This window comes from Panthera uncia, assembly GCF_023721935.1.
Source record: "Panthera uncia isolate 11264 chromosome D3 unlocalized genomic scaffold, Puncia_PCG_1.0 HiC_scaffold_8, whole genome shotgun sequence".
Lineage (NCBI taxonomy): Eukaryota > Metazoa > Chordata > Mammalia > Carnivora > Felidae > Panthera > Panthera uncia.
Window position 1 is genome coordinate 84,523,989 of NW_026057586.1, and position 70,728 is coordinate 84,594,716.

Consider the following 70,728-nt stretch of genomic DNA (forward strand, 5'->3'; position numbering starts at 1 on the left):
AAACAGTGATTATACTCAAAGCTTTATGAGCTGTGAAAAAACACACCCCAAATCTTGGATTAGAAGAGAAAGAGCGGGGGGTGGCCTATTTCAGGAAGCACCATGAACCCTCACTGTTTAAAAAGATTATTTAGGGATGTGAGGGTGACCTGGCTCTGACCTGTCACCCCATCCATCACTAGGGCTGATCTGACTGATCTGGCTGGCTAGGCCGGTGACCCCTTCCTCCCTTACCGCTCAGTGTGCGTCCCTCCCTAGGCTGTGTCCTCAGTTCAAGAGGACTACCTTCCCTGCGAGAGAAGGACCATTCTTGGGTCAAGAGTACGGGAGTAGCTGCTCTCCAGTGCTAGAGTGTCTCATCGTCCTTCTGCAGGAAGCTTAGGGTAGTCGTTTCCAAGACTCCAGACACATCCAAATGAGGCACTGCATATATGTGGTAGTCTGCCTTTCTTTAAAGAAAAAAAAATTAAATAAAAATAATTTATAAAAATAAAATAAAATAAGGGGCACCTGGGTGGCTCAGTCGGTTGAGCATCGGACTTCGGCTCAAGTCATGACCTCATGGTTCGTGAGTTCGAGCCCCGCATCGGGCTCTATGCTGACAGCTCAGAGCCTGGAGCCTGCTTAGGATTCTGTGTCTCCCTCTCTCTCTGCCCCTTCCCCGCTGTGTGTGCGCTCTCTCTCTCTCTCAAAAATAAACATTAAAAGTTGTAAAAATAATAAAAAACAAAATAAAACAAAAATGACTTAGGTATTTGCTTTAAGGGTGACAATTTGTAACACACTGAGATGCAGGGGCACCTGCGTGGCTCAGTTAAGCTTCTGACTCTTGATCTCAGCTCAGGTCATGATCTCACAGTTCAGAAGTTCAAGCCCCACCTCGGGCTACATGCTGGCAGTGTGGAGCCTGCTTGGGATTCTCTCTCTCTCTCTCTCTCTCTCTCTCTCTCCTGTCTCTCTGCCTCTGCCCTGCTCTCTCTCTCTCTCAAAATAAATAAATAAACTTAAAAAAAAAGTCAAGATGCAGATTAGTCTTTATTCTGGTATGTCTCAACCCTTTTTTCCCATTATCCCTCCTTCCCAAGTTGCCTTTTAGGCATTTTCTTTCCTAATTGTCCCCCTCCATGAATTTTTCTTATGGTAATAAAATACACATAACATAAAACCCACCACGTTAGCCATTTTTAAGTGGTATTAAGCACATTCACCATGGTGTGCAGCATTGCACCCTCTCCAGTTCCAGAACGTTTTCGTCATCCCCACAGAAACTCTCTACCCACTGAACAGTCACTCCCCTCGTGCCCTCCCCAAGCCTCTAGCGACCCCTAATCGGCTTTCTGTCTATATGGCTTTGCCTGTTCCAAACATTTCCTATAAATGGAACCATACGAAATGTATCCTTTTGTGTCTGGGCTCTTTCATCCAGCATTGTGTTTTCCAGGTGCATCCACATTGCGGCAGGGGTCAGTGCCTCACTCCTTTTTATGGCTGAATTGCATCCCGTTGTGTGGACGGATCTCGTACATCTATTTACCCATTCGTCGTTTGGTGGGTATTGGAGTTGTTTTGGCTCTTGTGAATAGTAGTGGTGTGAATATTGTGTTCAAGTTTTTGTTTGAAAACATGTTTTCAATTCTTTTGGATGTGTTCATAGGAGTGGCACTGCTGGGTCGTGTGGCTCCTCTATGTCGAGCCCGTTGAGGAATTCCCAAACCGTTTTCCACAGCGGCTGCACCATCGTTCATCCCGCTAGCAACACAGGAGAGCTCCAGTCTCTGAGATGCTAATACCACACGTACACCGTGTATCTGTTTATGTACCGTGGCCTCACGCAGGGCAGGGTCTGTGTCTAATGGAAATATTTGCAGGGGGTCACAGACTCAGAAGCCTGCAGGGATTTATGAAAACACTGCTGGCCCACGGAGAACACATCTGCCAGTCCTTTGGGCCAGCGGGGTGCCACGTGGAAGACCCTGATTGATTTTATTAAAATGTGTATAGAATCAAAGTAGAGTAATTCTTGCAATAGATCCCCTTTTCCTTTAAAAGAAAAAATTTTTTTTAATGTTTATGTATTTTTGAAACAGAGATCATGAACAGGGGTGGGCAGAGAGAGAGAGAGAGAGAGAGGGAGACACAGAATCTGAAACAGGCTCCAGGCTCCTCGCTGTCAGCACAGAGCCCGACTCAGGGATTGAACTCACAAACCATGAGATTGTGACCTGAGCTGAAGTCAGACGCTTAACCGACTGAGCCACTCAGGTACCCTGATCCCCTTTTCCTTTTGAATTTTTTTTTTTTAACGATTATTCATTTTTGAGAGACAGAGTGTGAACGGGGGAGGGGCAGAGAGAGAGGGAGACACAGAATCTGAAACAGGCTCCAGGCTCTGAGCTGTCAGCACAGAGCCCAGTGTAGGGCTCGAACTCACAAACCATGAGATCATGGTCACTGAACCGACTGAGCCTTCCAGGCGCCCCCCCCCCCCTTTTCCTTTTAATGGGGACTCACTTGGTGACAGGTTTTCTGCCACAAAAAATAATGTTCCAATAAACATCCTTGTCCTTAAGTATTAGTGGTTTTATTTCTTTGGGCCAGATTCCCAGGAGTGGAATTAATGGGTGAAAGGGTATGTTTAGTTTTAATTTTAACAGATGTTGCCAGAGAGCTTTTCCAAATGGCTGTAAGCTTCACATGTAGGACAGTGCCCTTTCCTCCACACTCCTGCCAGCGTTTGACAAGATCTCTCTTCTCACTCTGTGTCATTCCGATGTCTGGTTGCCTCTTGAATTTTTATTTTTCTGACCACTGGTGAAATTGAGGGTGTTTTTATACGTTCCCTGGCCATTTGGTTTTGCTCTTCTGTAAAGTCTATTTATAATCTAAGTCTGTTTCTGTAATGGTTGCTTGTCATGTTCAAGTCAATTTGTAAAGCTCTTTATATAGCATCCATTTGGCCATTGTTCTCGGGGAGGGCTGCCAAGGGTCACATGTGAACTGGCCACGTGACCTCGGCAAGTTGTTCAACCTCGTTTTGCCTCAGTTTACTCATCAATAAAGTAGTGACCATCATTATCCTCATCATCCCTGCCTCATGGCGTTGTTCTAGACACAGATGAGTCCACGCACGGAGAGTCAACAGAATGGTACCAGGCACAAAATAAGTCGATACCAGTTGGTGACAGTTATTTATATTACAAATATTTTTCCAGCTCCATTTCTCGAACTGGCTGTATTTATGGTATCCTTTGTCATACAAAACATTTTAATGTTTGCAGAGTCAAATACATCCATCTTTTCTTCCCTCGCTTCTGTGTTCCCAGGCTGGGTTAAGATCTCCCTCTTTCTCACGTGACGAATTTCCCTGCTCTGATAATCAGAGGCACATAACTAACCACTTCCTTGATCTATTTCCTCCCCTTCTCCCTCACCCAGGAGGATGAGACCTTTAGAACACTTTCATTTCTTCATCTTTCCTTCCCCTCGTTCCCTGCTGAGACCCATGAAAATTTTATTCCCCACCCGGCTCTCTGAGGTCTGGCTGAGAGCATCTAGTATTTGTTAAAAGTCCCTTAGGGGATGTCTGTTTGGTTCCAAGAGTCCTTCCCTATTCTACAAGTCCCAGTCTGTGCTGTGCCATTTAGATGTAAAATGTCACAGGCCTGCCTTCTTAATGCTGTTTTCTCTCTCTTTCTTGTTTCTCCCCCCTCAGTTTTCTTTGCAAGTTTCCTCGGGGTTTGTCTAGGCTTTCCTCAGCTAGTTTCCCCAGACGGAGCACTGGCGATTATATTCTCTGAATTCTTGGGTATCCTTGACTGTCTTCTTTTGCCTCGGTAGATGCAGATATTTGGGCAGCTGGAGAGAGTCTTGGGTTGCGATGTCAGCTGTCCTGTCTATAATACTACTGCACTGTCGTTTACCACCTTCCGTGAACAACCAGATAGATTTCGGATATTCCATTTCTTTGTGGGTGTTTTCTGCTTTCCACTTGACACTTGTTAAGATTGTTACAGAATATGCTAACATAGAATCTTCTCTCGTGGGGCCTGCCTAGAATTTAGCCAGCCCTTGGAGCTGCAATCTTCGGTGTTTATTACTTTCAGGGAACTCTGCTTCTATTATTTGTTTCGTTATCTGGTGCATCCTCTCATTTTGGAACTCCTCCTATGTGAGTGTTTATTCTCCAGGAGCTCTCCTCCACCTCTCTATCTTTCCCCACAGATTTCCATTTCTGCATCATTTCGCTCTGGGCTTTGAGACATTTCTTGCTTTTGATCTCCCGGACTACTAACTTGGATCCGGGGAGAGACCCTGCTCACTTTGAAATCATAACACGAGTTTCTTAATTGAAAAAATCATGTATTTCAGGGGTGCCTGGGTGGCTCAGTCGGTTAAGGATCTGACTCTTAATTTCAGCTCAGATTATGATCTCAGGGTTTGTGAGTTCGAGCCCTGCATCGGGCTCTGCGATAAAAGCTCGGAGACTGGGATTCTCTAACTCTCTGTTTGCCCCTCCCCTGCTCTCTCTCTCTCTCTTAAAATAAATAAATAACATTAAAAAAATAAAATCATCTGTAAGATTATGGATGTTAAAATATCTCATAAACTATATGGATGTAGTCCAAATAGTAGGTGATTTGAATTTTCAAAAACTAATGTATGATACAGATATATTTATACATATATTATACATGAGCAGCTTCATGAGAGATCATTCCTTAAAGATAATGATTTCTTTTTTTTTTTAATGTTTGTTTATTTTTGAGAAGGAGAGAGCAAGCAGGGAGGGGCAGAGAGAGGGGAACAGAGGATCTGAAGTGAGCCATGCACTGACAGCAGCAAGTCTGATGTGGGGCTTGAACTCACAGAGCGTGAGATCTCGACCTGAGCCAAAGTCAGACACTCAACCCACTGAGCCACCCAGGTGCCCCAAAGATAATGATTTCTTGAACTTACAGACCACCAGATCACTTTCTAGTTTCATTAAAAGAGTTTGTCTGCATGGAAACATCTAGACAGTGAAGCTTCTGGAAAAACTGGATACAAAGTAAGTGTACGCAGGAGATGATATACCCACTAGTTGAAGCCCCTTGGGTTTTGGACCCTCCTCTAGGTAGCCTGGAGAGAGGAAAATGGCAACGAGGCTGTCTGCTCTGCAAGCAAATATTGGTACCATTCTAATGTGTCCGGATAGAGATTAGCTCACTCACCTTCATTTCTGGGACGCCAGTAAGACTCAGGATGCCCATCGGAAGCCAAAGGAACCTTCCTCCGGGAGAGTCCACAGCCATGCAGGCTCTTCCCAGAACCCGCTGTTTTCTGCCTGCTGTATGTATCTCTTGCTATGTGACAAATTACCCCCAAAACAAAAACAATTATTTATTGCTTGGAAACTCTGACAGGTTCCATGAGCCAGGGATTCAGATGCGGAATAGCTTGTCTGGATGGAAGGACCCAAAGGCTGGGGCTGCAATCATCTGAAGGCTCCTTCTCACACGCGTCTGGCTGTTGGAATGGTGTACATAATGTGCAGGCCCCAGTGCACAGTGAAAAGTCATTAAGGACCGACTAGGGTGGGGATGGAGTGTTGTGCAGGAGTGTGGTGATGGTCGCAGGGTTCTGTGAATACGCTAAAAACCATTGGAATGTACACTTTAGTTTTTCTTTTATTCTATTTTACTTCTTTTAAGATTTAATTAAAAAACATTTTTTTAAGTTTATTTATTTATTTTGAGAGAGAGCATGAGTGAGCACGAGCAGGGGAAGGGGTAGAGAGAGAGGGAGAGAGAGAGTCCCAAGCAGCCTCTCAGCTGTCAGCTCAGAGTCCGAGGCAGGGCTCCATCCCAGAAACCGCGAGCTCTTGACCTGAGCTGAAATCAAGAGTCGGATGCTCAGGTGACTGAACCACCCAGGAGCCCTAGACTGTACCCTTTAAATGGATGAATTTTCTATTATATAAATCACATCTCGATAAACTTTATTTATTTATTTATTTATTTGTTTATTTAGGCCCCCCACTGTTTTTTTAAGAGAGAGAGAGTGTGTGAGCAGGAGAGAGAGAGAGAGAGAGAGAGATTGAGAGAGAATCTCAGGGTGGCTCCACCCTCCATGGAGCCCAACGCGGGGCTCAATGCTACAACCCTGGGATCATGACCTGAGTCAGAATCAAGAGTCAGACGCTCAACTGACTGAGCCACCCAGGCACCCCTCAATAAGCTGTTTTAAAAACTATTAAGAATTTCAAGGTGCTTAGGCGCCTGGCTGGCTAAGTCAGTAGAATATGCCAACTCTTAATTTCGGCGTTGTGAGTTTAAGCCCCATGTAGGGAATAGAGATTACTTAAAAAAAAAAAAAAGAATTTCAAGGTGCTGATGACAGAGCATTAAAATAAACTCTGGGTCCTTCTTACCATGAGGCCCTGAGCTAAGTGTCCAGGTCACATATTCATAAAGGTGGCCCTGCTGTGGATGCTGGCTGTCAGCTCAGGGTCTGGTTGGAAGCATCAGCCAGAGCAGTCCCACATGGCTTCTGCATGTGGCCTGCACTTCCTCCCAATATGGTGCACCAGACAGAGATAGAGAGAAAGAGAGCGTGAAAGAGAGAGAGAGAGAGGCAGAAGCTATATCCTTTGCCTGGTTTTGGAAGTCACATAGCATCACTTCGACCACATTCTATTTATTAAAAGAAAGTCACTAAGTCTGACCCACACTCAAGCAGAGGAAGGTTAGGCCCCATCTCTTGAAAGGAGAGTGTCAAAGCATTTGTGGACATAGTTTAACCATCATAGTGATCTTTATACGTAAGCTGAGTGCCATTTTCTGGTCTCCTGACCAGCACATAGACAGGAGAGAAAGCCCCTCGTGGGTTTTGAACCCAAGGCCTCATTTATACCTGTTGAACCCAACCCAGAAGAACAGGCACCTAAACCAGGATGGGAAGGGAAGTCTTGATTAAGGTATTTTCCCCTCTAAATCCTCCTCACCTGATGTTTCTAACCCTGTTATGGCATTTCTTCATTTTTTTAAAGGCAACCCTACAGTCAACATGGGGCTCAAACAACCCCAAGATCGAGAGTCACATGCTCCACCGAATGAGCCAGCCAGGTTCCCTGGCATTTCTTCATTTTTAAAAATGTATCATAACTGGGGGCACCTGGGTGGTTCTGTCAGTTAAGTGTCTGACTTTGGCTCAGGGCATGATCTCGTGGTTTGTGAGTTCGAGCCCTGCGTCAGGTTCTGTGCTGACAGCTCAGAGCCTGGAGCCTGTTTCGAATTGTGTCCCCCCGCCCCCCAGCCCTCCCCCGCTCATTCTCTCTCTCTCTCTCCCTCTCTCTCTCTCAAAAATAAATAATAAACATTAAAAAAATATGTCATCACCGGGGGTGCCTGGGTGGCTCAGTCGGTTGAGCGTCCGACCTCCGTTCAGGTCATGATCTCATGGTTCACAAGTTCAAACCCTGCATCAGGCTTGCTGCTGTCAGCCAGGAGCCTGCATTAGATCCTCTGCCCCGCCCCCCGCCCCTTCCCCGTTCATACTCTCCTTCTCAAAAATAAAGAAAACATTTAAAAAATACATATATCATGAGGTGCCTGGGTGACTCATCATCCAACTCTGGCTCAGGTCATGATCTCATGGTTCGTGGGTTTGAGTCCTGAATTGGGCTCTGTGCTGACAGCTCGGAGCCCGGAACCTGCTTTGGATTCTGTGTCTCCCTTTTTCTGTCTGCCCTTCCACCACTCATGATCTGTCCCTCTCTGTCTTTCAAAAAAATAAATGTTAAAAAATTTTTAAATAAATTAATAAAAAATTAAAAATATATATATCATAACCATAAAAACAGAAGGTAGACTGGTGCTTGCCAGAGGCTGCAGGAACTCTACAGGACTGCTAATGGGCCCAGGGCTTCTTTCTGGGTGACAAAGAAGTTCTGGAATCAGAGGGGATAACCACACAACACTGTGAATATACTAAAACCCACCGACTTGTACACTTTACAAGGGCAGATTTATCATTTCCCGGCTTTTTTGGCTAAGATCAAGTGCCAGGATGTATTCGGTAGGCGTCCTGGGCTGGAATGAGGTTGAGAACTTGACGCTGGGGCCCTTGGGAATTGCATACTGGTTTGCATGGCATACTGGTTTCTTGAAAAATGGCTCAGGTGGCTGGGAACCCAGCTGATGTCTGGAAGCCAGCCGGGACCAAGGACACCTGGCCACACGCCGGGAACTTGCCTATGGCTGCCAGAATCAGCAAGACTGTCTCTCAGGCTCTCCTCTGCCGGTTGGTTGGTTCTCCTCGATCCCATCTTTATTTCTCTCTATCAGTGATAAAGGACGGACCACTGGGCTGTTGAGAAGTGCAGGAAAGCGGTGGCTGAACCCTCACTGGGAAAGACAAGGACGGCATTGATGTAAATTGAAATTTGTGCGCCCTGCCTGTCCTGACCCTCTCAGCCCTTCTAGGCACGTGTTGAATGTAAAAAAGTATCTGGCACGAGATAGCCAACAAAGTAAGTAGGCTTAAAGAAAACAGGATGAATTTTATAGTATGTGAACTGTATCTCAGTAAGAAAATAAATCAGGAGCATCAAAAGCTGGAAAGATCCTAGGCCTCTTTCATTCTCTTCTTCCCAGGCACCTGAGCGGTGGGTGGTAAAGCTGGAATTTTGTCCCAGGAACATCTGATTCCAAAGGCCATTCTCTTTCACTTCCCCATACCAGGATGGTTCCAGGTAGCCTGGCAGGGAAATGCCATCCATGCTGAGTTTTATTCCGTTGATAACTGAAGTTTCTGAAGTAGGACAAGAGATACATTGCAATTTTTGTTTTAGAAAAAATTACTATTAGGAGCTTTCTGTGAATATTCTTTATTAGAAATAATAATAGTAGATAAGAATATTCAGGAAGACTTTTTTCCTGGGTTGACTATAATAATTTTAGTAGGTTTTTTTTTTTCATGTTTATTTATTTATTTATTTTGAGAGAGAGAGGGAGAAAGTCAGGGAGGGGCAGAGAGAGAGGAGGAGAGAGGATCCCAAGGCAGTCTCCACGCTGTCAACGCAAAGCCAGATGCAGGGCTCGATCTCACAACTGTGAGATCATGACTTGAACTAAAATCAAGAGTCAGATGCTTAGCTGATCGAGCCACCCAGGAGCCTCGTTTTGCTTTTTTTTTTAAGTTTATTTATTTATTTTGAGAGAGAGAGAGAGCGCACGTGCGTGCACAAGCAGGGGAGGGGCAGAGAGAGAGGGAGAGATTGAGAATCCCAAGCAGGTTCCATGCTGTCAGCACAGAGCCTGACTCGGGGCTGTCTTCTGAGAGCCCTGGGATCATGACCTGAGCTGAAATCAAGAGTAGGATGCTTTTTTTTTTTTAATTTTTTTTTTTTTTTTTTACGTTTTATTTATTTTTGAGACAGAGAGAGACAGAGCATGAATGGGGGAGGGGCAGAGAGAGAGGGAGACACAGAATCGGAAGCAGGCTCCAGGCTCTGAGCCATCAGCCCAGAGCCCAATGCGGGGCTCGATCTCACAGACCGCGAGATCGTGACCTGAGCTGAAATCGGACGCTTAACCGACTGAGCCACCCAGGCGCTCCTCAAGAGTAGGATGCTTAACCAACTCAGCTCAGGTCATGATCTCACAGTTTGTGAGTTCAGCCTTTGTGTGGGGCTCTGCAGTGACAGCTCGGAGCCTGCCTGGGATTCTCTCTCTCTCTCTCTCTCTCTCTCTCTCTCTCCCCCCCCCCCCCGGTTATGCACTCTCTCTCTCTCTCTCAAAGTAAATAAATAAAACGTGTTTAAATAGATATAGATATAGATATATAGATATATATGGGTTTCTTTAAGATTTTATTTTTTTAAGTGTTTTCAAATTTTTATTTAAATTTCAGTTAGTTTACATACAGGAGAGATTTTGTTTTTCAGCGATCTCTACATCCAATGTAGGATTCAAACTTACAATCCAGAGATCAAGAGTTGTGTGACTTACTGACTGAGCCAGCTAGGTGGCCCATATATTTTTTTCTTTTAATATAAGCTCTACTCCCACTGTGGAGTTTGAACTCATGACCCCATGCATGATCAAGAGTCACATATTTACCAACTGAGCAGCCAGGCACCCCCAAGATACATTTTTTTAAAATCATGAGTGACACAGTTTGTGGGTTCGAATCCTGTATCAGGCTCTCTGCTGTCAGTGCAGAGCCCACTTTGGGTCCTCTGTCCCTCCCGCCCCCCCCCCCCGCCCCTTCCCCTCTCGTTCTCTCTCAGAAGTAAATAAACCTAAAAAAAATAAATAAATAAAAATAAAATCATGAGTGAAATGTCAGCCTCTACAGGAACCCAAGAGAGCTAAGTAATTTTTATCCCTCATTCCATTTTTTTAAAAATATGCACTTTAATACATTCTGAGATGGGTTTCCATTGTTGCACAAAAGGTAGATGAAGAGAGAGAAGAAGCAGTTGGGCAATGTTTGCCTATGAAAAGTCCACCTGTCCTTAGTGTTATTCTGCTTTTTCTGAAGTTGAATTTCTCTGCTGTGTAGCACAGCAGGCCTTGTGTCAAATTCTCTTCACATTTATAGGTGATAAGTGGTTTCAAATAAACAGATAGGGCGTTCCAGCTGAGCCCTGGAACCGGTGGCTGACGGAGGCACATAAGAAGAATGATCAGACCCTGTCAATTGGCTAGGACCACCATGACAAAGGTCCACAGACTGGGGGCTTAAACAGCAGGAATTTATTTCTCACAGTTCCGGAGGCCGGAAGTCTCAGGTCACCGAGTCCGTGGGGTCATTTCTTCTGGGGCCTCTCTTCTTGGTTTGACAACAGCCATCTTCTCCCTGTGTCTTCACATAGACTTCCCTCTGTGTGTGTCTGTGTCCTAACCTCCTCCTCTTCTTTTTTTAAAAAGTTTATTTATGTTTGAGAGAGAGAGAGAGAGGGAGAGAGAGAATCCCAAGCAGGCTCTGTGCTGTCAGCACAGAGCCTGACGCGGGGCTCGATCTCACGAACCATGAGATCATTACTTGAGCTGAAATCAAGAGTCAGACCATTAACCAGCTGACCCTTCCGGGTGCCCTCTAACCTCCTCTTCTTATAAGGACACCAGCTCTGTTGGATTCGGGCCATCCTAATGACCTCATTTTAACTTAATTACCTCTTTGAAGAACCTCTCTCCAAATACAGTTCCAGTCTAAAGTCCTGGGGGTTAGGACTTCAACAAAGGAATTCAGTCAAACAGACACTCTGGCTCCATGTCTGGCTCCAAGGAGTAAGGAAAACGTTTACATGAGAATTACCCAATTAATCGAGGGGTTACCAGCAACCACAGGAGACACTGGCCGATAGTTAAAATCCCACCCGAACTCTACCTTCACCGGCCCTGGGGAAGAGAGAACTTGCCTGATGCGGGACAGGACTGGGGACAGAGGAAGAGTGTGGGATGGGAGGGAGGATGATCTGGAGACAGGGTCAGTTACTCTACAGATTCTGCTCACAAGTGGTTTTTGTTTGTTTTAATCAAGTGAAATTCACATAACATAAAATGAACCATTTTAAAGTGAACAATTTAGTGGCAATAATAACACTGTTATTATTATTTTTTCAATGCTTATTTATTTTTGAGAGAGAGAGTAAGTGGGGGAGGGACAGAGAGGATCCGAAGCAGGTTCTTCGATGACCATGGAGAACCCGATGAGGGTCTTGAACCCACGAACTGTGAGATCATGACCTGGGCCAAAATCAAAAGTCAGATGCTTAACTGACTGAGCCACCCAGGCGCCTCATACATTCACAATATTGTACAACCACCACTTCTATATTTATCACCCCAAAAGGAGACCCCATACCCATTAGCAGTCACTCCCTATTCTCCCTCCCCAGCCCCTGGCAGCTACTAATTGACCTTCTGTCTCTCTGGATTTACCTGTTCTGGACAATTCAATATCAGTGGGATCATACAATGTGTGGCCTTTTGTGTCTGGCCTCTTTCACTCAGCATGAAGTTTTCCATGGTCATTTTGTGAGAGTTTTTAATCTTAGTTTTTTATAAACATGCTTATTTGTAGTTACCTTTTATCTGTTTCCTACTCAACACGTCTCTGGAGGCAAGGGAAACAAAAGCAAAAATGAACTACTGGGACCTCATCAAAATAAAAAGCTTCTGCACAGCAAAGGAAACAATCAGCAAAACTAAAAGGCAACCAACAGAATGGGAGAAGATACTTGCAAATGACATATCAGATAAAGGGTTAGTATCCAAAATCTACAAAGAACTTATCAAACTCAACACCCAAAAAACATAATCCAGTGAAGAATTGGGCAAAAGACATGAATAGACACTTCTCCAAAGAAGACATCCAGATGGCCAACTGACACATGAAAAAATGCTCAACATCACTCATCATCAGGGAAAGACAAATCAAAACCACAATGAGATACCACCTTACGCCTGTCAGAATGGCTCACATGAACAACTCAGGCAACAACAGATGTTGGCGAGGATGCAGAGAGAGAGGATCTCTTTTGCATTGTTGGCGGGAATGCAAGCTGGTGCAGCCACTCTGGAAAACAGTATGGAGGTTCCTTAAAAAACTAAAAATAGAACTACCCTATGACCCAGCAATTGCACTACTAGGCATTTATCCAAGGGATACAGGTGTGCTGTTTTGAAGGGACACATGCACCCCCATGTTGATAGCACTATCGACAATAGCCAAAGTAGGGAAAGAGACCAAATCCATCGATAGATGAATGGATAAAGAAAATGTGGTATATATATACAATGGAGTATTACTCGGCAATCAAAAGAATGAAATCTTGCCATTTGCAACTACGTGGATGGAACTGGAGGGTATTATGCTAAGTGAAATTAGTCAGAGAAAGACAAAAATCCTATGACTTCACTCATATGAGGACTTTAAGAGACAAAACAGATGAACATAAGGGAAGGGAAACAAAAATAATATAAAAACAGGGAGGGGGACAAAACAAAAGAGACTCATAAATATGGAAAACAAACTGAGGGTGGCTGGAGGGGTTGTGGGAGGCGGGATGGGCTAAATGGGTAAGGGGTATTAAGGAACCTATTGAAACTATTGCTTCACTATATACTAACTAATTTGGATGTAAAATTTTAAAAAATAAAAAAATAAAGTTAAAAAATATATATAAAGGGCATCTGTTGGCATTTGGGTGGCTGGAAGGAAAAAGAAGGTGGAGGTTAAGCTGAATCAGACAAAAGAGGCCTCATCAACAGAATGGGTGGTAATGTCAGCCCCAAAGTCCTTCCAGGTAACCCATGAACACGCATGTGTGTGGGGGGGGGGGGAGGGGGTGTACATACACCCTAAATGCTCATAAAGAATAAAAATTCATAAAACACTCAGATTCCTACTGCTGAGATTTAACAAACGTTAACAGTTGGTTATAGTTACTTCAGAACCTTTTTATTTTTTAACATTTTTTTTGAATTATAGACCCACAAATTTACAAAAATAGTACAATTAGGTCCCACCCTCCCATCACTCAACTTCCCTCAACGATGGCACTTTCCATAACTGTACTAGATTATCAACATCAGAAAATTGATATTTGCCCGGTAGAATTAACTAGTCTACAGACATCATTCGGATTTCACCAATTTTTCCACATATTCTTTCTTTTTCTTCCTCCTTTCCTTTCCCTTCCTTCCTCCCTTTCCCTCCGCTTCTTCTTTTACGTCTTTGTTGTAATTCTACGACATTTCATTATATACATAGACTCTGTATCTCCACCATCACATTCAAGATACAAATGGTCCTCACTCGGGGCACCTGGGTGGCTTAGTCACTTAAGCATCCTACTCTTGATTTTGGCTCAGGTCGTGATCTCACCATTTGTGAGATCTAGCCCCGCATCAGGATTGCTTGGGATTCTCTCTCTCTCCTTCCCCCATGCTCTCTGTCTCTCAAAATAGGTAAACTTAAAAAAAAAAAAAACAAAAAACAAACAATGTTTCTCACCCTAAACAAACGTCCTCATGCTATATACCATGCCTGTCCCCCCTTTCCCTAACTCCTTGCAACCACCGATCTACATTCTTCTTTATAATATTATCATTTCAAGAAGGTCGCAGAAATGAATTGTACAGTATGCAACTTTTTAAGATTGGCCCTTTTTTTCCCTCCTCAGTGTAATGTCCTTGAGAGCCGTCCAAATTGATGCACCAATAGTCTGTTCTTTTAATTGCTAAGTAACATTCCACGGCATGGATGTAAATTCCACACTTTGTTTAACCATTTACTCACTGAGGGACATTTGCAGATCCTTTTTGTTTGTTTGTTTTTTAGTTTATTTATTTATTTTGAGAGAGAGCGAGCACAAGCAGGGGAGGGGCAGAGAGAAGGAGAGACAGAGAATCCTAAGCAGGCTCCATGCTGTCAGCCCAGAGCCTGACCCGGGGCTCAATCTCATGACCTGCGAGATCATGACCTGAGCCGAAGTTGGATGCTTAACTGACTCGGTCACCCAGGCGCCCCTGCGGATCTTTCTTTTAAAATGAAGTAAAAGCAGGGCACCTGGGTGGCACCGGTCTGTTAGGTGTCTGACTCTTGATCTCAGCTCAGGTCTTGGTCTCAGGGTCATGAGTTCAAGTCCCGCATTGGGCATAAAGTCTACTTTAAAAAAGAAAACGAAGTAAAGCGTTACAGATATAGCTGAGGCCTCCCTTCCATGCCATCTGCCTCCCTCCGCAAAGCGATCTCTATCCTGTGGTTACTGTGCTTCCTTCTCAGCTGCAATTTTTGTTTTATTATGTAGTGAGGCTTCCGAAAGCCATGTTATATTGTTTAGCATGTTTTAAACATTTACATAAATGTTATCATATGGAATATATCTTTTGACAACTTCCTTTTTGCTCTAGATACCATGCTCAAGATTTGGTCCTATTGACACAATTAGCTTTGGTTCCTTTTTCACTGCTATATAGTATTCCATTGGGAGCCTGTGTCACTATGTATCTATTTTGTTACTAGTGGACACGGTTGTCTCCTGTTTTTCACTCTTACAAAGAAAGACGAAAGGGGTCCATCACCAGTTAGCTTCAGAGGTGCCTGGGGGCCTAAATTATTGGGCAGCCTGGAAAGTTGAGCCCAAATGGATCAAAGTATTCGCCTACCTTTTTCATTGAGGTCGCTCATCTCTCACTTTGCATTTTTTTCAGAACTTTAAAGGCAAAGACTCTGGAGTCAGACTGCTTGCCTTTGTTCCCCTGGTCCTTCCCTTTTTCATCAGTTGTTGGCCTCAGGAAAACTAATTACTCAAACTCTCTGGGCCTCATTTCTCTTATCTGTGAAATGGAAATAGCCCCTCCCCTATGAAGTTATTGAGAGGATAAGGTGAGATCGCCTATATAAAACACTTAGCTCAGTGTCTGACAGGTAGCAGAGAGCAAATCTTAGCTATGACACTTGGTAGACGTTAAATGATGATGATGAAGAAAGTAGTGTCTCTGATTGTGAGTCTGTCTCTGTCTCATGTTGCATATTTATGAAAACCAAAAGCAGGGGTGCCTGGCTGGCTCAGTCAGCAGACCACGAGACTCTTGATCTCAGGGTTGTGAGTTCGAGCCTCATGTTAGATGTAGAGGTTATATATTTTTTTAGACTCTTCTCTTTTTAATGTTTTAATTTATTTTTGAGAGACAGAGAGTGCCTGCGAGTGGGGGAGGCGGAGAGAGAGGGAGAGAGAGTATCTGAAGCAGGCTCTGTGCTGACAGCAAAGAGCCTGATGTGGGGCTCGAACTCACAAATGGGGAGATCATGACCTGAGCTGAAATCAAGAGTCAGGTGCTTAATCGACTGAGCCACCCAGGTTCCCTGGGTGTGGAGATTACTTTTAACTTAAAAAAAAAAAAAATCATTAATTTTAATACTTTTAACTTAAAAAAAATATATCATTAATACCATTTTCCTACTGAACTATCATAATCAAGAGAAAGGATATTTTGTAAGCATGCTGGAGAGAAACCCAGTTTTTCAACTTGATGACATCAGTGGGTCGATTCATTTTCTCTTTTTCGAAAGTCATGTACCCCGATTCCTGTTGATGGCCGTAAATCCCTCTGTGGGTGCGGCCCGAACACTGAGTTTATCAATATTTGCCAAGAGCCTAGAAGTGCTTGCTTTTCATTTGCCCGGGCCGTGGGATTGTGGACGATAGGTCAGCCCTGACGTTTGTGATGCCACACGCAAACCCCTTCTCTCTGAAGAGTCAAGGTGGCCAAATCTTAAATTTGAGCTCCAGGAGAATGACAACATTGCCGCAGAAGACACAGAACCTCGTGAACACAGCGTCATGGCCAGGTGTTCCCTGGCCAAAGAGTATTTCTAAGCCCCGAGTTTATGAAGCAATACATAAAATAATGAAGAATTTAATTCTCCAGGAAGGCCTTCTGAGGGGCTCTAGAACTCACATCTGGAGGTCCCCATCTGAATGGAGATGGGTGTGTGAATTGTGTTGCTTCCAAAGGTTGACTGATTGCTTCTCCATTCTCTGGGACCACCATCTTAAAACATGGCAGACATTTGGGCAGCAAGAGAATTGAGATCTACCTAAAGTCCAAATGTGCTATGTATGAGTGACATGGAAGGTGATCTGGAATGTTATATGAGGAACACCTGGCAGAGAGCATGTCTTTACCCAAACAGTAATTTTAAAATACCCTCTGTGGGAGCGCCTGGGTGGCTCAGTAGGTTAAGCGACCAACTCCTGATTTCAGCTCAAGTCATGATCTCACGGTTTGTGAGTTCAAGCCCCACATGAGGCTCTGCACTGACAGAGCCTGCTTCAGATTCTCTCTCTCTGCCCCTCCTCTGCTCATGCTCACTCTTGCTCTCTCGCTCTCTCTCAAAATAAATAAATAAACTTTAAAAAATAGATAAAATAAAATACCCTTTGCACAGCTGCTCTGTGACTTGTTTTCATGACTCTATAGAGAATGGTTTGGGACCAGTCAAATTCTCTCATGTGAGAATCTGACTGGAGAAACAGGGGTATGGAGGGGTTGAGTCAAGTTCATGGCTAAGAGTTGGGGCGAAGGGCTGTGAGCTGGCCTCCTGGAGCTGCCCAACCCTGGTTTAACTCTCTCTCTCAGTTTCTGTGAGATATGCTAGTATCTTTCCTCTCTTTTTATTTTTCATTTTTTACTTAAGCTAATTTGAAGTGTGATTCAGTTACTTGCATTTATGAGGCCCCTGAGTTACACAATTATAATAAGGCATCATCCCACTACAATGAAGAAAAAAAAAAGGAATTTCCTTCTCAGGAGCTTAGCCGGTAATACAAACAGCCCAGCCTCAACCGTCAAAGAATTTCATCAAAAGTTCAGGTCTAGGGATGGCTTGGTGGCTCAGTAGGTTAAGCGTCTGACTATTTTTTTTTAATGTTTATTTCTTTTTTGAGAGAGAGAGAGAGAGCACATGCGTGAGCAGGGGAGGGGCAGAGAGAGAAGGGGACAGAGGATGCAAAGTGGGCTCTGCACTGACAGCAGAGATCCTGACACAGGGCTCGAACTCATGAACCTTGAGATCATGACCTGAGCCAAAACCAAGAGTTGGACACTTAACCAGCTGAGCCACCCAGGCGCCCCACATTTTTGTTGTTTTAAACTCCCAGATTGGTACTTTGCTATGGTGGCCCCAGGACGCAAGTACAGTCACACACACCAACTGAGTCTCACCTCGGGGCCTTTGTGGTTACGGTCACCGTCACCGCTGGCTAGAATGTCCTTCCCCCAGAGTTTTGCACATTTTGCAGATTTCTGCTCTGCCTTGTCATTTATGGCTCAGGTCAAGGTCACTTCTTTTTTTTAATTTTTTTTTTTTAACGTTTATTTATTTTTGGGACAGAGAGAGAGCATGAACTGGGGAGGGGCAGAGAGAGAGGGAGACACAGAATCGGAAGCAGGCTCCAGGCTCTGAGCCATCAGTCCAGAGCCTGACGCGGGGCTCGAACTCACGAACCGTGAGATCGTGACCTGAGCTGAAGTCGGACGCTCAACCGACTGAGCCACCCAGGCGCCCCAAGGTCACTTCTTCATAGAGACCTTCCTGGTCATCCCAGACCCCTCCCTTTTAAGCCCGTCACCCTGCTTTGCTGTCTTCATAATACTCCCAACTGTCCCCAATTCCTTTTCCAGTCACTGTTTTACTTTTCTGTTGTCTCCCCACCCTGAAGGTGAGTCCTGTAAGAACAAGGTCTTGGGTACCTTGTCCCTTGTACTATTTCCACCAACCACCCAGCACAGCATTGGGCACATAGTTGGTGCTGATACCTGAAAGCTGATGGAGGGGTGCCTGGCTGGCTCAGGCAGTAAAGGAGGCAGCTCTTAATCTCAGGGTTGTGAGTTCAATCCCCACACTGGGCGTGGAGCCTATTTAAAAAAAAAAAAACAAAAAAACAACAAAAAGCTGATGGAACTCATGAACAAATGAAACAAATGTGAATTAATTCTAAACAGGTCAGAGTTTCACAGCCGGGCTCCCTGCTGACTCATGCGTTTGAGGCCGGAGAACTACTCCTTCCCTCTGAGCTCATGTCTGCCAACACTTCTTCTTTAAGGTGATTTCTGCTTTAACTTTCTACTTCTAGGAATGGACTGGAGAACCGGGCAAGCAAAGTGCTCTCAAAACACTTCACCATGAGAACGTCTATGTCTATTCATTTACTGCCATTCAACTATGGCTAGGAGTCTGAGTATCTACCTTTCTTATCTGTTTCTGAGTCAGGATGTCAAAGCAAGCCTCATCTTGCCAAAGAATCAAGGAGTGACAAGCTGGGAATGAAAGCGTAACAGAAACTTGGACGGATCACAGACTCAAACCAGTACGTCTCCTTTCCATCCAGAACCGGGAACTAAAATAATTCCATAGGAAATTCTTTCTTCCCCTTCCTATGCAAGCACCCCAGTCTCTCCCCATTCCTTTTTTTTTCCAACACATCATTTTGTTTAACCACCATGCTTTATTATTTATTTATTTTAAAGTTTATTTATTTTGAGAGAGAGAGAGAGAGAGTACGTGAGAGCAGGGGAGAGGCAGAGACAGAGGGAGAGACAGAAAATCCCAAGCAGGCTCTGAGTCAGCACAGAGCTGACGCGGGGCTCTATCTCGAACTGTGAAATGGTGACCGGAGCAGAAACCAAGTCAGACGCTTAACCAGCTGAGCCACCCAGGAGTCCCCGACTTTTTTTAATACACAAATGTAACATCAATATTCACCAAACTCTAAATAAAACGTGCAGTGCTCTTGCAACCCTGTCTGCACCTCCCTTCCCAATTAAGTGGTTTTTTATTTATTCCCAGCCCTTTCTCGTCCTTGTCCTAATGCAGGTGTAATTTTCACTTAACTGTCTCTCGGTGCGGTTCAGCGTCCACATTCTTTTCTTACTTTACAGTATTCAGTATTTTTCTACTAGGACACAGTTGACAGCCCATAAAAGTCTCCGCTTAAGTAAGAAGTCCGTTTCTGTGAACCATCATCCGGACACATGCAACACCAGACAGTGTGTCTCACATCCAAGTTTATTGACATGGTAGATTTCCCATAAGGATAGAAACACGAGCAAATGAACCAGGAGGCACCTTCTCCCTCGGATTGCTGGACAGCACCTCCCTTTTAATGACAAAAGCAAACAGAGGTGGGAAGCAGCTATCTCCTCCAAAGTCTCTAACTGCTCAGCCTTCAAATTAGTGTCAACAAGAAAGGAATGGATTAGCCGAAGGTCGTAGCACACACGCCTTTCCTTTTTCTTAGTAAGACTGTTTTGCTCCGTCCCTCCCTGGCTAATCCCCCTCTTCCCACTACTGGAAACTCAGATATTAACCAAAGCTGTGAGTCTCTTTGCCTAGTGCTTTTCTGCTGAAGCTTGGCTGAGAGATGAATCCATGGAATGTAAGTGACCTACTGGCTCGGTGAATGACGCCTGGCCTCCCTTCCGGGGCAATAACTTCCCTCCAGTCACTTAGCTCTCCTTGTCTCAGCTGGAGTCCACCAACAGGCTGGATACCCGCTCCCTCCCCAGGAGCTGAGAACCATCCACATCTCAGGCAAGGGAGGGAAAGAGGTCAGTGAATCACAGGTGCTGATGGGCGTCTCTGTGGCTCCAACTCTACTCAGCAGAAGGTGAGGACAGTTTTGCGGTCTTCGGTCCTGTGAGTGTCAGAGATTGAGCAGAAGTTTCAGAGGCTTTAGTCTCTGTTCCCCCCAAGATTCCTCTGCTGACTTTCTGCAACCAGGCAGCCCACTCTGCCACACCACTTCTCTAAGTCTGATTCTCTGAATCTGGAAGTTCCAGGAAACCACAGGCCGGGACTAACGATGGTACTCTGTGCACCCAGCCAAACCGTTTCTCCAGAGACCTTGGTTCTTGGTAACAATCTCTCTTCTTGGCTCCATTATTTAGTGAGAAGCTGGGGCTGGATGAGATGGGTTCCACGGCTCACTGGGGTTGGCCATTAAAGTGTCTGGAACACTCCTGGTTGTACTCAGATCCCCCGTGAGCTCCATGCTTGTGCTCTGCTTATTATCTGGCCCTTGTGGTGTCTTCTTCCGCAGGCAGCGGTTGATAAGGGTGGAGAAGAAGTTGGGAAAAGATGGGCTGGAGAAGTAGTACACCAAAGGGTCCAGCATGCTGTTCATGTAGGTGAAGCTGAGGGTGATGAAAAACGCCAGGTCAACCGAGCGATAGACATCACAGTTCTTCGTACCCGTGGTGTGCAGGAGCCAGAAAATGCGTATGCGCACAGCCACGCTGGGCAGGAAGCAGATGATGAAGACAATGGCCACCACCATGATGAAGTTGATGGCCCTCTTGATCTTGGCGTGTCTGTCCATTTGTCGCTGGCGCAGGCTGCAGATGATTCTGGCCGAGCAGAACAGGATGATGCCCAGGGGCAGGATGAACTCCAGAAGGAACATGGCATCGTGCCACCTGAAGGTATGGCAGATGCTAAAGCTGCTGCACAAATTCGCATCTCGATTCCTGATCAACATCTTTTTGTGCAGGAGGTGACCCGTCAGGCCGATGGTGACACCCCACAAGAGGCAGGAGATGATGGCCGCCGTCCGATTGGAGATCTTGTTCAGAGCATGGTGGGGATGGACCACCCGGAAATACCTGTCCACGGCCACCACGGTGAGGAAGATGATGCTGCCCTGGCGGTTCATGGCCAGCATAAAGAGCATCAGCCTGCAAGGGATGTCCCCAAACTTCCAGTCCCACTTCCTCACGTAGTTGTCCGTCAAGAATGGCAGGCAGATGATCAGGAGAAAGTCGGCCACGGCCAAGTTGAACAGGAAAATCCGGCTGGATTTCCAGGACTTGAGGTGGAAGCAGAAAATCCACAGGGCAAGGCCATTGCCCAGGAGCCCGAACACAAACTCCAGCCCCAGCACTGGTGGCAGCACATTGGCAATGAAGTCATCCCGGAACACACAGCAGTTCTTCTTGTCTATTTCCAGAAAATGATTCTGCTGCTGGTGCAGGTTCATGAGTGGAGCGAGTCAGTCCTAGGGAGCGCCTCACCTAGCGAATGCCCAAGGAAAGAGGTGTGTGTCTGAGTGGCGAATGTGAGGTTCAGCTCCCGCCTTTATGTCATGTCAGGGTGTTGAAATAGATGACTGAATGGTTACCAGGAAGCTACGAAATCGTTTAAAAAAAAAAAAAAAAAAGCCAGCAAGGCTCTTATGCAATCTGCTGTTTGCATAAACAAGTAATAAAAATCCCCTGGGCAGACAGGAACCCACAGCTTCCTAAATGTAAAGGATAAGTTTAGGCAAGCCAACTGCCGTTTGTGAATTACTGAAATGTGGAAGGCATCCCTTTGGAAGGCTGTGTGCCTACATACTGAGTGCTTAACATTAGAGAATTAAATCACTGGCAGCTTGTTGGCTTACATAATGAACAAAACAACAATGGCAATAATAATTTCCTGTGCTAAGCAGCATGGTTTTCCAGAAACATTAAGAATGAGTATGGGGGCGCCTGGGTGACTCAGTCGGTTGGGCGTCCAACTTTGACTCAGGTGATGATCTCTCAGTTTGTGAGTTCGAGCCCCGTTTCAGGCTCTGTGCTGATAGCTCAGAGCCTGGAGCCTGCTTCAGATTCTGTGTCTCCCTCTCTCTCTGACTTGTGCTCTGTCTCTCTCTCTCAAGAATAAACAAAAAAAAAAAAAAAGAATGAGTATGAAGCTTTAGCATGTATATGATTTAAGAAACAGTATCATGCTGGAGTGCCTGGGTGGCTCAGTCGGTTAAGGGTCCAACTCTTGATTTTGGTTCAGGTGATGATCTCATGACTCGTGGGTTCAAGCCCCACATCAGGCTCTGTGCTCAGAGCCTGCTTGGGATGCTCTCTCTGCCCCTCCCCTGCTCCCCTGCTCTGTGTGTGTCTCTCTGTCTCTCAAAATAAATAAAGTAAAAAAGAAGAGAAAAGAAAAGAAAGAAGAAAAGAAAAAAGAAAAGAAAGAAAAGAAAAAGGAAAGGAAAAAGAAGAAAAGAAAAGAGAGGAAAGGAAAGAAAAGGAAAGAAAAGAAAAGAAAAAGAAAAAGAAAAGAAAACAGTAGCATGCATATAATTTCTTTGGAAATACCAAGAAGACAGTAATTATCTATTTTACAAAGACAGATGTGTTGCTTTTCATGTTTCCCTGCCACCTTCTCTGCAGAAACACAGATTGCTTTTCCACACCAGAACTTTGCAATTAATCTCTAGTTGGGAAGTGAGGGGGGGGGAGGGGAAAGATACTTGGGAACAGCATACAATTTCATAAGATGTTTGAAAACTTGAACCTAGTTTGGATTGCCAGCGATATGTTACAATAAAGCTGGGGTTTTTGTTTGTGTTGGATTTTGATAGGCTTCTGTGCTCAAATAAGTGATTTATTTTTAAGTACATGATTTTTAAAAATCAGTAAGTTATTTTTTAGAGTTTTAGATTCACAGCAAAATCGAGCGGAAGGTACAGAGAGTTCCTGTGTCTCTCTATCCCTACACACTCACAGCCTCCCCCTACTAAGTGCATGATATTTGAAAAGCCTCCATTTTCTGAAAATTAAATGTACAGCAATGGGACCTACGAGGACTTTGAACCCTGCCTCATAGCAGGTCACTATTTCACACATCATTTCTTTGCTTTTTAGTCTAATTGAGTGAAGCCCCACAGAACATTTCTACCCTTTTTAAAAAAAATATTCTACCCTTTAATATTTTAGTTATGATTCTTGCTGTGCAAGAGGTTCCAAACTGCTGCTTCTACTTTGAGTTAAAAATAGGAAATACACGGGGCGCCTGGGTGGCTCAGTCAGTTGAGTGTCCGACTTCAGCTCAAGTCATGATCTCGAGGTTCATGGGTTTGAACCTCGTGTCGGGCTCTGTGCTGACAGCTCAGAGCCTGGAGCCTGCTTCAGATTCTGTGTCTCCTTCTCTCTCTGCCCCTCCCCTGCTCATGATCTTTCTTTCTTTCTCTCTCTCAAAAATAAGTAATCATTAAAAAATAGGAAATTTGCTTCTTTAGATGCATACCTAGTTTCAATAAAAGGGATCTGTGGACTCTTCACAGTAAATTGGAGTCAGGATGCTCTAATATTAGATTCCCATAGGAACCAGAGGACTTGATGATGATGATAATGATGAAGATGATGTTGGCTACACTAATAATGAACTATCCGAAAGACAAGTTAAGAAAACAATCCTATTTACAATCATACTCAAAAAGAATAAAATACCCTAGGATAAATGTAACCAAGAAGGTGAAATACCTATACACCAAAAACTAAGACGTTGATGAAAGACATCGACAGACTCAAATAAATGGAAAGATATATTGCATGTTCATGGATTGCAAGAATTAATATTGTTAAGATGTCTATACCACCCAAGGAGATCTACTGATTTAATGCCATCCCTATCAAAATGCCAATAGCATTTTTTGCAAAAATAGAACAGATAATTCCAAAATGTGTATCGAAGCACAAAAGGCCCCAAGTAGCCAAAACGATATTTTTAAAAAAGTTTTTATTTATTTATTTTGAGAGAGACAAAGACAGTGCAAGTTCGGGGAGGGGCAGAGACAAAGAGAATCCCAAGTGGACTCTGCACTGCCAGCACAGACAGAGCCTGATGCGAGACTCAAACCCACGAAACCATGAGATCGTGACCTAAGGTGAAACCAAGAGTCGGATGCTTAACTGACTGAGCCATCCAGGCTCCTCAGCAATCTTTTTTTTTTTTTTAAGTTTATTTATTTATTTTGAGAGAGAGAGAGTGAGGAAGGGGCACAGAGGGAGAAAGAGAGAATCCCAAGCAGGTTCCACGCTGTCAGCACCGAACCCAGTTCAGGGCTTGACCCCACAAACTGTGAAATAATGACCTGAGCTGAGATCCAAAGTCAGATGCTTGACTGACTAAGCCACCCAGGAGGCCCAAAACAATCTTGAGAAAAAGAACAAAGCTAGAGTGTTTTCACTCCTGATTTCAAACTATATAACAAAGCTAGAGTAATCAAAACTGTATGGTATTGGCATAAAAACAGACACATAAATCAGTGGAATAGAATAGAGAGCCCAGAAATAAACCCATGAGAATATGGTCAGTTTATTTATGACAAAGGAGTCAAGAATATATAATGGGGAAAGGACAACCTCTTCAATAAAGGGTGTTGGGAAGACTGGACAGCCACATGAAAAGAATGAAACGCACAAAAATGAACTTAAAATGGATTAAAGACTTGAATGTATGACCTGAAACCATAAAACTCCTGGGCACCTGGGTGCCTCAGTCAGTTGAATGTTTGACCCTTGATTTTGGCTCAGATCATGATCTCACAGTTGTAGGATTGAGCCCCAAGTCCAGTTCTGCACTGAGCATGAAGCCTACCTGAGATTCTCTCTCTCTCTGTCTCTCTCTCTCTCTCTGCCCCTCCCCACTTACTCTCTAAATGAATAAATGAATGAATGAATGAATGAATGAATAGATGGTAGAGGCTCTGAATAGACATTTTCCTAAAGAAGAATGACGAATGACAAACGGGTACATGAAAAGATGTTCAACATTACTAATTAGCAGGGAAATGTAAATCCATACCACGATGAGATATCACCTCACACCTGTTAGAATGGCTATTATCAAGAGAAGAAGGCAAGAAATGCAGAGAAAAGGGACCCCTTGTGCACTGTTGGTGGGATGTAGGTTGGTGCAGCCACCATGGAAAACAGTATGGAAGTTTCGCAAAAATTAGAAAAAGAAATACTATACAATCCAGCACTTTCACTTCTGGGTATTTATCCAAAGAAAACGAAAACACTAACTTGAAAAGATACCTGCATGCCCATATTCATTGTGGCGTTATTCACAATAGCCAACATATGGGAAAAAAACCCTGAGTGTTCATAGACGGATGAATGGATAAAAAAAAAAGCATGTGTGTAAAAATGGAATATTATTCACCCATAAAAGAGAAGGAAATCTTGCCGTTTGAGGCAACATAGATGGACTTGACAGTATTATGCTAAGGGAAATAAGACGGAAAAAGGCAAATACTGTATGATCTCTCTTGATGAGGAGTCATAAAAAAAAAAGCTCATAGATACAGAGAACAGATTGGTCGTTGCCGGAGGCGGGGCAAAATGGGTGAAGGGAACCAAAAAGTACAACCTCCTGTTATAAAATAAATAAGTCCTGGGATTATAATGTACATTATGGCAACTGTAGCTGATAATACTGTATTGCATAGTTGAGAGTTGCTTAGAGAGTAAATCTTATTTTTTTAATTAAAAAAATTTTTAATGTTTATTTATTCTTGAGAGAGAAAGAGACAGAATGAGAGCAGGGAGGGGCAGAGAGATAGAGATAGAGGGAGACAGAATCCAAAGCAGGCTCCAGGCTCCAAGCTGTCAGCACAGAGCCCGACATGGAGTTTGAACTCACAAACCATGATATCATGACCTGAGCTGAAGTTGGACGCTTAACTGATTGAGCCACCCAAGCACCCCAGTAAATTTTCAAAAAAAAAATAATTTTTTTTTAAGTTTATTTACTTTGAGAGAGAGAGAGAGAAAGAGCAAGTAAGAGTGAGTGGGGGAGGGGCAGAGAGAGAGGAAGAGAAAATTCCAAGCCGGCTCCGTGCTGACACAGCACAGAGCCCGACGCAGGGCTCAAACTTGTGAAGTATGAGATCATGACCTGAGCCAAAGTCGAGAGCTGGGCGCTTAACCAACTGAGCCACTCAGCCACCCCTAGATAGTAAATCTTAAAAGTCCTCATCACAAGAAAAAAATTCCATAGCTACGTATGATGACAGGTTACTAGATTCCTCGTGGTGATCATTTTGCAATATACACAAATATTGAATGATTATGTTGTATGCCTGAAGCCAATATAGGGTTTTATGTTATTTATTGCTCGATTAAAAAAGCAAGAACAAAAAAGGAAAGGTGATGATGTTGGTATCTATATTACAGAGAGCTTCCAATATACACCGGATCCCACGTGCAATGCTTCAAATACATGATGGTGTTTTACCGTGACTGCAGTCCACAGAGTAGGGACCATTGCTGATTCTGATTTCCAAATGAGGACAGTGAAACTCACAGAGGTTGCAAATGTTTAAGGCTACCCCAGCTAATAAGAGCAGAGCTTTGGGTTTGAATCTGGCACTGGCTTCAAAGCCTGTGATCCCAACCATGAAACTACACTGCCTCTTATTATATTATTGCCTCGTTTGTAAGGCTGCATTGGATTGAGGTCATATTCCATGGGTGTGTTAAGGCTCTAGTGAAATGGCTGGTATTTACTTCCTGTCCTTGCCGCCTATGAGTATCCTGCTTCCTTCTGGGATGAACGTAGATTTGTCGGTGATATTCATAAAGAACCTTGATTAACTTTCTTCACTAAAAGCCAGAAACACCAACTATTAACAATAGTTGTCTATTTCTGGGAGCTGAAATTTACTAGGTTCCTTCTCTTCCTAAGTTTTACAATTTTACAATATTTGTGGTTTTGGACGACTGGGTGGTTCAGTCAGTTGAGCTTCTGGTTCTTGGTTTTGGCTCAGGGCATGATCGCACTGTTGTGGGATCCAGCCCCATGGCAGGCTTCATGCTGACAGTGTGCAGCCTGCTTGGAATTCTCTCTCTCTCTCTCTCTCTCTGCCCCTCCTCCCTCTTTCTCTCTCAAAAATAAATAAACATTAAAAAAATAATAGTTATGTTTAAAAAAAACCAATAGTCATGGATAAAATTATGAGAGAGCAATAAATATTGTTAAGTTTGAAAGAAGAGAAAAGCTGGAGGCCTGGATGCTTGGTGTGGCTTTATCATCAACTACCATGAACCCTCTTACCCTCTGAGTTTCTTCGTATATAAATTGAGGGATCAGACAATCTTCCAGCTCATTCTCTGATTGTAACACAAAGTTCACAACGACTCAGACTGAACATAAATTCCGGCCTCCCTGGATTCGGGTGGAATTTCCGGTCTTTCTGCTGTGCCGTGGGCATGTGTCGTTGTGTTTGTGTTCTTCTTTTATGTATTTATGTTTTTTCTTACTAGCACATGAGTTGTACAGAAACTTGCTGTAATGAATCACTTCACCAGCTAAGGCAGTGATTCCACTGAGTTTTGTGGAAACTCCACTTAAAATCTATGGCTTTCAGAATTGAATCTTTATTCCTAGTTGTCTTATCACAGCTTGGATGAGTGCCGTTGAACTGGACTGAACTTTTTTTTTTAAGTGAAAATGATAATAGCGAGGAGCATCTTGATCTTGGGCTTGTAAATTCAAGCCCCATGTTGGGTGTAGAGATCACTTAAAAATAAAATCTTTAAAAAAATTGCTATCATTTATCAACTGCCTCCTCTGTGCCGGGCATAGTACTAAGAGGTTCGTGATCTCACTTAATCCTCATGAAAACCCTGTGAATGATGTGTTGTGATTGTCACCATCAGCTCCATATTACAGATTAGGAAACCAAGGCATAGATTAAGTACCCCACTGTTTGTCTTCAGATTTAGCTGGCATCTCTGTTTTAGTTGTCTACTGCTGTGTAGCAAACGACCACAAAATTCAGGGGCTTAAAGCAACCACTGTTGTATTATCTCTCCGGGTCCTGAGTTGACTGGACTCAGCTGGCTAGTTCTTGCGTGGGGGGCAGCTAGGCTCAAGCAGAGTCCTGGGACCCCTGGCCTTCCCTCCCTCTCCATCGAGTTTTGTATCTCCCTACATGGCATCTCCACATGGCCTCTTCGCGTGTTCTTTCCACGGGGTAGGCTGGACTTCTTACGACGCTCGCTACTCAAGGCTTCCAAAGAGCAGACGTGCAGACCTTTCTATTGTCTGGCTCGGAAATCTCAGAACATCACCAACCCCACATTTTGGGGGTTAAAGCGTGTCACGGGGCCGGTCTATATTCCACTGGGAGGGGTCACATGAGGGTGGGACTACAGGAATCATAGCTCATCGGGGACATTGTGGGAGATTTCCCCTCTCAGATGGTAAATAGCGCTGAGCTGGGACACTTGGCTGGTGGGAAACGAGAGACGCCTGGACCACTAAGGAAGATGAAGGCGAAATTGAAAAGTAGCAAAGAGATAGAGAGGAAGCTGGCCACACTGGCTGACAGAGACATATAAAAAGAAAAAAGAAGAATATTGCAGGGTTTTCAAACATGGTGTTCAATTTCATGTAAAAAAAAACCCCAAAAAACCTAAGGGCAAATCAGAATAATCAAATAATCTTGAAAAAGAAGACGAAAGTTGAACTCACACTTCCCAATTCAAATACTTTACAGTCATCAAGACAATGAGTGCTTCTGGCGTAAGAATAGACATATAGATCAGTGGGGCATGATTGAGGGTCCAGAGATAAGCTTTTGCAATTCTGGTCAGCTGATTTTCAACAAGGGTTCTACGATAAATCAGCAGGAAAAGAATAGTCTTTTCAAGCGGTTCTGCTGGGACAACTGAAGAGCCACATGCAAAAGAATGAAGTCAGATCCCTTCTTTGCCCTGGACGCAAAAATTAACTCAAAATGGATGACAGACCGAAATGTAAGACAAAAACTCTTAGAAGAAAACCTAAGAGTGAGTCTTCATGATCTTGTCTTAGGCAAAGCCTTCCTCAGTGCAACACCAAACATACCAGCACCAACAACAACATTGATGATTAGACTTCATGGCTTTAAAAGAGTTGGGGCGCCTGGGTGGCTCAGTCGGTTAAGCGTCCGACTTCGGCTCAGGTCACGATCTCGCGGTCCGCGGGTTCGAGCCCCACGTCAGGCTCTGGGCTGATGGCTCGGAGCCTGGAGCCTGTTTCCGATTGTGTGTCTCCCTCTCTCTCTGCCCCTCCCCCGTTCATGCTCTGTCTCTCTCTGTCTCAAAAATAAATAAAAAACATTAATAAATAAATAAATAAATAAAAGAGTAAGCCTTGGGGCACCTGGGTGGCTCAGTTGGGTGCCTGGGAGACTTGGGGCTCAGGTCAGGATCTCACGGTTCATGAGCCCCACATCCGGCTCTCTGAGCAGAGCCTGCTTCAGAGCCTCTGTCCACCGCCCCCCGCCCCCCGCCCCTGCCACACTCACGCACTCTCTCTCTCTTAAAAACAAATAAATAAACTTAAAAAAAAAAAAAAAAAGCAAAGAATGACTGGCATGCTCAACATTTGAAAAAAAATAAATAAATAAAAGAGTAAGCCTTGGGATACCTGGGTGGGTTAATCACTGCAGCTTGTGAGTCTTGATCTCTAGGTTGTGAGTTCAAGCTCCACACTGGGTATAGAGATTACTTAAAAATAATAACAGATAAAAATGAAAATAGTAAAAGATCGTTTGGGTGGCTCAGTCGGTTGAACATCTGACTTCAGCTCAGGTCATGATCCCAGGGCTCATGGGTTCGAGCACCCCCGTTGGGCTCTATGCTGACAGCTGGGAGCCTGGAGCCTGTTTCAGATTCTGGGTCTCTCCCTCTCTCTCTGCCCCTCCCTTACTAGTGCTCTGTCTGTCTCTCAAAAATAAATAAACATTAAAAAAAATTTTTTTTAATAATAAAAGATCTTTAAAAAAAAAAAAAAAAGGCTTGGGGTACCCGGGTGGCTCAGTTGGTTAAGCGTCCGGCTTTGGCTCAGGTCATGATCTCATGGTTCATGGGTCCCAGCCCTGCGTCGGGCTCTGTGCTGACTGCTCAGAGCCTGGAGCCTGCTTCAGATTCTGTGTCTCCCTCCCCTCCCCTGCTTGCGCTCTGTCTCTCAAAAATAAATGAACATTAAAAATTTTTTAAATAAATTTTTAAAACGCTTACTCTCTCATCTTTTTCTTAAGATATTTGAATTTTTATTTTTAAGTAATCTCTGCACCCAACATGGGGCTGGAACTCACAACCCTTGAGAAGAAGAGTCACATGCTAGGCGCCCCTGTTTGTGTTCCTTAGGAAACAAAAGGTTCTTTTTTTTTTAACAAGCAAAGATAAAAATGTTTATTAAACAAACAAAGGCCTGTTGGCAAGAATGTGGAGGAAGGCTTTGTCGGTGGGAATGCAATCTGGTTCAACTTTGTGTTGGGCAATCTGGTGGTATCTATCAAGATTATAATGAAAACTCATATAAAAAGAGCTAATGCCAGATAATAGCAAGAGCTAACGGACAGAGGGTTTACTCTTCTGTCAGGCACTCTTCTGCATGCATTATACATCAAACTCAGTATTCAAAACAACCCTAAGGGGCAGGTACAACTCTTATCCTATCTAATGGGCAAGGAAAGTAAAGCATTGAGACGTTAAGTAACTTGTCCGAGGCCACACAGCTAGTGAGTGAAGGAGATAAGATCTGAACCCAGGTCGTCCAGCTCTAGGGTCTATGCTGTGAGCCACGATGTGCATTGTCTCACCCAGTATGCCTGTCCTTTAATCCAATACTTCCCGTGTCTCAGAATCTTCTTCCGAAAACTCTAGCACATGTGCCCAAAGATACATCATTCAGAATATTTACCATAGCATGGTGGCAATAGGGGAAAATTGGAAAGCACTTAAATGTCCATTAAAAGGCCATTGGTTAAATAATCCTTATGTGGTTTGTTTATACAATGAAATGGAGTTAAAAGCGAGATTGATCTCTGTTCTGATGTAGGAAGCTATCCATGACAAAAATAACTTGCAGATCTATTTGTGTATCATGCTTCGGCAAAACAAAACAAGATTTGTTATTTGTGGGCAAGTGTGTATTTACCCCAAATATTAGTCATCACCTCTAGGAAACGAGATTAAGGGGAACAACAGAAGGAAGACTTTTATTTCTCACTTGATATATTTGTTTTGAATTTTGAACAAAAACATATGTACCTTCAATAATTGCAGAGATTTTCATTCTTTTTTTTTTTTTAAAAGAAAAGACTCTGAGAGGCTATTCAAGAATATTCCATCAGGAAAAGTTGTGAATGGGGGCTCCTGGGTGACTCTGTTGGTTAAGCGTCTGACTCTTGGTTTCCGCTCAGGTCATGATCTCTCGGTTCGTGTTAATGAATTCGAACTCCATGTGGGGCTTTTTGCTGTCATTGTGGAGTCTGCTTGGGATTCTCTCTCTCTCTCTCTCTCTCTCCCTCTCTCTCTCTGCCCTTCCCCGGCTCGTGCTCTCCCGTTCTCTCTCTCTCTCTCTTAGATGAATAAATAAACTTAAAAAAAAAAAAAAGAAGAAGAGTTATGAGCAGACCTTCTTTCTCTCTCTCCGCAGTGGATCTCATGGCTTGATCTCTCACCAAGGGGCTGCAGTCCCGCCCCCCAGCCCCCAGGACCTTTCATTCCAGTCCTGTGGACCTTTCCGAAGCTCCCTAACAAGCTGCTTCCTCACCATGCCCCTCTCGCTGGGATACCTTTTCCCACTGAGTCACCTGCCTGCCTCCTTTGCATCCTTCAGGGCTAAGTTCAGAGTCATTTTCTCTGAGAAGCCCTCTCCAACCCCCACGGCCAGGATGAAGGCCCCTGGGCTCTGCCGCAGGGCCCTGTGCTTACCACTTTCACACGGTTACCCCCAAATGGTTGTTTGATTCTTTCCCCCCGGATTCTACAATAGAACCCACAGGGGCAGGGGCTGTGTTTTCCATTCGTGTTTCTACTGTGCCTCGTCCGGAGCCAGTGCCTAAAAAATGTTCCTTGAAAGGGAATGAATGAGTGAGTGAGTGAGTGAATGAATGAATCTTTACAAGGGACAAAATGTTAACTCCTTCCCACTCCTACCGTATCATCACTGGAAGGTGAGTACAGTTAGGTCCATGCGTGAGCCCATCTGTCTGTTCTACTCCATGCCAACCTGTGTATATGTTTATAAATGCATCTATAAAATTAGGGCCCCAGCTTCATGGATGAGCTCAAAAGGGTTCTGTGTTTACTCAAACAAAGCTATACTCCTCTTCCTCACCATTTCTGAAGAACACCTGATAAGATTTCTTTTTCATCACATTCTGTGAATTTAAAAAGGGCAGTAAAATCAGAGTCTAGACTGTGTTTGGGTTTTATCATTTTCCTTTCTTTTTGTTTGTTATTGCTGTTTTTTTAGTGAGAGCCTCTGCCTACCGTGAACTTCTGGATTTTTTAGGCTTTTTTCCCTGGGAGGGTAAAGTCTTACGAGTCTTTTAACTAATATAGGCTCACACGCAGGATGCGGACTTTCTTTTGGAACCGTTTTTATGGAGAGGAAGCAACAAAGGGGCAGTCCAGGAAAGAATTCTAAGTAGGGATAGAATTAAAAGCCGAAGTGTGGGCTTTCCCAGATTTCTTTCAGGAGGATGTATGGTTCTCTGAAGATGGGAAGAATCCTGTTTTCACTCCCCCCACCCACCCACCCTCTGCCAGGCAGCTGGGGAGGGCGGGGGCGGGAATTCAGGTAGTCACAATACAGCAACTTAGGAGTTCTGAACCCCGTGGGAAATTGCTTTTGTGCCTCAATATCTTGGTGCGTAAAATGTGTTAATGTCGTAAGTCACAATATTGAGTGCTCCCTGCCAGACACTGTTTAATGCTTCACAGGCACTTATTCATTCAAATACTTATTAAGCACCTACTATGTGCAGACACTCTCCTGAGCCCTGGGGATATGACAGCGAACAAAATCCAGTGAGTGGTGGAGCTAGGATTCCAATTTAAGGTTCATCTGACTTTCCAGAGCCCTTACTTTTCGGCACTGAGCTGTGTAGTGTCTCTGCAGAAGGAAATAATAAAGACAGCCGATAGGAGTGTTTCGAGGCCAGAGCACGAAAAGCTGGAAAGGTCATCTAGTGCAGAGAGCACCCTGAACATTTGAGAAAGTGTAAATAAAAGAGCCAAGAATGGCTTTCACCACTTTGTGGCTTGAGAACAGAGTTAAGGTTGGCTTTGAATCTTTCCCCCTAATCCAGAGCAAGGACAGTCTGTCATTCCATAGAACCATCTAGTTTTGAGGGCTCCAGGTACATATGTGGGAAATTCATGTGCGTAGGGGACGTCACCCTTTCCACCCTTCAGTGTTTGTTCAGAATCCTGCAATAGGAGGAATACGCTGATGTTTGCACAGAACAGGTCTAGAAACTATATTCAGTGAGAGGGTGAGGGTATTAACCCCTCTGTTTGCTCCCCACCCCCAACCCCACCAAGATACTTTGCTGTCACACAGGAATCGACTAATGACCCTCCAGGTAAAGGGGATAGTAGCACAGTGCCTCACACAAAACATGAACTCAGTAAGTACTTGCAGAAGGAATGAATAAATGATTTCAACTCACAGTCACATAACAAGCAGTCAAAAGCGATCACATTGCACGCAGCCCATCCCAAAGGTCAACCGAGTTTTTTCACGCACTCAGCTCCCACTGGAAAGATCAGGGGAGGTAAACCTATCCCTCAGCATCTTCTTTGAAATGCAACGACTTGCGGAAACATGTGGAGCTTCAAGAAGGTCAGAGCAGACTGTTTTGCCGTCCTTCTTCTTGGGCTGCTGAGAAATCAGAAACATACCCAGGCACCCTGTGGACATGAAAATCGTCAGGATCCGGACGTCCCCATAAAGATGTCACTCAGCCCGAAATAAAGGTATTGACTCACTCAGGTTTCTAGTTTCTAAAACGATGACTTGAGAGAGGATAGGAAATACTGCCAAGTCATGAAGTTCACGACCTCCCCCAGACAGGGAACGTGACTCCTTCAAACATCGGTGCCTGTTCACCCAGCCGATTAAAACTACACAGGAGCCGAGCTCTTCTTAATTAACGTCCCTCCTTTTTAACACACACATGCCCTTCTCCATGCACATATTGTCCCGTCATAGCAATTGGGGCGTAGAAAGGCAAGTGACTCACTTGTCAACCACAACCTTCCAAAAAGGCATAGTAACCTGAATTTCGTTTCCAACAGAGTGAGGATCCAGTTAAGAAAGGGTGGCCTTTTCAATAGACTCTCACCCCTTAGCATGAACCATCCTAAGTCGCCAGTCTGTCTGTCCTCCTTGGCGTTGTCCGTCTGTCTGTTTCACTGCCATTCAACACATCTGGAGATCCCACTGCACGTCGGATTGGCTCTGGAAGCTGTTTGCCACACTGGCACAACTCTTGCGACAGAGGTTGGAAATTGGCATCTCTTCTGGCCTCTGGGTCTTGGAGCGTCCCGGATTCTTAGGTCTCAAACTGCGCATTTTGAGCTTGGTGTAGAATTTGGGGAACGAGGGACTCGAAAAATAATACACCAGCGGGTCCAGCATGCTGTTCATATAGGTGAAGCTGAGGGTCACGTGCAGGGCTACGTGGACGGAGGGGTCACAGGCACTCGAGGGCACCGTCCAGAGGAAATAGAGCCTGGCCGACACGCTGGGCAGATAGCACGTGACGAACACAACCGCCACCACCGTGATGAACCGGATGGCCTTCTTCATCCGAGTCTGCCTGGCCAGCTGCTGCCTCTGCTTCAGGCTCCAAATAATCTTGCAGGAGCAAAACAGGATGACACCGAGGGGCAGGAAGAACTCCAGCTGGAACATGATGTCGTGCCAGCCGTTGGCCGACTCCATGATGAAGCTCTCGCAAGATACGGTGTCTTCTTGCACACACAGATGGTTCTCCATCAAAAGGTAGAGGGTCCCCAGGATGACCACGGTCCAAAGGGCAGACACGATGCCGGCGGCAGCCCGGTTGGAGATGGCGTTCACCAGGTGGTGGGGGTGGACCACCTTGAAGTACCTGTCCACCGCCACCACCGTGAGGAAGACGATGCTCCCGGCCCTGTTCATGGCCAGCATGAAGAGGGCCACCCGGCAGGGAATGTCCTCAAAGGCCCACTGCCTCTGTCTCCAGTAGTAGTCCGTCCGGAAGGGCAGGCAGATCATGAGAAGGAAGTCGGCCACGGCCAGGTTGAAAAGGTAAATGGTGCTCGGCTTCCAGGTCTTCATGCAGAAGCAGAAACCGCACAGGGCGACGCCGTTGCCCAGGGCGCCAAGCACGAAGGCCACGATCAGCAGCGGGGGCATCACCTGAGAGATGGGGTCCCCCTCGATGAGGCAGCACGACCCGTTGTCCATGGTGGACGGAGGACGGGGGTTCTGCGTGCCGGGCGGCCCCGGGAGCCCCCACAAAGACAGGTGCCGATCGGAACGCTACCACTCACCGGGCTGCTGGTTTTCTCCCTTCTCCACCCCGGGATGCGGGCGGACGCGGACTGCAGGTGCGGGTGGATGCGGCCGCCGCCAGGAGGCCAGGAACGTCAGCCGGGAAAGGAGAGGCTCGGGGAGGTCCGTTCGTCTCCGGCTGTCCCAGGCCGGGAGAAGCGGGTGGCACCGCGAGGCTTTGAGGCGCAGGCGGTCACTTCTGGGAAGCGGTGGGCAGGTCCAGAAGGACTCATGCTGCGGCCCCGGCCCCGCGGTGATTTTTCTCTGCGGCCTCACTCTGCTCTTCAGACTCCTGTGCTGGAGAGCGTGCAGGGCCGCCCAGAAGGCACGAGAAAAGCTTGTTTGTCCTCCCTCCCGGTGGAGAAATACAAACATTTCCTGGAGCCGTTCTGGGCCTCTGCCTTTGCTTTCCTCCCCTAACCTTTGCCTGACTGCCCCGTCCGCCCCCCATCCCATGGGGCGCTCCCAGGCGGTGCCAGAGGGGGAGGCCTTGCTCCGCAGCTCCTCAGAGCCGTTTCCTGTGCCCACACCCAAAAATAAGGCACGCAGAAGTCAGAAGCGTCAGGGGAGGAGAAAAAGCTCTAAAACCGGCACCCGCCGGCTGTCATTAGAAAAGCTCCGTGAAGCGTGACATCTTTCCTTCCCTCCGTTCGTACCTCCTGCCCTTTGCATCCTTCCCTGGACCCAAGTGACCTGTTGCACAATGAGCAGGACCACGCAATGGACGTGAAGCCACCTCTCATGTGCCTGTCCCCACGCAGCGGCCTCTCGGGGAGTCAGTTCCTCCCTCAGCTGTTTGCAAAAGAGGATTTGGCTCGGAGTGTCCCGCTGGCCCAAAACCATGATAGATATGCTTTTAATTTTAACTGTCGGCTGCGCCCGTTGGTGGGGGGAGTGAGGGCCGGGCAGTTGGTCCGAGAGCCTATCTCTAAAATAATCACGGGTAAAATTAGACTGCACCCAAGACTGGAGTCTTTGCTAAAATTTCCTACCCTTCGGTTTGCTAGATGATCCACCTGCCCCTGTGCCTTTCAGCTCCCAGCTTAGGAAAGGGGTGCAGGGGAGGGAAACGCATTGAAAGGAGGCATACACGCCTTCTTCCAGATGCTGATTAAAGCGAAGCTCTTCCCACTGAATCCTGGATCCAGGTCAGTCCCACGACATCCCCCCCCAACCCCACCATGATCGCTGTCACCTCCCACTTGGGGGAAATATTGAGAGACTTTCCCGAGTGGTTTCCTTTCCTCTAATCTATTCCCTGTAATCCCTCCCCTGTACCACAGTGTGATTTTTCTAAAGCTCAGATGTGATCACATCCTTTTTTTTTTTTTTTTTTTTTTTAACTTAACCTTCATTTGCTCACTTCAAGCTGCCAAGGTGATCGCTGTATGACTCGTGAGCTATATCTGGTTCTAAAGCCAGTTGGATTTGGGCCACATGTTTGTTTCTTTGTTTTTTTAGATTTTTTTTTTTTTATTTGAAAGTGAGAGAGCAAGCAGGGGAGAGGGACAGAGGAGAGAGAGAGAGAGAGAGAGAGAGAGAATCTTAAGCAGACTTAATGCTCAGCTCCGACGGGCCATATGTTTTAAAGAGCTAGGACTGGGGCACCTGGGTGGCTCAGTCGGTTAAGCCTCTGACTTTGGCTCAGGTCACGATCTCGCAGTTTGGGAGTTCGAGTTCTGTACTGGGCTCTGTGCTGATAGCTCAGAGCCTGGAGCCTTTTTAGGATTTTGTGTCTCCCTCTATCTCTGTCTCTCTGCCCCTCCCCTGCTCTCTCCCCCTCTCTCTCAAAAGTAAAATAAAAACATTTTTAAAAATTAAAAAAAAATTTTTTTAGAAAGCTAGGACTGTCCTATAAAAACCTGGATTTCCAGAGCGTCTCGGAAAACTGGAAGACCTGGCTGCTCTGGGCCAATAGTCCCACATCGTAACAATCAGCTGGAGCCAAGAGTGGCTGCTCCCCTGAGACAGAGTAAGACTTTCCCACTTTGCCCCAGTCCTTACCACTCCCTATTGCCTGGGCAGCTTCACTCATTCACATGCCTGGTATCTGTGGGATTTTAAGTTTGCACCTCTGCTCTGGGCTAAAGGTCACATTCCTCAGATTGGTATACCAGGCCCTTCACAGATGGTTCTCCAACTACCTTTCCAATGCCCTTTTCCTACTTTTTCTCCTCATATGTCACTTGTCTCATAACTTCTAATAAATAAGTGTCCAGCAAACATGCCTATGTAGCTGCCCCACTCATCCAAGAGGTCCTTGGAGACAAAATCCATGCTCTTGGTGAATACCTTAATGTGGTCAGGCTGGAATTTTCAACAAATGGAAAATGGTCCTCATCTGTGTAAGCAGATACTGTCAAGGTTCTTGTAAACACGAGTGCTTCCCTTTTCTCAAATGACAAACACCTACCTTTCTTTTTCACATTGTTTGTCTTGCCAAATCACCTTCTCTTTCTCTTTGACTGCAGAATTCACTGGAAGGGAGAGGATTAGGAAGATACAGGTTTCCATTTCCCTGAAAGTCTGCTGTTGATAACAAGGGAGGCTGGGCCTATGTGGGGCTTGGGGTATATGGGAAGTCTCTGTACCTTCCCCTCAATTTTGCTGTGAATGTAAAACTGCTCTTAAAAAAAGAGTCTTAAAGGAAACACATAACAAATTAATTGCTTTGAGAAGAAACAAACAGGGCAAAGAAAAAAATTTAAAAAATAAAAAATAAATTTAAATAAACTTTAAAAGGAGCCTTAAAAAGTTTAAACCAAATTTTACTGCTGACCGTATTTTCGCTCCTAGCTACTAATCACAGTGCCTGGTGCAAAGCAGAGGCTTTATTGATGTCAGAATGCTTATTCAATGAACCTCTGAGGTGTTTTTACTAGATGCTTCCCCCAGATAAGAAAGGTATTATTCGCTGTGTGGAGCTGAATGTTTAGTAGGGGAAATGAGACAAGTCCATAAATGACAATTTAACAAAGCACATTGAATAAGCCTATTTTTCAAGTTGTAGTGGACACAGAACAGATGATATGTGAGATTATTGTGGATGATACGGAGTCAGATACATTTGTATTTTGACTTTGTAGCTACGACTTTAATATGTGTTTGAAAAAAAATACAACTGGTCCATCGGAGTTTTGAGAACGAGGGGAGTGAAGGACAGCTGTTAAAATTTCTCGGGGACAGAAATGGAAGGAACAGACATTCCAGACCAAACGAAGAGTGTGGAAGAAGTAAGGCTGGAGAGGCGTTTGAGGGGCTTGGAACCTGGAGTCTACGTCACAGAACCATTAGGATAAAACAGGCCTCGCTGAGTGGGGCTGTCTTCCGAGGGCGTTTGGACTCAGTAGGGGCGGGGAGCCACTTTGGAGTGGGGGAATAGTTGAAAGAGAGAAAAGGGAAGCAACGGGCTTTTGTTGCCCACCCCCTTCTCTTGTCTGCTCTGGAGTCACAGAGCTTCCTGTTTTTTGTCCCCAGGTATCCTGCAGACTCCAACCCACAAGTCCTTTCTAGTGTGTTCTGTGGTAAGCCACAGAGCAGGTATTATTGAGGAACGAGGGCCTCCAGATAACTGAAGCCCCTTCCCTTAAGTACTAACGCTGAAAAAAAATAGTTTCTTATCCTCTTCCTCAGATTCCACCTCAGACAAGGGGAACAGTCTGCACCATCCATTTAGCCACAAGCCATCAGCTTGGTTCCCTCTTCTCCACTCACCACAATCCCCAATCTGTCAACCACATGCCCCAAATGTCTCTCCACCCTATTGCTATCACTTTGACTAATCCAAGGTTCTGGAGGAACACAATCATCTCATCTCCTCCTGTCTTGTTCCTCCTTCAATCCATTTCCAAAACTCAAATCTGTTGACGCGACTCATCTGGATGAATGTTCCGGCAGCTTCCCTGTTGTCCTTAGCAGGGAGTTCAAGATGGCTGACAAGGCACCGTAGGAACTGACCTGGACACCTCCCATAGAAGCTTTACTCTGTCTAGTATCCAAAAGCTGTCTTTTTTTTTTCAAATGTTTATTTATTTTGGGGGGTGGGGGAGGGACAGAGAGAGAGAGAGAGAGAGAGAGAGAGAGAATCCCAAGCAGGTTCCATATCCAGCGCAGAGCCTGATCTCAGGACCCTGAGATCACTACCTGAGCTGAAAGCAAGGGTCAGATGCTTAACTGACTGAGCCCCCCAGGCACCCCCCAAAGGCTGTCTTCTAGGAACTGCTGGGGACATACTTCCTTCCCTCTTAGTCTTGGATAACTCCTCCTTTGTCAGCCTCAGCCTAGACTAGCATCTTCCAACAGAAGATATCACAACGATGGACACGCTCCGTGAGGTTCATGTAACTATGAAGGAATTGAAATGGGGCTAGTAGGACCTGAATTTTCAATATTATTTAATTAATTTGCCGTTGAAAAGCCACATGTGGTTTGCGGCGATCACACTTCCTACAACTGCCAGGCCTTCTGTGAATCTCGCTCTCCAGTCTGGATTAGGCTGTGTTCCTCGTTGCCGCTTCTGGCACGCATACACTTACCACACATTCTTGTAATGGTTTACTCGTGTGTCTCCCGCAGCCTCTGTCCCTAGGAAGACAAACACTGGATCTGGTTCAGCTTTGCAAGCCCAGAACATAACCCCACGCCTGACCCCACAGGGACACTCGGTAAGTCAGCCCTGAATAAATGAACTAATGAACACATGATCCCAGACTTCTGGAGTTTACTTCTTTTTTTTTTTTTTTTTTAAGTTTATTTATTTATTTGAGAGAGAGAGACAGCAGAGGAGAGGCAGATAGAGAGAGAGAGAGAGAGAGAGGAAGAGAGAGAATCCCAAGCAGGCTCCACGCTGTCAGCACAGAGTCCGACACGGGGCTCAAACTCACAAACCGTGACATCGTGACCTGAGCCAAAATCAAGAGTCGGATGCTTAACCGACCTAGCCACCTCCCCCCCGCCCCGCCCCCAGGTGCCTCTCTGCGGTTTATTCCCCTCCTGGCTGTGAGGAGACACCACCGAACAGGAAACGCGGGTTAAGAAACTTGAGAATACACCTGCCGGACTGATTTGGAGCTCTTGGGCCCTGCATGCCCCCCTCCTCCAGTGTTTTCCAAGATGACATTTCACTTTATGGACATTCCTGTGGGGCTGCCTAGCAAGCGTCAGGAGGAAGAACTGTGTGGTACCGTATTCGAAAGACATACGACGCCCCGCCGTGCGTTCCTCCCTTCCTCCCACACTGCTGCCACCTTCACTCTGCCGGACGTGTGCCATTTTGTTTCCACATCAAGCAAGGTTCTGTGTCACCAGCCGGGTGGCCTACGATTCAACTCAAGTGCGGACCCCACTGGTTAGAGGCTCGCTGCCCCCCAATGACATGCCAATCACCAGTTGTAGGTTCCCAGGTTCCCCACAATTTTTGTCTGACTTGGTTACAACTTGAGGTTGCCATGACCCCTCTCTCCGGATTCTGTCATATACTAAAACAGCCACTGGAGCTCAGGAAACACACGTATGTGTGTTTACCAGTTTATTATGTAATAAAGCATGTGGTAAAGGATATAGATGAGCAGCCAGATGAAGAGGTATATAGGGTGAGGTCTGGAAGGGTCCCAAGTGCAGGAAGTTCTGTCCTCATGGAGTTGGGCTGTGTCACCCTCCTGGTTCATGGAAGCTCACCAGCCCAGAAGCCCCCAAATCCCATTCAACTGGGATTTTTACGGAGGCTGCGTCATATAGACAGGATAGATTATTAACTCCATTTCCAATCTCTCTCCCCTCTCTAGAGGAATCAGGGCGGGTAGGGTTGAAAATTCCAAGCTTTTCATCGTGGCTGGATCTTTTTGGTGACCAGCCCTCAACGAGGAGCTCAGGCGCTCCCCAAGAATCACCTCATTAGAGCAAAAGACACTCCAGGAAATGCCAAGCGACATAGGAGCTCAGTGTCAGATGCTCCTACCACTCAGGAAATTCCGAGAGATTGAGGAGCTTTGTGTCGGGAATGAGGGGCAGAGAAGCCATATATCTATTTCTTATTATTTCACAGGTAGAAATCCAGGGCCCCTGCTTCCCCCACAAGCCCAGAGTATGTGGCTGTATTAGCTTCCTGGGACGGCTGCAACAAATTATCCTAAGCTGGGAGGCTTCAAACAACAGAAATGTATTCCCCTACAGTTCTGGAGACTAGAAGGTGCCAGCAGAGGCTGTGCTCCTACCAAAGGCTCTAGGGGGTAGCTGGCTCCTTGCCTCTTCCAGATGATGGTGGCTGTCTGCCCTCCTTGGCCTGTGGCCCCATGGCTCCACTCTCTGGCTCCAGGGTCATGTGGTCTTCTCTGTGTGCCTTTTTTTTTTTTTTTTTAAATATAAAATTTAGTGTCAAATTGGTTTCCATACAGCACCCAGTGTTCATCCCAACAGGTGTCCTCCTCGATGCCCATCACCCACTTTCCCCTCCCTCCCACCCTGCATCAGCCCTCAGTTTATTCGCAGTTTTTAAGTGTCTCTTATGGTTTGCCTCCTCCCTCTCTAACCTTTTTTTTCCCTTCCCCTCCCCCATGGGTTTCTGTTACGTTTCTAAGGATCCACATAAGAGTGAAAACACATGGTATCTGTCTTTCTCCGTATGACTTATTTCACTTAGCATCACACTCTCCAGTTCCGTCCACGTTGCTACAAAGGGCCAGATTTCATTCTTTCTCATTGCCGCGTAGTACTCCATTGTGCATATAAACCACAATTTTTTAATCCATTCGTCAGTTGATGGACATTTAGGCTCTTTCCACAATTTGGCTATTGTTGAGAGTGCTGCTATAAACACTGGGGTACGAGTGCCCCTATGCATCAGCAGCACTCCTGTATCCCTTGGGTAAATTCCTAGCAGTGCTACTGCTGGGTCATAGGGTAGGTCTATTTTGAATTTTCTGAGGAACCTCCACACTGTTTTCCAGAGCGGCTGCACCAGTTTGCATTCCCACCAACAGTGCAAGAGGGTTCCCGTTTCTCCACATCCTCTCCAGCATCTATAGCCTCCTGATTTGTTCAGTTTAGCCACTCTGACTGGCGTGAGGTGATATCTCAGTGTGCTTTTGATTTGTATTTCCCTGATGAGGAGTGACGTTGAGCATCCTTTCGTGTGCCTTTTGGCCATCTGGGTGCCTCTTATAAGGACACTTGTCATTGGATTTAGGGCCCAGATAATCCAGAATGATCTCATCTCGGGGTCATTTGCTTCATTACATCTGCAAAACTCCTTTTCCAAATAAAGTCATGTTCACAGTTTTCAGGGGTGAGGCTGCAGACATATCTTTTGTGGGGGTGGAAACCATTCAACCCACAGCTACAACCCACTGCCCAACCCACCACAACCCATTGACCTTTCCAGTGTAAATGTGTGCGTCCTTGAATTCCTGTCTCTACCCAACTATTTCAAAATGGCCTCTCTGGAAGGGAGAAGAAATTACTGACGGAATTTAAGGACTGAGTGATTTACCATATGTTTTGTTTGTTGTGCTCTGTAGCCCTGCAGCCCAGGGGAAAATTGGGGGCCCAACAGTTAGGCAGAGGGGCAGTGTAATGGGGTTGGTGAGGGGTTTACCCTGAGCTGACACAAGGTCTAACAGGAACTTCCTTGCCGTTTCAAAATGAGTCTTAAAAATTGTGAGCAATGAGTTTTTTTCCAACATACGAAGTGTAAGAGAAATTAAAGAGAGAAGGAGAGGGGCGCCTGCGTGGCTCAGTCGGTTAAGCATCCAACTTCGTCTCAGGTCATGATCTCGCGGTTTGTGGGTTCAAGCCCCGCGTCAGGCTCTGTGCTGACAGCTCGGAGCCTGGAGCCTGCGTCAGATTCTGTGTCTCCCTCTCTCTCTGCCCTTCCTCTGCCTGTGCTCTGTGTTACTCTCTCTGTCTCTCAAAAATAAATAAACATTTAAAAATTTAAAAAGAGAAAGAAAGGGAGAAACTATAGATTCAAAGAGGTTTAAGAGATATATTAACCAAGTTTTTGGACCCTGGCTCAATTCCAAGGGTCAAAAAGTATGAGACATTTGGGGAAATCTGAACACTGATTGGCTAATTCAAGAATGATTGCTAATTGTTGTCAGTATGGTAACGGTATTTCAGTTGTGCTTAAAGAAATATTTCCTTATCTTTTAGAAATAATATGTGTAGATGAACTGATACAATATTTAGGATGTGCAGGAGAGGTGCAGAAATATAAAAGGAGAGGTTATGAGTTTTTCTATTGTTGTAGCTGGATTGAGGAGGCATGGACATTCGTTATCTATTCCCCCTGCTTGTATATATTTTCCATAACAAAAGGTAAAAAAAGTTGAAAGCAACTTAAATCTTTATCAATATGGAATGGGATAAATTATAGTGACTTCACTCAATATATCACTGTGTACTTATTTTTTTAAAAAAAAGGTGGCATTCATTTGTATAACAATCCCTTGGGCCAGGCCCTGTTCTAAGCATCTCTGCTATCCATACAGAATGAGACTGAATTATAAGTACTGACCCAGAAAGATGCCCAAGATAGATTGTTAAGTGTAAAACAAAAACAAAACACACACAAAAATGCACCTGAATCTGTGTAGCATACTCCCATTTTTGGATGTTAAAAACATAATAGACCAGCCCTTAGATGCTCCTGAAGGGCATGGAAAATGGTTCAGTGGCTGTGAAAAACAATTTAGCGATTCCTCAAAAAATTAACCGTGGAGTTGGCATATGACCCAGCAATTCCACTCCTAGGTATATATTCCAAAGAACCGAAAACAGGACTCAAAAAATACTTGTGCATGAATGCTCATGGCAGCACCAATCACAATAGCCAAAAGGTGGTGTGATAGTTTCTTTTATATGCCAACTTGGGTGTACCCGAATATTTGGTCAAATATTTTAGATGTTCCTGTGAAGGTGTCTTTTGGATGAGATTAACACTTATTTATTCCTTTATTTTAAAAATTTTTAAGTTTTATTTATTTTAAGAGAAAGAGAGAGAGAGAGAGAGAGAACACATTTGGAAGACCAGAGACAGAGGGAAAGAAAGAGAATCCCAAGTTGGCTCTGCATTGTCAGTGCAGAGCCCAATATGGGGCTTGAACTCACGAACTATGAGCTCATGACCCGAGTCAGAGACAACCGACTGGGCCACCCACATGCCTAGATGAGGTTAACATTTGAATTGGTGAACTTAAAAAATATTTTTTTTTAATCTTGATTTATTTGTTTTGAGGGGGAGGTGGGGCAGAGAGAGGGGGAGAGAGAATCCTAAGCCATCTCCACACAGTCAGGGCAGAGCCCAATGTGGGGCTTGATGTGGGGTTCACTCCCACGAACCGTGAGAACATGACGTGAGCTAAAATCAAGAGTCGGATGCTCAACCGACTAAGCCATCCAGATGCCCTTAAACTGGTGAACTTTTTCAAAAAGCAGACTGCTGTCTATAATGTGGGTGAGCCTCATCCAATCAGTTGAAGGGCTTACTAGAACAAAGACTGACCTTCCCAAGCAAAAAGGAATTCTGCCAGCAGATGGCCTTCCTTGCAGAGTTGACTGCAATGTCAGCTCTTCCCTGGGCATCCAAACTGCCAGCCTATCCTGCAGATTTTGAACTTGCCAGTCTCCATAACTCGCATAAGCCAATTCCTTAAAATAAACCTCTCTCCGAATATATACACATCCTATTTGTTCGGTTTCTCTGAAGAACAATGACTAATACAGGTGGAAACAATCCAAATGTTCATTAGCAGATGGGCAGATAAACAAATCGTGGTATATGCTTACAAAGGAATACATTCCACCATAAAAAGGAATAGAGTACTGATTCATGCTACAAAGTATGTGAACCTGGAAAACATTCTAAATGGAACAAGCCAGACACCAAAAGTAACATATGGGATGATTCCATTTAAACAGAACATTCAGATTGGGTAAATCCTAGAGTCAAAAAGTAGATTAGTGTTTACCGGGGTCCGGGTATGGGGGAGAACGGGAAGTGACTGCTTCACGGGTGCAGAGATTTTTTTTTTGGTGGGGGTGGGGGGGGTGACGAAAATGCTTTGGGACTAGATAGAGGTGATGTTTGCACAACGTACTAAATGCTACTGAATTGTACACTTTAAATGGTTAATTTTATTTGAACTGCAACTCAAAAAAATGTATCTACATTTTTAAAATCTGGAATAATAAGTACTCTGAAGTTAGACTGGCTGGGTTTAAAGTTGATTCTCTCACTATTTGGCTGTGACATCTTTAGGCAAGCTATTTCACTTTCTTTAAAGCTCAATTTCCTCCTTGTGTAAGATGGAAACAATGTTACCCACATCCTTCTCTCTCTCTCTCTCTCTCTCTCTTTTTTTTTTTTGCTCTTATTTATTTTATTAAAAAAAAATTTTTTTTAATGTTTATTTTTGAGAGAGAAAGAGGGAGATACAGAATCAGAAGTGGGTTCCAGGCTCTGAGATGTCAGCACAGAGCCTGACACGGGGCTCGAACCCACGAACTGTGAGGTCATGTCCTGAGCCGAAGTCAGATGCTTAACCAGCTGAGCCCAACCAGGCGCCCGTCTTTTTTTCTTTCTTTCTTTCTTTCTTTCTTTCTTTCTTTCTTTCTATCTTTCTTCTTTTTTTTTTTTTTTTCAAGAGAGAGCATGCAAGCGTGGAGGGGGACAGAGGGAGGTAGAAAATCTTTTTTTAATGTTTATTTTTCTTTTTGAGAGGGAGGAAGGTTAGAGAGAGAGAGAGAGGGACAGAGGATCCTCTGTGCTGACAGCACAGAGCCGGGTGTGGAGCTTGAACCCAGGAGCCATGAGATCATGACATGAACAAAAGTGTGACTTGCAACCAACTGAGCCACTCAGGTGCCCTGAGAGAGAGAAAATCTTAAGCTGGCTCCATGCTTCGTGTGAAGCCGATGCCACCACCATCATGGGATTATGACCTGGGATGAAATCAAGAGTCAGACCCTCGGGGCGCCTGGGTGGCTCAGTCGGTTAAGCGTCTGAGTTCAGCTCAGGTCATGATCTCACAGTTTGTGAGTTCAAGCCCTGCGGAGGGCTCTGAGTTGACAGCTCGAAGCCTGGAACTTGCTTCGGATTCTGTGTCTCCCTTTCTCTCTGCCCCTCCCCTACCCGTGCTCTGTCTGTCTGTCTCTAAATAAATAAATAAATAAATGTCAGACACTCAACCAACTGAGCCACCTAGACCCCCTCCATTGTTCTAATATGAAGGCAAAATGAGTTAATCTATGTAAAGTGCTTAGAACAGTGAACAACACAGTGTGTATGCTATTTATAGTTTAGCTAATATTCCTAGTATTTTTGTTAACTTAAAAAAATTTTTTTAATTAATTCATTTATTTTGAGAGAGACAGATACAGAGTGAGTAGGGGAGGGGCAAGAGAGAGAGAGGGCGAGAGAGAGAATCCCGAGCAGGCTCCACATTGCCAGCGCAGAGCCCAATGCGGGGCTTGAACTCACGAAACCGTGAGATCATGACCTGAGCTGAAACTGAGAGTCAGATGCTTAATTGACTGAGTCACCCAGGCGCCCCTTGTTATTTTTATTATTATTATTATTATTATTATATGCACCAAACTGTTAATAGCACCCCGGAGAGGGGGAAACTTCATTTTCCACTGTACACACTTCTGTATTATTCAAATATTCTGTAGTATTTTTATAATCAAAGAGAGATATGTGTACATGTATTGTAACACAACTCTCAGCAAGTCAGGGAGATTTGGGCCCCTTACACGAGGGAGGGGGCATCTTTGGTTAGACTAAGCAAAGATGGGTTTCACCACAAGTTGAAAGTGCGGCCCGTGGTGATAAAAGTGTATCGTCTTTGTAAACTAGCCTTCCTCTACGTTGAATATTTATGGGTCTCTTGTGGCAGAACTGGCCGTGTTCCTTATCAGCCCTGCTTTGCAAGAAGAACAAATGAGCTTATGAAATGTCTGCTTTTTGGAGAAGCAGGACAGGTTGGTCTTCTTAACCTCTGTCATGCCTGCTCCTTGCCTATTATCCCAGTCCCCTGTCCCTTCTCCCTTTGAGCAGGGCTTCTGGGATCAAGAACTCATATGATGGGGTTCTTGTATGCTGCTTTTGTCTTCCCAGTATCTGCTCTCTTTTGGCATTATTATCCTCGTTTCCTTTGGTGACCCATCCATCCCTGAGATTTGACCATTTCTGGTGAGGTTCTGGAGGATTTGGTTCCATCCTTTGACTCAAGGAATGGGCATGTGCCCTGGCTTGGCAAATCAGATCATTTCATCCCGGTGGGCACAGGACTTGAAAGGCTAATGTTTCACTGTCTTAGTCCTTTCGGGTTGTTGTAGCAAAATACCATAGACTGTGGTTTATAAACAACAGAAATTTATTTCTCACAGCTCTGGAGGCTGGGAAGTCCAAGATCGGTGTGCCAGGAGAGTCACTTTCGGGGGAGGGTCTGCTTCCTGGCTCACTGATGGCTGTCTTCCCTCTCTGTCCTCACAGGGCAGAAGGGAGAAGGGAAACTCTCTGGGGTCTCTTTGACAAAAGCACTAATCTCATCATAAAGGCTCCCAGCCCTCATGACCTAATCACCTCCCCAAAGGTCCTGCCTCCTATTACCATCACACTGGGGCTAGGATTTCAACATACGAATTTGAATTTTCAGAGGACACAAACATTCAGTCTCTGGCGGATACTAACTTGAGTTGTTTGCTAGAATTATTGGAAAAGATGATCTCTCTTCGGGGATTGATAAACGAGTAGAAACGAACCTAAGTATGGGAACATGAACAAAGCATAGGGAAGGAGCCAAGAGATGAAAAGAGACAGTTTCATTTTTAAAAACTTTTAAATTTGAGGGGCGCCTGGGTGGTTCAGTCGGTTAAGTGGCCGACTTCGGCTCAGGACATGATCTCACGGTCCGCAAGTTCAAGCCCCGCGTCCGGCTCTGTGCTGACAGCTCAGAGCCTGGAGCCCGTTTCAGATTCTGTGTCTCCCTCTCTCTCTGCCCCTCCCCTGTTCATGCTCTGTCTCTCTCTGCCTCAAAAATAAATAAATATTAAAAAAAAAAACTTTTAAATTTGAAATAATTTCAAAGTTACAGAAAAGCTGCAAGCCTAGTACAAAGTAACTCCCACACACATTTACCCAGAACTACCAAGGATAATAGGCACTTTACACATTTGCTTTTATTGTTCTCTGAGAGAAGAGAGATTCGTGAATATGTTCTTTTATCTCTAGGATCCAGCCATGCCTGAAATTGGAATCCATTCCTGGATTCTGAACCAGTTTGTGCCTCAAAGATCCAAGAGAAAGGCATCATCTTGCTCTTGAGAGAATAGTTCTTTTTTTTTTTTCAATTTTTAAAAGTTTGTTTATTTTAAGAGAGGGAGAGAGTGAGCAGGGCCAGAGTAGAGACAGATAATTTCAAGCAGGCTCCGCATTGTCAATGCAGAGTGCTACACGGGGCTTGAACTCCTGAACTGTGAGATCATGACCTGAGCTGAACCCAAGAGCTGGACAGTTAACCGACTGAGCCACCTAGGAGCCCCGAGAGAACAATTCTTCTTTTTATTTTTTTCTCTCTTTTTAAAAAAAAAAATTAATGTTTATTTTTGAGAGAGAGACAGAGAGAGGGAGAAAGAGACACAGCACGAGCAGGGGAGGGGCAGAGAGAGACACACAGAATCTGAAGCAGGTTCCAGGCTCTGAGCTGTCAGTCAGCACAGAGCCTGACAAGGGCTCAAACTCACAGGTCTCAAGATCATGACCTGAGCCAAAGTCAGATGCTTAACTGACTGAGCCACCCAGGCACCCCTATTTTTTCTGAGAGAACAATTCTGGAAAGATATCCATCCTTTAGGGTGAGAAAGATGACAAAAACTCTCTTTTCATATGACTTCACTCATAGGAGGACTTTAAGACACAGAACAGATGAACACAAGCGAAGAGAAGCAAAAATAATATAAAAACAGGGAGGGGAACAAAACAGAAGAGACTCTTAAATATGGAGAACAGAGGGTTACTGTAGGGGGTGTGGGAGGGGGGACGGGCTAAATGGGTAAGGGACACTAAGGAATCTACTCCTGAAATCATTGTTGTACTACATGCTAACTAATTTGGATGTAAATTTAAAAAATAAAATTAAAATTAAAAACAGGGGCACCTGGGTGGCTCAGTCGGTTGAGAGTCCGACTTTGGCTCAGGTCATGATCTCACGGTTCATGAGTTCAAGCCCCATGTCGGGCTCTGTGCTGACAGCTCGGAGCCTGGAGCCTGCTTCGGATTCTGTGTCTCCCTCTCTCTCTGCCCCTCCCCTGCTCATGCTCTGTCTCTGTCTCAAAAATAAATAAAAACATTAAAAAAATTTTTTTAAATTAAAATTAAAAACAAAACAAACAAAAACAAACAAAAAAACCCAAAAACTCTCTTTTCAGGAAAAAAATGAATTTTTTTCAATTTAGATAGGGGCTAACAGGTGAAGAATTTTTTAGTTTTGAAGGTAGCTCATATGGCTTGAGAATAAACTAAGCCCGATTCACTAAGCAGCTCTCATCCACGGTCATCTCTATCTACTGGGATGTTGGATTCAGATGTATGTATGGCATGTGTCTGCTAATTTATTGCTAACAGGTGTGAAAGTATTAGAGTTTGAAACTTTATTTATCTAAGTGAATGAGCCAGATTGAAGGTTAAGTCTACAGTGTTTCTCTGTGGGCCAGCCCTTGCTCTAAGAACTCTAAAATACCTTCTTGAGTAGAAGAGAAAAAAATCAAGTGACAGCTCATTGAATCTGCCGTAGTTCATAGCATGTATCGTAAGTAATTGTGAAAGTTATAAATTATTTTCTTTATTATTATTATTATAATGTTTATTTATTTATTTTGAGAGAAAGAGAGAGAGTGCACATGCATGTGAGCGGGAGCTGGGAAGGGCAGAGAGAGAGGGAGAGAGAGAATCTTCAGCAGGCTCCATGCTGTCAGCGCACAGAAATCAAGAGTCAGAGACTCAGGGTCACCTGGGTGGCTCAGTCGGTGAAGCATCCAACTTCAGCTCAGGTCATGATCTCATGGTTCGTGGGTTGGAGCCCTGCATTGGGCCCTGTGCTGACGGCTCAGAGCCTGGAGCCTGCTTCGGATTCTGTGTCTCCCTCTCTCTCTGACCTTCCCCCAAGCATGAGCTCTATCTCTCTCTTTCTCTCTCTAAAAAATAAATAAACTTAGAAAAAAAAAAAAAGTCAGATACTCAACCAACAGAGCCACCCAGGCGACCCAGTTATAAATTATTTTAATGCTTTACATCTTTGCAGTTATTTAGGGCTTTCATCAAAACGTAGATTTTTTTTTTTTTTTTTAACAAGATTATGCTCTGCAAGGGCATAAAATCTATTGTGTGTGTCAGAGCGGGAAAAAATGTTGGGAAACATTAGGCTAGAACAAGTCTTAATAAGCCCTGTAAGGGCTGCCCTAGCCCCAAACCTATGTGTTCATCAGAACTAATTTGAAAGTGACACTCCAATTCGAACTGGCCCAAGCAGAAATGGGAATTTGTTAGCTTTTACAACTGGCAGGTCCAGGTTTAGAGCTGACCTCAAATGTGACCGGAATCAGGGGCCAAACATTTTCCATCTCTCAGCTCTGCTCTCCTTCATATTGACTTCAATTCTCAGGCCACAGGGTGGCAAGATGGCTGCCAGTAACTCTATTGTGCATCTTCTGAGACTCAGGTCCAGTGGGAAGGAGAGAGATTCTTTTCTAGAAGCTTCCTCAAAAAGGTGCTGGAATTCACTCCAATCAGTCCACCTTTGAATTATTTAATCCTCGTTTCTAACAGGATACCACGTGCTGATTGCCTTAGACCTGGGTCACATGCTCCATCTCTGGATGGGGGGTTGTGAAGGTCTAATTGGACCACATGGGTATAGTATGCAGGAGAGACAAACCCTTCCAAACTAAGGTGGGTCTATTACAGAGAGTGGATGCTAGAAAGACAATCAACAAATATCCACTCCACCCGAGGCAGAAAAATGCCCAGAAGGAACCAGGTGGTAGTAAATGTCTGGCTAAGGGCCAAGCTAGCCCCAAGAAGGGGAAAATAAAACCCATGACTTCTTGAGAAAATTGGTGATCTCCTAAAAAGGTGTCACATGTGGTAAGAAATCCCTCCTACTTCAAGAAGCCCAGGGCAAACTCTTTCCTTTTCTTTGCTAGAGGAGTTCTCAGAAAGTTGAGTGTCAGAATACCCCTCCGTCCATGGTTCCTCTGAATGACTGGTCTTGCAACAATATTATTTCCCCATCGACCTTCAGTCAGGGCTCAGCTTTGTTCTTTTTTCAGTCATGCTTTGCTTGACCACAGGTTTCCCTCTTGTGCTAAAGGAAGTATCTGGTCTGTCTTTCTTTCTTTCTTTCTTTCTTTCTTTCTTCATTCCTTCCCTTCTTTCCCTTCTTTATTTTCTGGGTTTCTGATAGTATAATTTAGGAATGCATTCTGCAATATAATAGAAAACCCTACTGCGTTGGTTTAAACAGATGGGGGGGTGGGGAGCAGGGAGTTTTCACAACAGAAAGCCTCAGAAGGGAGGCAGTCAAGGACTGATACCATGACTCAACAATGCTATCCGGAACATAGGCTTTTTATCTATTTCCAGTCCCAAATTCTTGATATAGTACCTTCGTTCTCAAGCTAGACCCTCATGGTTGCAAGATGGCTCATGTTTCATGTTCTCATGGTCTGAATGAAGAGAGAAAGGTCAAGGCTTTGTTTTCTTTTTTTAAACATGAGGCCTTGCTTTTTTACTTGAGAAGCATTAAATGATGAATTTCTAAAAGAATAAAAGTATGACTCTTATTTAATCATAAAATAAACATGTGCCAAATATTTTATTTCACTTGTTAACTAATAAGGAAATCAGTATAAGAGGTTAAAACCAATTCAAAGGAGAATTCTTGAAAATATTCACACGTCGGCAATCAGGAATGAAGCAGTGACTTTACAAATAGATGAAAAACTAGCCAACAGAGAAATAATCCACTCCAGCTCCACCAGACACGACTCATTTGCATTTCTATGGACAAGAGCCAACTGTATTTCTATCAGTTTTCTACAACTTACAAAATTGGAAAATAGCTCAAAGATTGTGAAAGATGGTGATGACACCAAAGAGAATGCGATATTTTGGTCCATTTAGAAATCTTTCACAGAGTTTCCTGACAGAAGGGATGCCCCCCCCACCAGCTGCTGTATCTCATTGACCGGAGCTGTGTCAGTGATAGATGGCCTCTTGGTTTTGGCTGAGGTCATGATATGAGGGTTTGAGGGATCGAGCCCAGTGTTGGGCTCTGTGCTGGCAGTGCAGAGTCTCCTTGGGATTTCTCTCTCTCTCTCTTTCTGCCCCTACTCCTGCTATAAACAAACAAACAAACAAACATTAACAAAAAAAGATTGCTGGGGCCCCTGGGGGGCTCAGTGGGTTAAACGTCCAAGTTCACTTCAGGTCGCGAACTCACAGTTTGCGAGTTCGAGCCCCGCGTTGGGCTCTGTGCTGACCGCTCAGAGCCTGGAGCCTGCTTCGGATTGTCTCTTTCTCTCTCTGCCCCTCCCCCACTTGTGCGGGCTCTCAATCTCTCTCTCTCTCTCTCAAAAATAAATGTAAAACATTTTTAAAAAAGATTGCCTTTTCCTGTAATTTACTAAGACATTTGTAAACTGATGGCGACTCCTGTCCTGCATGACTGTGATCTCTATCAGTTATTTGTTTTTCCCTTTCCTTTGTTCTTGGGCAGCCAGGAGTGCCTGAGGAATGTGGCACATGTCCCACCTGGGGTTGGGGGTAGTGTTAGCTTGTGCTTTGTCCTCAGCTTGCCTTTGGCTCCCTCATCAATACGAGATATTAAAATGTGAAAAAATGTGCATCTTAAGATCAATGAAAGATTGCATTCTGTGTGATCTTAAACACATGTGAACTGAATTTATTTCCACGTTTGAGCTTCGATTTTACCATCTGGACATTAAAGGTAATACCTACCTCACAGGGTTTTTGTAAGGATTAAGTCAGCTAACACTGTTAAGACTGCTAAATTTAGCAAGAGTAGGGACTTTGTCCCTTGTTCACTGTACCCCCATTTCCCAGCACAGTACTTGGTGCATAACAGAGAGGTGGTTTGAAATGGTGGGGTTCAGAGCCCACGGCTAAGAAGTCTTGTGACATCTTTGGTGCAAAAGAGTGGTTTTATTAAAGCACAGGGACAGCACCGTGGGCAGAAAGAGCTGCACTGGGGCTGTGAGGCGTGACTGATGACATACTTTGAAGTTCAGGGGTGGGGGGTGGGATAAAGACAAAGGGAAGTTTCCAAAGGGACTTTCATATGCTAAGGAAGACTCACGGATCCTGGAGGCCATCTATTGTCAAGCTAAGGTGGTTTTAGCCTCTAGCAAAGTATTAACATTAATACAGTAGGGAGTTCAATTGCTCGTCCTTGTTATTCTTGTCGATACTTATACAATTATTCTTTTTTTTTATTTTTATTTTTATTTTTTTTTAATTTTTTTTTCAACATTTTTTATTTATTTTTGGGACAGAGAGAGACAGAGCATGAATGGGGGAGGGGCAGAGAGAGAGGGAGACACAGAATCGGAAACAGGCTCCAGGCTCCGAGCCATCAGCCCAGAGCCTGACGCGGGGCTCGAACTCACGGACCGCGAGATCGTGACCTGGCTGAAGTCGGACGCCTAACCGACTGCGCCACCCAGGCACCCCTACAATTATTCTTGTCAAATATTATATTTGTCAATGGGCCGCAGGTTATAAGGAAATTTAATTTTATCTATATTTCCTTTCGCATTTGTTCTCCACATCAAGAAAATTTTGTGAAATGAATCCACCCGGACTCTGTATCCCCAAATGAGCAGGTTGTTGGCACATAGTAGAAGGTGGGTGTCAGTAAATGGAAGTTATTATTGGAATCGAATGCTATTACTATTGGAATCACCCGTGTTTGGGAACAAGATCTTCTTTCACTAGTTATGTAGAATCGACTCTTCTGTGGGAGGGGCCCGGGGGCCTCTTCTTTTATTTAGAAAATGATGTCAGAGTGGAGACCACAGCCTGGTGGAAAAGATTATGCCAGATGGCTTTGTGCACAAAGTAAATTGTAAGCAGAAAATTTAAGGGTGGTGGTGGCAAATGAAGTTGGCCGGGAAGGAGGGGAATGAGGCACAGGGCAGAACAAAATACAAAAGGGCAACCTCCACCAGCTACAGAGCACTTTTTGGTCATCGTTTTCCTACCCCTCATGACTCTACAAGCACCGTAGTATTATTACTCCCATTTCACAAACGGGATTCAGGTGGAGTACGGTTAGGGATTTTCCCAAATGAGACAACTGTACGGAAGTAAAGCAAACACGCCCCATGTTTGGTTATGTCTACCAGGTTTCCGGCTGCTTGGGAGAGAGCCTGAGAGGGGAGAGATTAATTCCAACTTGCAACACATATAAGGATAGGTAAGCACGAGGAAGGTGATGAAAATCGTTGTTAGGATGGTGAGACTATGGGCGATGAGAACGATCTAAATAATGTTGATAACTATCTTTTCAAGAATAATTCAGCCAATGTAGGGAAAGGTGTTGAAACGAAATGCCTTTTCCAGCTGCCATTTCCCCGCGGAGGAGTGACTTATCCAACAGGCTGGGTGGGGGGGGGGGGGGGGTTAGTCAGGACTCCAGGATGCACCCCAGACGGGGGATACATTCCCCAGCTCATTAACAAGGAGTCACTGATGACTTAGGCGCACGTCCCCGCTTTCCCATCAGCGTTCGCTTCCGCTCGCGGACCGCCCACCTCCAGTTCTCTCCCGCGGGTAGCGAGCACCGCCTACTGGCTGTCAGCCGCTTGGAGGCCTGGCCCCGCCCCCCGAGCAAAACGCGCATGCTCTCCAATTCCTCTCCGCCTCCGCCTCCAGGCGTCTCGCGACAGCCGCCCAGCGGCGGCCTGAATCTCGCGATAAAGGCTTATTGTCTCGCGGGACCGCGGCTGGCAGACGGGCTTTCAGGCGGCCCTGGCCGGGGAAGAGGAGTTGCATGTGTCGCTTCAGCTGGCGGTAGTGGCGGGAGCGGAGGCGGCGGGGGTTGTGCGACCGCCTGGGTAACGATCCCTCGTGCCTCTCTCTCTTCCGAGAAGCTCGTAGAGAGCGTGGGGGAAGCCGAGGTGCTGCCCGGCGGAAGGGGGCCGGGCCGAGCGTCTCCACACCCCCGCCCACATGGGCCCCTCTGGTGTCCCCGGGATTGCCCCTTCGCCTCACGTCTTCCCCTAACACCTGGCCGTCCTTGTCGCCTCAGTGCTCTTACATTCTGCCTCTTCCTGATTTTTCTGCCCCCATTTTCTCTCTTCAGATTCTGGTCTCCCCGCCCCCTCCCACTTCCAACCCCTTTCCCGATTCCTGTGTCCCTCCCTTGGCGCTTCGCTGCCCCCACACCCTGTATGGGGGGCACCTCCAGTCACCCGCCCCTTCTTCGTAGGCTCTTCCAGCCTCTTTTCGTCCAGCTGCTTTGTGGCCTTTGTTGCTGCAGTTTGCATCCCTTCCAGAGCACCCCCAGACCTTTTGCCCCGTCACTACGGATCCTTCTCCCCATCCTGTTATCCCACTGCTTCCTCTTTCACTCGTGTCCCTTTCCCCCATCCTTCACAGTCCTCTAGCTCCGGTCACTTGCTTCCCTGTAGACCTGTGGAGCTGGTAATGGTGCGCCCAGAATTGCTCCTATTTTATGAATCCTAATGGAGCTTGTATCCTTCATTTGGGAACAGAACTGAACCAGATGTAGGGTTGAGGTATTTCTCGTGGGAGGAGGAGGAGGTGAGACTGCGTTTGAACACTGCTTCTCTGGGGTCTTGGTCCAAAAGAGTGAAAATGTGTTATTTTCCTTGCTTACAGGTTTGTGAGATGGCTGCTGATATTTCTGAATCCGGTGGGCATGATTGCAAAGGAGAGCCGAGGGGCAATACCAAGTTAGATGCAGACTACCCACTTCGAGTCCTCTACTGTGGAGGCAAGTGTTACAAAGCAGAAAGTGGCTTTTACTCTCTTGATTTTTATGCATTGTCATAGTAGTTTCTCATTGGATTCTAGTAATCCTCTTCTCATCTTTGCTATTTGGTAAATCCTTACCTGGGGGTGGGGAGGGTGGGTAGTGGTGAAGAGGGGGCATGGTTTAATAGATTTTCCCAACCTGTGCGACTTGTGTCTTGCTGCTTGGCCTGGAGAAGCTGACGGTCCAGTAGGACTAGAGACGTGCAAATAAATTATTTCAGCCTAATGTTACTTGCTCATCTGGCTGTGAAAGGAGGACGTCTTGGAAGACATGGAGTCTTAAGAGATGACAAGGACTGGATGAGGACTCGGGGAAGGGCGTCCCAGATGAAGTGAACAGCTGTGCAAGAAAAGGCTTGATGCATGTCTCTGGAGAAATGAGCAGCTTTGTATTAGCACAGGGTATAGTATAGGGCGGGTGTCAGTAGGGAATGGAAGATGATGAGGTTGGGGTGATGGGTAGTAGGACAGTCTAAGGAAAGTGTTCTTGGTTTGACTAATAATCTACATATTAGCTCAAACCAGGATTCTCCGAGTGCTTTTCCTCATTTTCAATATAGAACATCCATGAGTTCGAAATGCCCTAATTTTATTACCATTTTGGAAGGTTTCAGAAAAATTTGAAGGTACAAGATAGCGAAAGGGCAGGTAAATGTTAATTTTTTTCAGGAAATATATTTTTTTAATGTCTGTTTTTGAGAGGGAGAGAGCGTATGTGTGCATGAGCGGGGGAGGGACAGAGAGAGAGAGAGAGAGAGCGCAAGACAGAGGATCCCAAGCAGGCTCTGTGCTGACAGTGCAGAGCCAGATGTGGGGCTCGAACTCACGAACCCGTGAGATCATGACCTGAGATGAAATCGGACACTTACAGAGCCACCCAGGCGCCCCAGGAAATGTTTTTGGCCATTTACTGTGTGCCTAGCAATGTTTTAGGTGCTGGGGACTGAGTAGTGAATAAGTAGTGAAAAGGTCCATGGTTTTGGAGTATAATAGAGTGATGTCACTCTAAAAGAGGTGATGTCACTGAGTTAAAATTTCATCAATTTGTCATTTAGTGTCAATGACATTTGACAATGACATTTAGTGTCAATAAATTGATAGAATTATTATTATTACTTTGATAGTAAAAATTATTGTAGAATACCTTAGTAAGAATATAGGAATTCAGTAAGTGTAAGTTCTCCTGAACTCTTTGTAGGGTTGATTGAGTTTTGTTATGATACTGATCCTATTTGGTGATAACTATTTGCCTTTGGAGTCACAGACCAAAGTTTGCATCCTGACTCCAGCATTACCAGCTATGTGACCTTGGGCAAGTTACCTAATTCGGTAAAGGATTGGAGGTCTGTTTCTTAAGGTCTGTACAATGAAAATGATGATTATATCCTAAGTCAAGTGATTTCTGTAAAGGTCCTGGTATAGCAACTAACATGAGAATGTAGTACAATAAATGTTATTATTAGAGGAGTATACTAGTTTAGTATGCTTTATTTATCTTGGTCACATGTAGTTAAGAGCTGTTGTTCTTTGTACTATTTCATCTAAGGCTCCATATCTTATAAGCTTCACCATTATTTTATGTTCCACCAGAAAGAAAAAAAAGCTGTCAGACTGACCTGTCATAATTATAAGTTGCATCCCTATAAAAATGAAAAAAAATTTAGAACTGATGAAATACAGTATACGAACACCATCCTGTTAAATTGTTTATGTCACTGCTAAGGTGACTTTTGAACAATTCCATTAAATATGCAAGCACCCAAGTAATAATTGGTGTTGACCAGAAGTTCCTAATGTTTTTAAGAGAGGTTTATTTTCATTTTCCTCCTTAGTTTGTATTGATATTCCTGGCACTAGGCTGGGGACAGGGTTACTTCTTCAAGGAGTTTATGGTCCGCTTGTAGGAGAAGCACTTAAGAAATACTAAATTCTAAATTAGAGGATACTGATAATAACTGTGAGTTAAGAGTTCAGGAAAAGGTGGGATCTTTGTTCAGAGGGAAATAGGGAAATTTCCAAGGAAATGGGAGGCCTTAGAGAATGGGTAGAATTCTAAGGAAAAGCGAAGGAATTCATAAGAACAATATGGTGGTAAGATTTAATATGATTTCCTCAGGAGAGAGGAAAAGAGGGCTGATTGGAGAGGTGCTTGGGTGGCTTTGTCTGTTAAGCGCCTGACTCTTGATTTCAGCTCAGGTCTTGACCTCATGGTTCTGTGGGATTGTTCTTGAGATCAAGCCCTGTGTTGGGCTCTGTGATGACCATGCAGAGCCTGCTTGGGATTCTTTTTCTCCCTCTCTCTCTGTGCCTCTCCCCCATGCATGCAGGCATGTTCTCTCTCTCTCTCTCAAAATAAATAAACATGATAAAAAGTTTAAAAAAAAAAAAGAAAGAAAAGAAAGGGCTGATTGGAGTAGAGTGCTGGTTGGTGTAGAGTGAGGAACGAGGCTAGGTAGGATGAGGTCATTTCTCGGGAGACATTGTGTCTTCAGGATTGTGACTTCAGTATCTGAAGTCCATCAGAGTTTGAATCCCAGCTCAGCCATTTACTCACTTGGTCAGTTCCCTTATCCATTAAAAAGCCTACTTCAGAGGGCTGTTGAGAAGAATGAATAATACTCCACAAGGCTCCACTTCCTAATACCATCACGTTGGATTTCAACATACTGATTTCGAGGGGACACAAACATTCAGACCATACAGAAAGTCTCATGGATGATGATGCTTTGTTTTTCATGTTTTTCCAGTATTAGTGATGTGAAGTTTGATGGTAACTGCTAGCGCTTTGTGTTGAAAAGCTACAGTTTGCAAAAAGAGATATTGACTTTATTACTATTTTTTTGATGTTTACTTATTTTTGAGAGAGAGCCAGAGCATGAGTCAGGGAGCGGCTGAGAGGGAGATGGAGACACAGAATCCAAAACAGGCTCTAGGCTCTGAGCTATCAGCACAGAGCCCGACATGGGGCTTGAACCCACAAGCTGTAAGATCGTGACCTGAGCCGAAGTCAGACGTTTAACCGACTGAGCCACCCAGGCGCCCCAAAATTGACTTTGAAAGCAAGTAACAGTGAACCCGGAAGAATTGTCCAAATTTTTACATTGTATTAGAATTTTGTTGAACTGAATAGTCTTTGAAATGGCGTACAAAGTTATATAGCTTTCATATTTGCTGTAATGGCATTTAACCTATAATTATATCCTGAACTGTGGCCGGATGTCTGTACCTACTGGTATTTGAACTTTCATATCTCTAGCTAACCAGGGAGTGCTTTGGTGGAAGGAACTCTACACTTGAAATAAAGAGGTGCTAGATTGCTAGTTTTCTTCTGCCACGTACCACCTTTGTCATTGGCTGAGCTATTTAACCTGTTTTTAGAGCTTCACCTATAAAATAGTGATGGTGAGGTGAGAAGGCATACCTGTGTCACGAGTCTGGCACACAGCTGCACCACCTGTGTGTGTCATGTAATCCGATTCAGTGCTTAAGAGCGTGAGCTTCAGAAACAGACCAGGGTTCAAATCCTGTTTTACTAACCAGATGCAGTGGGTTACTTACTCGAAGTCTCCTCTTTCTCTTCGGTAATACAGGTGTGATTCTTCCAGGGTTGTGATGATGACACATAATAATGGACATAAAGATAATTGCTGTTGTGAGTAATGGCGCACCACCCCTCTTCTCCCTCACCAATCTCAAGATCTTGGACACACTGAACTACTCCATTTGTCACCTTAAAAATAAAAACAAAATAAGCAATTGACCCAGTAACAGAATTACATTTAAAATTGGGAAACCTTTTGAGTTCTTCTAGTGCGTTAGCCTGTACAACAATGATGAGCTTGAACCGGCATTCCCTGTAGCTTTACAGTTGCATAATCCTGTGTAGCATAATATGAAAAAGAAAAAGAAATACTAACTGCACAGAGGTGGTGGCAAAAGTGCTATTGAAGTCTATAAATGTGTTAGTATGAATGAAAACTAGTGGCTATTGTGGTAAAGCTATCAAAAGAAATAACAATTGTCTGGGGTGCCTCGGTGGTTCCGTTGGTTGACTCTTGATTTTGGCTCAGGTTGTGATCCCAGGATCATGGGATCAAGCCCAATGTGGCTTTGTGCTGCGAGTAAAGCCTGTTTAAGATTCTCTGTCAAAAGATTTAAAAAAAAAAAAAAGAAATAACCAGTTTCATTCAAGCTTTACTTGTTCTCAGCTTAGCTTCAGACCCATTGAAGTGTTTCTGGAAAACCTTAAGATATACAGGATAGTATGGTTTGATGCTCCATCAGCCGAGGGATAGAGTCTTGTTTAGATAAAAAATAAAATTTGGTGCACCTGGGTAGCTCAGTTGGTTAAGCGTTCAACTCTTGATTTCAGCTCAGGTCATGATCTCACAGTTAGTGACTTTGAGCCCCGCCTTGGGCTCTGTGCTGACAGTGCTGAGCCTGCTTGGAATTCTGTCTCCCTCTCTCTGCCCCTCCCCTGCTCGTGCCTGCGGGAGTGCCCTCTTTCTTTCAAATTAAAAAAAAAAAAAAAAACCATCAAGATAATACTTTTATTAAATATTTGCCTTTTAACAAAAAAAAAAAAAAAAAAAACCAAAAAACCATGGGTAGTATTCAAAAAGTGGTTCAGAATTACAGGAAAAAGTAGAAATGAAGCATTTTGTCAAATTTAAAATAAAAGTTGCATGAGCCCCGTGTGCTTATATATATTTAAATTTTCTAATCTTTCTTTTCTCTGCATTTCCCCAGTCTGCTCATTACCAACAGAGGTAAGTTCTTTTAAAATTCTTTTCTTTCTTTAACTTCTGCATTTGAGGTTATTGACTTTAGAGCTAGCCTGAGAGCTTTTTTTAATTTTTCATTTTCTATCATTTAATTGTAGAGTTTCAGCTTTTTGTAGAGAACTGAATGATTTTATGGTCTTACAAATTGTTTTCTTTAGAGTTTGAATCATATGTGTATATCACTTGCACTTGACTAGACAGTTTGGACTTTTGCATGGAACTCATGAATCGTTAGCTAATAAAGCAAGAGTAGCCTTAAAGCCAGAATCTAATGTCTAAGCGGAGGAGAGCATAAATTAAATTATGTATAAGATTTTCTGTTAGTAAGTTTCTGAGTCAGGCTCTGTGGGCAAGTCACAGAAATAGTGAGACACCTGTGTGCCCAAAGCAAAAATAAGCATGCTTGTTTTTGTCTGTTTGCTCCTTTTTCTAATGGCCCTTCTGTTTGATGGAGAGAAAATAAAGTACCGCAGTGAGGAGGTGCCTAATCCTTTTTAAATTCTAATTTCTTACGGGGCATTTCCTGGTGGAACACCGAATTCCTGTGGATAAGATGTCAGGTGGGAGTAGTTAGTTTCATCCTTCCTAATATAGCAACTTTAGGAAATGACTTTTAATTAAAATGTACTGGTTGACTGAAAATGTTCTGTTGTGACTCAGTTTGTTCTCCTCTCCTCCCTGCCTCCCTCAGTACTGTGAATATATGCCTGATGTCGCTAAATGTCGACAGTGGTTAGAGAAGAATTTTCCAAATGAGTTTGCAAAACTTACTGTAGGTATGAACATTTTTTTCTTTCATCAAAACTTGTATACGCGAAACAAATGCACATAAGGCATTATAAAGATACGAACGAACTCCTTTAGTAGGATATTACAAAATTGTATTTATAGCTATTGACTTTAAAACCACTTTACATTCTTGGGTTAAAATTTCTTATATAGAATCACACACTGCTTCATGTGTCTTATCTCTCACAGATAGCTTAGAACAACTTATAACAAGAGTAATAGTTTAGGGGCATTTGTATTTTCACTCCTTCATTTAACAAATTATTTCTTGTGAGCATACTGTATACTACACATTGTCTAGATGCTGAGGATAAAGCAGTAAACAAAAGATTTACTCTTTGGAAATGATATTCTAGAAGGGTAAAACACGACAAAATAAGTGTTAAATAGTGATAAGTAGGGAATGGGGAGATAAGAATTGTTGGGAAGGGAATCTGAAATTTTAGGTGGGGGCAGGGAAGATTTTGCTGAAAAGATGGCATTTGAACAAAGACCTCAAGGAAGGGAGGGAGTGAGTCATTTGGATATCCGGGAGAACATTCCAGGTGCAGTGCAAGTGCAAAGGCCCTAAGGCAAGAGCTTACCTGTCATTCAGGAAACATCAAGGAGCTTAGGTCTTGTCTGGAGCTTATGGAAGGAGGGGAAGGAGGGTCAGAGATGAAGTCAGAGAGGTAATGGAGGACCACACCTTCAACGCCAAGTCTTGGCTTTAATTCAGAATCAGATGAGCTATTGGAGAGATCTGAACGGAAGAGCAGTAAGGTCTAACTTTCGTTCAGTGTCATCTCTTAGGCTGCTGTGCTAAAGAACAGACTGAAGAGGGGCACAGGCAGGTAAGAGGCCGCGGCAGTGATCAGGTCGGGAGACCATGACGACCTGACCAGAATGGTAGTGGTGGAGGTGGTGAAAAGTGGTCAGATACTCGATATGTTTTGGAGGTAGAGCTGACAGGGTTTTTTGATATGTTACATGTGGGATGTGAGAAAAGGAGGCATCCGGGGTTTTGGCAACTAGAAAAATGGAGTTGCTGTTGCCAGAGGAAAGGAAGCCTGCAGAGGAACAGATTTCTTCATTTTGTTCAAATGTTGGCTTCTGTTACAAGATTGCTGGAGATGAAGGCAGTAGCAGGAAGAAGGGAAAGCCTGGGCTGGGAACAGGCCTATCAGATATACTGACGTTATTCCATTGTTTGCTGTTTTGATTTTCCGATTGTTTCCAAGACGCACAATCCCTAAGGCCCTTTTGGATAGTAGCTACATAGTCATTGTCCGTGGTTGGAGAAGAACCCTAAAGTTGGTTGTTACAGTCAGTCTGCATGGTCATGGTCAGCCCTGGACATGAGCTGTGTAAGTCATGATATGATTTGAGGAGGGAGTCGTTTTACTCAGGACCAGACTTCCTGTTACCTAGATAGTATGTTCAGATGCTAAACACTCCTGCAGGGTCTGAGTGTTTTATGCTGCTTTCATGTGGCTAAAAGGATCCTAATCCTCTCATATCCAAGACTTTATTTTGTCTTCTATCACCATACACTTTACCGTAATGACCAGAATTAGACTCGATAAGAAGTTAGCAGTATAATCATTTGGTTTATAAATGACATGCTCTGTTGTTGGCAAGATGCCTTAATTGTATAAGAAGTTGCTCAGAGTTGATTTTTTAAGGTTATTTTGAAGTGATTGTTCATGCTTTTGGATTTAATTGTTAAATCTAGAAAATTCGCCCAAACAAGAATCTGGAATTAGTGAGGGTCAAGGCACAGCAGGGGAAGAAGAAGAGAAGAAAAAGCAGAAGAGAGGTAAGGCCTAAATCTGTGGCGTGATTTATATAAACACACCTTCCCTCTACCAGAGGAAGTACGAAATGAAGACAGTCCCAAAGGCAGCAATACCTACCTGCTATTTTAGTTCCATATGTATACCCTACAGAATGAGACAGAATCATATTCTCAAGATGACTGGATGTCATATGATTTGGGCTTTATCAGTAAATTGGACCTACGAAAACATGCTTTATTTGCTGCATACATATGTAAAAAGCAACCAACCACTTTGTTTATGACTTGAAAACTTTGTTACCTGTGTATTCTATTTAGTTGGAGTGAGGATGTTTATAAAAGATTTTATTCTCTCATGTTGTCAGCTCAGTTGAATTAAAAAAAATTTTTTTTAATGTTTATTTATCTTGAGAAAGACAGTGTGTGAGTGGGGGAGGGGCAGAGAGGGAGACACAGAATCTGAAGCAGGGTCCAGGCTCCTAGCTGTCAGCACAGAGCCCTACACGGGGCTTGAACTCACAAACTGTGAGATCATGACCTGACCCGAAGTCTGACGCTTAACTGACTGAACCACCTAGGCGCCCCTGAATTGTTTTTAAAACAACTGTTGCATATACTTATTTCTCCTCCTTGTAAAATGAATTCCTGTACTCTGGATCTTGTCCCTGCCTGTTTCTTCTTCCTTAATTATTCTCCCCTGTGACTAAAATTAGCTTAGTAATAAGGACTTTGCATCTTTCAAGAAAAATTCCCTCAAAAGTCCATGTCTTTACCTTATTCCTTGCCCTGCCCTTCTTAGCCAGACTTCTTTAGTAAGACTAGACTCACATCCTTGCTCTTCTGTCCCTCATTGTTCATGCCTCATTCCATCCTAAGCTGACTGTCACGCCGCTGAAATTCCTTTAATAGGGGTCATCAGTGGCTCAGTAATTGCTAACCAAAAAGAGTGTTCGGGCACACACTTCTTGAAATGCTGTATGTACTGCCTTGGTTTTTGTGATAGACTTCTTTCTTCATTCTCCCTGTCACTCCTCTTTGGTCTTCTGTACAGACTTCTCTTCTTACCTGTCCCTAAAGAGCTGTATTTCCCGGGATCCTGTCCTCAGCCCTCATACCTTCTCATTCTGCAGCTTTCTCCCTGACTGATTCTTTCACATCCCTCACTGCTGACACCACTCCACACTTGAAATTCCTGTACCTCTAGTACGCTTGAGATTCCTGGCCTCTGTCTCTAGACTGGCAATGTGCATGGTCCCACAGGCATCTCAAAAGCAGTATTCCACAAAAACCTTACTAAGTCCCAAATCTATGTGTTTTGGTTAATGACAGCATACTTTATCCAGTCATCCGAGCCAGAAACCTGAGACTCCTCTTGGGTCCTCTTTCTTTACTCCTTTTAGTTCTAAATTCTGTTGTGTTTCTTCTCCTTACTCTCTTTATCCTGTGCCTAGTCACCATTGCTGTTATCACTACTTTGTTAGATTTTGATTAATTTTCATCTGAACTAATGTAGGAGCCTCTAGTGGCCTCCCTGTCAGCCTTACTCTTCAAACGCTCACGCTCCACACTGTAGAGTTATCTCATAAAACCTAAATCTGGTAATTTGACTCCTGTATAGTTATTCAGTGGCTTTTCTTCTGCTTCGATATAAAGTCTAGTAACAGCTTCTTGCACTAGTCCTTTTATGACCGGTAGGTTATCTTTTGCTTTTCTGGCTTTATCTGCAACACGTTCGCAAGCATCCTTCATCAGGACAATTGTAGTTCTCAAACATAATGCCTTCTCTTATCTTTGTACTTGCTCCTTTCTTCTGGGGTTCCTTTTTTACTGTGTCTCTCCAGCCCTTCTGCTTTCATCTGGACAGTTCTTATTCTATAAGAACTTAAATGCCATTTCTTCTCAGAAACCATTTCTGTCCTCTGGAAGCATAGTAAGCCATTCCTCTGCAAAGCTATGGTAGTGCAGTATTCATGGATCCTATATAGTATATATCAGGTTGCAGTACTTATTAAACTTTTTTTGTCTCCCTTCACTAGACTGAGAGTCCCTGGAGGGCAGGGACTGTGTTTTCTTCTGTTCATCTTTGTGTTTTCAGCCCTTAATACAGTGCTTGGCTGGCACATATTAATTAGTTAGTATTTATTGGATGAATACTCATGCATGTATTTATTAGTTTTGTATTAGAAGAAGAAACTTTAGAAATTAATATTTGGTATCTTTTGAAAATTAACAAACTTAGAGACAGTATTCTGTATGTTAAACACGAAACAATTAATGCTGAGCTCTTTTTTAATAAATAAAGGTGGAAGGGGTCAAATAAAGCAAAAAAAGAAGACTGTACCACAAAAGGTTACGATAGCCAAAATTCCCAGAGCAAAGAAGAAATATGTAACAAGAGTATGTGGCCTTGCAACTTTTGGTGAGTTAAGTATGTTTAAGATGTGTGAACTATCTTCTCTCTTGCTCTCTGCCTCCTTCCCTCCCTCTCCCTGTCTTTATCTTGCTCTTTCCGTCTCTTTCTCTGTTACCATCCGACATCATGAAAATTTCACAGATCTATTTTTTGCTAAGAAGATACAAAATGAGATTTTGCATTTCTAACTATAGCTCCAAAATCAAATTTTGAAGAAATTTAAAAATCTTTTGCAGAGGGGACTAGTTTAACTTTTTCCTTCCCAGAATTCCTGCTTGGGCACATTTTATGTGGAATGAGAAGGGCTAGGTAGGATATCTTTTGAAGCCTATCAGTATTGCGCCTCTGTCCCTGCAGGCTTGGATGGCAAAGAGTAGCAAAATGGCTCGTGCCCTCTGGGAATGACAGTAGAGGGTGAGGGAAGGTGGATATTGGCCCAGTGTCCTGCTTCAGAGCTTCTTGTGGAGGCCTTGAATGAACAGCAAAATTGTAAACCAGAGTCCCTTCTTGTGACAGCGCAGGTTAAAAAACAATCATGAGGTAGTAGGTTTGTTTCCCTGCTGCAAATTTTTGTCTTGTAAAAAGGGATAAACAAAGGAACTTTGTTGGACTTGGAAATGTACATATAATGCTTGGAATCAATGTGTTCCTGGATTTATTTGGGTCTTACTATATGAGTTATGAACAATGCTGTTTTTATGTACTGAAGCTTTATTTGACCTTGAAAATGAGTTGAGTTGTTAGGACCACTGCCTATGGTAGTTTGTAATTATTCTGAAAGGAATACAAAACCCATTAAGGTGATCTGTTTTATGAATTTAAGATGAAGATTAAATTTAAAAATGGAAAAATATCTTTGATACGATTCCAATTATAGTCTTGCTATTTCTTTTTTTATAAATAACAGAAATTGATCTAAAAGAAGCACAAAGATTTTTTGCTCAAAAATTCTCCTGTGGTGCCTCAGTGACAGGAGAGGATGAAATCATCATTCAGGGAGACTTTACAGATGACATAGTTGATGTCATTCAGGAAAAATGGCCAGAGGTGAGTAGGTAGAATGTGTGCATCTGTGGAAATAAGTTTTTAAAGCAAGATTCTTCCGTGTTATTTGATACCACAATTCACGAGATGTAATTATTTGTGTTTTATAGGTGGATGATGATAGCATCGAAGATCTTGGAGAAGTAAAGAAGTGATTTTGAAAATTTGTCTCTATTTAATGATTTGAACTGAGAGTTGATATGGCCAAAGGGAGAGAGGCCTTTTAAAAATATATATATTTATCCTACAGTAAAACTGTAGACTACCCTCACCCTTGGCATTTTCACTGTTCTGTATAAGGCTGCTTGTTTTTTTTATTGCCAAAGTCTAATAAACAGGGGAGACTGTCATGCTTATGCATGAAATAGAATTTAGTCAAATAAAAATTTTTGGTCATTTGGTACTGACTTTTCTCTTTCTCTTTTTAACTTTTTATTTTTGGAAAAACACTAGATTTTTTGTGCAAAGCTTTTCTGTTTCTTAAAATAATCATGATTTAATGAGTTAATTTTCTTAAAAATAGTCGTGATTTAATTAAATCATGATTTAAAGCTGCGTAATGTTTTAAAGAATTTGAATTTTGGCTTCATCACCATTAACGATTGTCTCCTTGCTTCTTTGGTGTGATAATTTTGAGATGCTTGGGCATCTAATAGATTTGTGGTTGAATTTGCTTCATTGTTACCAACCAAGTCCACTCTGTGGTCACATTAACTTAATGTTGGTAGGAGTTGTTCAGTTCTGGAGATTATTTGGTAAAGTATACTAAAGCCTTAAAACCATCTGCAGTCAGACCCAGTAAGCCACTTATTGACATTATCCTAAAGATAGAATCATTCTTGCTTAGAACTGTGGGTGAGGGTGTTCATCACAATGTTACTCATAGAAAAATTGCAACTGATATAAATGAACAATTGGGAAATGGTTAGAGAATGAAGGTGCACCATATGGTAGAATTTTCATATATTTTTAAATATTTTCCAAGAATACTTCGGAAACATGTTTGGTGATGTTAAGTAGGGGGTCAGATCCCAAATCCATTTTATACATGATCACCATTGTTTGGAGTGAAAGACCATTCAGAGATGCTGCAAATTCTTGTTCTCGCTATAAATTCTGAGAATAAAATTCTACCCAATTAAAAAGAATATACACCCGTGCTCTCTCTCTATATATAGGTAGTCTGGGAAATAACAATTGAAATGAGTCTTTCTCAAGAGAAACAGTGACAATGAATTTTAATGAATGCACTAAATGAATTTAAACTTTGTTTTTATAAAGGTCTTAAGTCAGGTGCTACAAATTGAAAAGAAGACTCCTGGTATTTTAAATTGCTATGGACACCTTTAAGAAATTTAGAGCCCATTGTTTATTGTCCTGCAAAGTACAATTTTGAATGAATGAGTGGTTTTTTTAAAATAATTAAAATCTTAGAAAAAATGTGTAATAAAGATGCAAATTAAGAAAATGAAATTCTGCATTAACTGTGAATTTTACTAAATATGAGTATCTGATGAAGCAAATTTATCCATCAAGACCATTTGGTATGTGTTGTGTATGCTGTTGGTGCTGGAAGACGTCTACGTGCCTGTATCAACCATGTGACTTCATGTAAAGATTCTCAATGTTCACAGTTCTTGGCAAATGCAGTTTTAATCCATATAAAGCCAGCGGTGGATGTTACTGCAGGATAATGGAGGATTAAAATTGTCCTTGTGTATAACATGTGTGAATCTTTTCCTTCAACCAGAAATTTAAAATGCAGCATTAGTTTACTCTCTGGTTAAAATATACTGAGTTCAAGGATTGACTTTAATTCATTCTCTTTATGTATGTATTCTGTAAATGTTTTCACTGTCTAGTATTTTTAGCAAAAAGAATACTAACCTTTAAACAGCCTTATGTTATAATTGTAAAAGACTTACCACAATTAAGCTGGCAGTTTAAATGCAAACCCAGCTTTGATATATAGTATTTCATTCATTAAAAAAAGCATAGATGCTGACAATAAGTGATTTTTACATTGTTTTAGTTATTACATAGAAGCCTCAGTAAATCAGCTGTTGCTTAAGATAAAATACATGGTAGCTTTCTCACTGATGGTTAAAAAGTTGATAAATTACTGTTTTAAAAATGAATTCTAGTTTTTAGATCCTGTTTTTTCTAAATTACTTAGGATATCTGGTAGGGAGACTGCAATGAGTCTGTTTAGTTCATCAGTTAGAATTAGACTGAGTATAAAATCAGATGCAGTGTAATTCTTGGAGCTTTCATAAAACATGTCATTTTTTAAAAAAATTCTATTCTCAAAGGTCTTTTCTGTTTTAAAGAAAACCTGTGGGAGTGAACTTAAAATATTGAGATTTTTGATGTGCAACTAGTCAACCATACTCCTCTCACCACACTGAATTTATTTACCAATCTCAAAGTGAGCCTCATTTTTTCTCCTTTATGTACATAACCTTTTTTTTTTTTTTTTTTTTTTTTTTTAAAGATTTTATTTCTTTAGAGCACGTGAGTGGGGAAGAGGGAGAGAATCTTGAGCAGGCTCTATGCTCAGGGGAACTTGATGCGGGGCTCAGTCCCACAACCCTGGGATCATGACCTGAGCCAAAATCAAGAGTTAAGACACTTAACTAATTGAGCCAACCAGGTGTCCCTTAAGATTTTATTTTTAAGTAATCTCTGCACCCAATGTGAGGCCCAAACTCACAACCCCAAGATCAAGAGTTGCATGCTCTTGTCAACTTAGTCAGCCAGGTGCCCCTGTACACATTTTTACAGTGACGGTTAGGCATGTGGTTGCCCGGTAGAAAAACACATTTTAATAATAGTAAAGTTTGGGAAACATGAATTGAGATCCTCACCTGGAAAGTTGACATTCAACCACATTCCTTTTTATCTTTCTCATTCCACCAAGATTTAACCGTACAGTCATCTATTGATAGTATGTTTTTAACTAGTCAGAATTTGTTTTCCTGACTTTTAGTGTTTGTTTATATTTGAGAGACAGAATGAACAGGGGAGGGACAGAGAGGGAGAAACAATCTGAAGCAGGCTCCAGGCTCTGAGCTGTCAGCACAGAACCCAATGCAGGGCTTGAACCCTCAAACAGATCATGACCTGAGCCAAAGTCAGTCACTCAACCGACTGAGCCACCCAGGTGCCCCTTGTTTTCCCGACTTTAAATCTTAGA

General features: G+C 43.7%; 3 protein-coding genes across 4 annotated transcripts; 1 reads left to right on the forward strand and 2 right to left on the reverse strand.

The window, feature by feature from the left end:
• Positions 1-20,080: 20,080 nt before the first annotated feature.
• LOC125914227 (hydroxycarboxylic acid receptor 2) lies at positions 20,081-21,656 on the reverse strand. Its single transcript, XM_049619436.1, has one exon. It carries the CDS (start codon positions 21,530-21,532, stop codon positions 20,441-20,443), a length of 1,092 nt encoding a protein of 363 aa, XP_049475393.1. The 5' UTR covers positions 21,533-21,656; the 3' UTR covers positions 20,081-20,440.
• Positions 21,657-31,295: 9,639 nt separating this feature from the next.
• HCAR1 (hydroxycarboxylic acid receptor 1) lies at positions 31,296-36,377 on the reverse strand. Its single transcript, XM_049619437.1, has one exon. The coding sequence runs from the start codon at positions 35,560-35,562 to the stop codon at positions 34,531-34,533; it is 1,032 nt and encodes a 343-aa protein (XP_049475394.1). The 5' UTR covers positions 35,563-36,377; the 3' UTR covers positions 31,296-34,530.
• A 19,270-nt stretch (positions 36,378-55,647) lies between these two features.
• Positions 55,648-67,935, forward strand: DENR (density regulated re-initiation and release factor). 2 transcript variants are annotated; one of them, XM_049619439.1, is made up of 8 exons: positions 55,648-55,782; positions 56,570-56,684; positions 61,475-61,494; positions 62,201-62,285; positions 64,013-64,096; positions 66,378-66,494; positions 67,396-67,535; positions 67,643-67,935. In XM_049619439.1, exons 2-8 carry the CDS (start codon positions 56,579-56,581, stop codon positions 67,685-67,687), a joined length of 597 nt encoding a protein of 198 aa, XP_049475396.1. In that variant the 5' UTR covers positions 55,648-55,782; positions 56,570-56,578; the 3' UTR covers positions 67,688-67,935. The 2 variants fall into 2 exon arrangements, with proteins under 2 accessions (XP_049475396.1, XP_049475397.1); XM_049619440.1 differs by having other exon boundaries at positions 55,665-55,738.
• The last annotated feature ends 2,793 nt before the right edge of the window (positions 67,936-70,728 follow it).

Bases quoted from the DNA above. Each gene is read 5' to 3' on its own strand.
- HCAR1 (XM_049619437.1), bottom strand. From the start codon at position 35,562: ATGGACAACGGGTCGTGCTGCCTCATCGAGGGGGACCCCATCTCTCAG.
- DENR (XM_049619439.1), top strand. From the start codon at position 56,579: ATGGCTGCTGATATTTCTGAATCCGGTGGGCATGATTGCAAAGGAGAG. The intron at 56,685-61,474 runs GCAAGTGTTACA...GCATTTCCCCAG, and splicing joins TCGAGTCCTCTACTGTGGAG to TCTGCTCATTACCAACAGAG. The intron at 64,097-66,377 runs GTAAGGCCTAAA...TAATAAATAAAG, and splicing joins GAAGAAAAAGCAGAAGAGAG to GTGGAAGGGGTCAAATAAAG.
- LOC125914227 (XM_049619436.1), bottom strand. From the start codon at position 21,532: ATGAACCTGCACCAGCAGCAGAATCATTTTCTGGAAATAGACAAGAAG.